Source organism: Borostomias antarcticus, assembly GCF_949987555.1.
Source record: "Borostomias antarcticus genome assembly, chromosome: 22".
NCBI classification, from domain to species: domain Eukaryota; kingdom Metazoa; phylum Chordata; class Actinopteri; order Stomiiformes; family Stomiidae; genus Borostomias; species Borostomias antarcticus.
Genome location: NC_140255.1, coordinates 16145839 through 16217927, shown reverse-complemented (window position 1 = coordinate 16217927; position 72089 = coordinate 16145839). Strand labels below are relative to the sequence as shown.

The following is a 72089-nucleotide window of genomic DNA, read 5'->3' as shown; positions in this document are numbered from 1 at the left end:
CTATTTCTTTATCGTGAACATGAAGGTATAATTGTGATAGAGAAATAGAATGTGAGATCGTATGATCAGGCTGGCAACCCAGGCTTGTGGATACATGCTTTACTGCATTATTTTTCTTTATTTTTTTAAGTGTTTTTTATATAAAAGATGGGAGGCGAAAAGTCAAGAAGGCTTTTATCGTTCACAAACCATCTTCACTTCAGTGAATAACAAAAACGTCTGGATAGATTAGATTAGATTACATTAATAGATAGATTAGATTCATAGATAGATAGATAGATTCAGAAGAATTACAGCAAAGGTTTTGAAACCTTTGCTACTGTATGCATAGTAGCAATACACATAAAAGGAAGAACAAGGACAATATACATCCAAACATACAGCATGAGTACAGTATAGTATAGAATAGAACATTACATACATACACCCGTCTCTATATAAACAGATATGTCTAGGAATACACATATACTGTACAGTATACATACATACCTACAGGCTGTATAGATACACAATATGGACAAAAATATTGGGATACCTACACATTATATTTACAGGAGCTTGTATTACATCCCATTCTAAATTCATAGGCATTAATATGGAGTTGGTCCCCCCTTTGTAGCTATAACAGCTTCCACTCTGGGAAGCTGTTATACTGTAGCTGAGTGGAAGCTGTTATACTTTATCTGCAAAGAGAGGACCAGCTCCATATTAATGTGTTAGGTTTGTTAGTAAGCACAGCAATGGAGGAGGCGGATGAACAGGTTCAACCCGGAGGGGCGGTTTAATAAAACAGAAGAGGGGAGCCACAAAAAGCTTTGCCTCAAAATAATAAGGGATGCAAAATTAGGTACCACAAAAATGCTGCCATTTAATAATGAAGTGGATGTTATTAGCTATAGTTATTATGATGTTATTAGCCTCTCTTACTCTGAAAATGTAATTTAATGTTATTTATTGCTCTATAAATGTTCTTAGCCGGTAGACAAACATACTCCAGGAGCTTGCTCGATCGCCTCGTTGAGAGGGGTCACGGAATAATTTTTACAGCTCACTTATCTGCAGGGCTGTACAGTGCGACATATATGTCGCACGTGCTAGTGGAAAAATGGGCAGTGCTATGACTTATTTTGCATACTAGCACACGTGCTACCGGCTGTTTTGTTGCCATTTGTTTTTCAGTTGTAGTCCTTTTGTCCTTCCCTCACCATAGAATTGCCTGTTCACCAAACACCATTTCCCACAATGCAGTGGGTCCATTTCACAACTTCCGCTTAAGGAACGCTTTAAGTTGAGCAGGTGAGCTAGGCTCAAAGATGAAGCGCTTTTTTCTGCCGCTCGAGAAAGATGGCAAACGAGCTCGCCAGGAAGAAAGGGATGGAAGAGAAGAACCCAGCATCATAACTGTTCCAGCTGAAACAGAAAAAGACGTTACCACTAAAGAGAAAACATACAAGTACAACCCAGAGTGGAAAAAAGACTTCCCTTGGCTAATCTTCGACGAAGCGAAAGGGCTATTGTTTTGTTCGTACTGTAAGGAAACTTCGAAAAAGAGCGACAACAGTCCTTATGTTGTAGGCAATAACATTTTTAAACGAGATAACGTTAGCAAACACAACACTTCTCACCGTCATCTTTTGGCCAGAGATGCATTCAATGCTAAACAAAAACCGAACCGGGCTGGTACTGTCTCTAAACTACTCAATGCTGGGCTCACCAGAGCAGACGAGGCTGCTCTCCGTGAAGTAAAGATGAAGATGAATGTTGCTTATTGCATCGCAAAAGAAGAACTTCCTTTTACAAAGTTTAGGCCTTTAATTTCACTATGCAAAAAGAATGGAGCAGATATCACGCCATCCTATGACAACCATGTTCGTTGTGGAGAGATGGTTCAGACCATAGCAGAACAAATGAAGTCCAACCTGGCTGAGGAAATCAAACAAAACCACTATGTCTCTGTCATGATCGACGGTGACTAGCTTTACTATGTAATGTTATGGCTGTGGGTCGCAACTCCTCACAATCAGACCAACTCCAGATGTTTTTGCAAGTGCCTTTGGTCAGGGACACTGACAGGAATATCCTAACATGCATGTCTTTGGTGTTGGGTGGAAACCGGAGCACCCGGAGGAAACCCACGCAAGCACAGGGAGAACATGCAACTCCACACAGAAAGGACCTGAGACAAGCGGGATTCGAACCCACAACCTTCTCTCAACCTTCACCCACCCTTTGAGGCAACCACAAAGTCACTCACTACCCCAAATATCCTTTGCTAGTGTGTATAAGTGATGAAATGCATTACTTATTGTTTTTAGAGGTGATAACGGACATTTTAAAATTGTGCAAAAAAAATTTGGCCTGTGCTACAAACTTTTGGCCTGTGCTAAAAGATTTTGGCCTGTGCTACAAATTTTTTACCTCTGTAGCACCAGTGCTAGGAGCTAAAAAAGTTAACGTACAGCCCTGCTTATCTGGCCCCCGGGTGATTACTGTTTTTTTGCTTCCCTCTGGAATATGTAGAGAGTGGGTCATATGCCCACCTCCCTTGTTCTCTGTAAAGCGCATTGTGTTGCCTCTGGGTATGAAATGCGCTATACAAATAAAGCTTTGATTGATTGATTGATTGATTGATTGATTGATTGATTGATTGATTGATTGATTGATTGATTGATTGATTGATTGATTGATTGATTGATTGATTGATTGATGTGCTGGCGGGATCTGGAGAGGGCGGGAGGTGGAGCAGGGTGAGGGCTCTGCTGACTGGAGGGGGTCTGGAATGCTGGAGAGACCAGGAGGAGAAGGGAGGGTGAGTGATAATGATCACAGGCGGAAAAGGTAACGAGCAAAAGGGCTGGCGCTGCAACTGTGTAAAGTTAGCAGGCGCGAGAAAAGCACTACAAATTACAAACGGCAAAAATGTAGGCTCGGGATATACTTTACAATACGTGTAGGCTGGTAAGATCTGGCGAGGAATGAAGTGCAGACGAGGTTCTTGTAGGGGTTGCAGGTGATAGCAGGCGAGAATCAGGTGTGGTGATGAGGGATTAGGAACAGGTGAGCAGAGCCGTGCCGCGGACGCGTCACCGCCAGAGGCCGAGGCGTCGCTCCTGCCATTGGGCTTGCGACAACCTGCTGGGAACATCGGATCTCGCATCCAATTCCAGGCAATGTTGTCAATCCAGTTTGTTGTTCAGGTGCACTCCCAGGAACTTGAACCAGAAACCCCGGGATGGTGATGGGGGTTGGAGGCCTCTTTCTCCTTCTGAAGTCCACTCCCATTGCCTTCCTTGGTCTTGCTGACGTTGAGTTGGAGCTGGTTCTCCTCAGACCATTCAACGAATCTCCAGACCCTGTCCCTGTACTCCAACCATAATGAATCCACATCATGCTGACCATCTAGACCTCTAGATTTGAATATGATGCATGTGTTTAGAAAGGCTTACAGGCTGTATGAAAGCTGCCTAGTCCACACACACTGACACACAGTCTCACAGTCTACCAGACTGAGAGGAGGACGAGGCTAATTCCACAAACACATTTACATAAGTTTTAATGTGTTGCTCCTCCAAAACTTTGCTCTCCTTTAATGGCCTCATCGTGAACCTGATGGTGTGATTAGTGCTGCTTCTCCCTGCTCTCCCGTCTCCCACAGATAAACTCACCGAACCCCCCTGCTATAAAAACAGCACGGATATACTGTACTCATTGAACCCCCCTGCTATAAAAAAAACGCAAGTTGTTAAAAGCCTTCTTTAATCAGCACAGTCATTAGAGAAACATGGATACACAGGGACCACAACACAATATCAGACAGAGAGAGGAGGCTGAGAATTTGGATTCACATCATGTAGAGGGAGGCACTCAGGAGGTGCTGTAGCTACTGATGGGCCAGATCTAAACTGTTCCACGAATTGTAGAACGAACCCAGCTTGAGAGGCGGAAACTGAACAGGCTTAAACACAAACACGCACGCACAGACACACACACACACACACACACACACACACTCACAAACGCACACACACCAAACACCTACTCTCTCTCTCTCAAACACACTCACACACACAAACACCTACTCTCTCTCTCTCTCTCTCTCTCTCTCTCTCTCTCCCTTTCTCTCTCTCTCACACACACACACATACACACACACACACACACACACACACTGTTGACGCAGCAGCATCCAAGGGTGTGTATTAAGCACTCGTCTCTGGTTCCCACTCTGCGTGACCCTGTGTTCTGGCCCTGTGAGAGAGGCCAGGAAGCTGAATGCTCTCTCTGGTACAGTGGATGTGCATAAGCGGAGGCAGACCATCTCCAGCTCCTCCACAGACTGGCTGCCACATAATCACTCTGCTCCAGGCTGGCAACTAAAAAACACTTAGAGGCACGTCGCTCTGCATGACGAGACGCTTTTATTAGCTCTGCTCACAAAGCAGAGATGCTCTCAAAAGAAAACAACAGCGTCCAGCCGTGTGATTCAGCACTCAGCCGGGAATGGGAGCGCAGCTCAGCCACTGCATTAATTACACAGATTATCTACAGTCATTAAAAAAACACAGATTATCTATATTATTTAAAAAATAAAAGATTTTCTACAGGCTGTGGGTGAGGCTGGAGGCTGTGGGTGAGGCTGTAATCTGTGGGGCGAGGCTGTAGGCTGGGGGTGAGCCTGTAGGCTGGGGCTGGGGGTGAGGCTGTAGTCTGTGGGGCGAGGCTATAGGCTGGGGGTGAGGGGTGAGGCTGGAGGATGAGGCTGTAGGCTGGGGTGAGGCAGAAGGTCAGCTAATGTTTACCATACACTAGAAGACTTTGAACCAGGCCAGGTCCAGCCTGGCTTATGTGCGTGGCTGGCTTGTTTCTGTTCAGGACTGGCATTGTGGCTGGCAAACTGACATTTTATCTGAACGTAGAGACAAGAAAAAGACTTAAAGGAAAATGCTCGTTTTTGACAACCTGGACCTTATTTACGACATATTATAAGAAGTTTGACTCACCGAGATCACTTTGGTGTAGTTCGGAGGCCTGTAGAAGAAATTTAAAATCCAGCGCGAGCCAGTATATCCATGTAATAACGTCGGACGGGGCAATGGGAATGCAGTTTCTCAAAATCCATTTTCGGCCGCTAAACGGTTGTTTTCATCAATCAGATTGGATGAATGTACAGTTGAGATTCCTCAACGCCAGCCATTGTTGTTTTGGTTTTCAAACACGGGGTCTTTAGCCTCTGTAATATGATCTTTACACGCCTCTCCCCCACTTGCTCCAGCACGCATGCGCACAGGCCAGCGCGCAGACTGGCTATTCTCCCTCACATTCTCTGCGCTACGATCGTTGTTGGTGTCGAGAATATCGTCGTCGTCATTCGACACCAACAACGATCGTAGCGCAGAGAATGTGAGCCGGAGAATAGCCAGTCTGCGCGCTGGCCTGTGCGCATGCGTGCTGGAGCAAGTGGGGGAGAGGCGTGTAAAGATCATATTACAGAGGCTAAAGACCCCGTGTTTGAAAACCAAAACAACAATGGCTGGCGTTGAGGAATCTCAACTGTAGATTCATCCAATCTGATTGATGAAAACAACCGTTTAGCGGCCGAAAATGGATTTTGAGAAACTGCATTCCCGTTGCCCCGTCCGACGTTATTACATGGATATACTGGCTCGCGCTGGATTTTAAATTTCTTCTACAGGCCTCCGAACTACACCAAAGTGATCTCAGTGAGTCAAACTTCTTATAATATGTCGTAAATAAGGTCCAGGTTGTCAAAAACGAGCATTTTCCTTTAAGACAGGAGATGACAGGAGCAAGCTACAACTCGCATGCATTTATTCAGACATTGGAAATTTGTCTGCGACAGTGAAACTGTTGAGAAGTCGTTGGGTGTAAGGCCAGCATGAGGAGATTACTCTCCCGTTTCTCTCTCAACCTGTCAACTCATCTGAGAGGAAAACACAATTATAGAAAGACACGACTGAGAACACCTTTCCATATCCTGTTAACTTCTCTTAAAAAAAAACTAAAAACATCTCTTCTAAATTCTGACTGGCAGGAGACGGAGCAACAGGAACGTGTCCATCTGAGAACAGGAGAGGCGGAAACAAAATTGCACTTAATGATTTAGGTCTTCGACAAAACACTTAAATCTCTAGAGCCAGACAGACAGTGCCAGGCGGACGCTAACCTGAAGAAACCTTTAGAGCGTGAGGTAACTAGTTTTACTGTCAGGGTTCTGTTTACGGTGAATCCACTGGTTTGAATTAGGAACATAGACATTTAACCCTCAGCACAGAAGAAGAACAACAGAGGAAATGGTAAATGGACTGAATTTATAAATCGCTTTTATCCAAAGCGCTTCACAACGGTCTCTCATTCACCCATTCACACATACATTCATACACCAATGGCGGTAGCTGCCATGCAAGGTGATAGCCTGCACATTGGGAGTAATTTGGGGTTCAGTGTCTTGCCCAAGGACACTTCGATATGTGGACATGTGGACATGAGGAGCCGGGATTCGAACCGCCGACCCTACGTTCATTGGCTCTAACTCCTGAGCTACAGCGACAGTGAGGCACCTTGGATTATCTGTCGACCTTCCCAAAGGGAGCAGGGGAGCTCCATAAGTCACGCTGATATCAACGAGGGGAAGGGGCAGACAAGGGGTGCAGAATGCGATGCAGAATCGACTTAACACACACCTCCCCACCTGCCATCTCACAGGTGATTTACCAACCCAGATGACTCACTAACCCAGATTACTTACTAACCCAGATGACTCACTAACCCAGATGACTCACTAACCCAGATGACTCACTAACCCAGATGATTTACTAACCCAGATGATTTACTAACCCAGATGACTCACTAACCCTGATTACTCACTACTCACTAACCCCGATGATTTACTAACCCAGATGACTCACTAAACCAGATGACTTACTAACCCAGATGGCTTACTAACCCGGGTGACTTACTAACCCAGGTGACTTACTAACCTAGATGACTCACTAACCCAGATGACTCACTAACCCAGGTGACTCACTAACCCAGATGACTCACTAACCCGGATGACTTACTAACCCCGATGACTTATTAACCCAGATGACTCACTAACCCAGATGACTTACTAACCCAGATGACTCACTAACCCAGATGACTCAATAACCCAGATGAATGCTGCTCCGGTCACTGCATCGCAGAGAGGGTGGTGGTGATAGCTCTTCTATGTTTCAATAAGAAACTGAAAGTCAAGAACGTAAGTGATAAGGCTCATTTGGTAAGGATTGCTGTCCCATATAATAGTCTCCTGACTAGAGTGGTTACCCAGATAGCAAGCGGATCTGGGCCATATATGGGCCGGAACTAAGCCACAAGGGCCAGATCTGGCCTGTATATGGCCCAGATCCGCTTGCTATCTGGGTAGAATTAACGAATGGTAGTAAAGAAGAACGTCATGCCTAGTAGTATACATCAAGGTCAAAGACCCCCTCCGCACTTCACTCAAAAGGCTTTTGCCTCTTGCCAGGCCGCTATTGTTAATAAGAAATTGTTCTTAACGGCTTGCCAGGTTAAATAAAGACACAGGTGAAAAAAATCATTGTGGCTTTGTACTGTACTGTATACTGGCAAGTTCAGGGCGCTGAGCTGCTAGCGCTCCATAGCGCCTGGTTGCTGGCCCAGAACAGTATCTGGTTCTTCCTGACCACCATTGGGCCAAAACGGCCCCCACAGCCGCGGCCCAGAAGACCACCATCAGCTGTAGTTGTGTCATCAGCCCGCAGTGACACACAAGTCCTCCTACACAGCAGGGCCGACTGGCACCCAGACATCATTATCACAACTATTCTCAGGTCCTGAGCAAACTCTGGCCTCCCAAATGCCATTGTCCAATGGAACCTGCTGATACAATGATCAGCTTCCGCCATGGACAGAGAGAGGAATATGAAAAGAAGGATTGTTTGGTTTAGAGGACGTCTGGGAAAGACCAAGGAATGGGATGAAATACCCTGAGCTCTGTAGGCAGGTTTAGAAAAATCATACTGGCAAGACAGGGGGGGAAATAAGTAATCTACATACAGACACCTATTTCAAATTATACCAGCCAGAAAGAGGGGGGGGGGAGTAATCTACATACAGACAAACCTATTTAAAACCATAGTTGCCAGACGGAAGGGAAATAACTGTCATCTACATACTGACAAATCTATATAAAATCACACCGGCCAGACATAGGGGGAAATAAGTAATCTACATACAGACAAAACTATTTATCGTCTGTGACGGAATATAACCATAGGGTTTGAAAGTTCTGACGATGTCTTGCTCGATGTCTTGACAACTAGTTTTGAGTGTAAACTTACTCGGTAGTGTGAATAGAGACAGTAATTGTTGATTAAAGAATAGATGTTTTCTCCGGGAGACATCAAACATAAAAATGAATGAAAATGCTGTACTGGAGTCCTAATCTTAATTCATTTTGAATGTGTTGCATCTTCCTGTTTGTTTGAGACTATGAATAATACGAGTGGCTGTGTATGAGCTTACCCTGGCACACCATCAAGCCCTGAGAGAGAAGGAGAGAGAAAGATGAGAAAGAGATAGAGGCGGAGAGAGAGAAGGAAGAGAAACAGAGACAGAGAGAGGGGGTGGAGAGAGAGAAAGAAGAGAAACAGAGAGAGAGAGAGACAGAGAGGGGCGTGGAGAGGGAGAAAAAAGAGAAACAGAGAGAGAGAGAAGTAGGAGAGGAGTGTGTGAGGAGAGTGCTTAGTTGTTTTGGGGGTTATGTACTGTAGATGGCTGTACCAATACATTGATGTTGAATGTAAATACTGTACCAATACATTGATGTTGAAATTATGCTACTACAAAAACATTACTATCAATGTTATTAATGTTATCCAAATGGTCTACAGTTTACTCATGGGGTTTAATGTGATTAGGCCTTTTGCTTCCCCTCCTGCCACTTCTCCTCCCTCCCTCTCTTCATCGAGTCAGCCCAAACCAGACGCCACTGCGACACCTGCTGGTCACTCTGGGCGCTGCTCCGTCTGGATCTCAGGACCCGCTGGGCTAAGCTGCTGGGATCACAGCCCTTATCACTGGGCTAAGCTGCTGGGATCACAGCCCTCATCAGCCTCCAGTCCTCCATAATGACACAGCCACATCCATCAAACACACAAAGACTCAGTTTGGCATAAATCTGTCCAGAGGCTCTGATTGGTGCGCCGGCGCTCTCCGTCTCCATTCAAACATACGGGCCGCGTCCTCGTGAGGGAGAATGGATCCGTGTTTGACGGTTAAAGGTGCAAACAGAGTCGTGACACTTGCAAAGGTGGTTCAGCAGGCGCGCGGTGATGTACGGTCATCAGCGTTGGCAGGGGAGGATGTGGATGACCCAGACGGAGACTTTTAAAGTGTCAGTCAGAGACTCAAGTAATGTTGATAACGTGTTATAAATCATCTACAGATCATTTGTGAATCTTTAGTATATTTACAAATAATTTATGAATCATTTACACGTTTATAAATGATCTGTTAATGATTAGTTCATTATGAACAAATGATTCATAAATGCCTTATAACTATCATTATTATAAAGTGTTACCAATGCTTTTTATATATTATAAATTATTATTCTTATATACGAGACTTGGCGCAGGACAAAAATGTCCTTTGTTGAAGAAGTCCCTGTTCATGCACCCGCCAAGCCTAAGGGCATCTAAAAATTAACTTTACCAAAGTGATATTATGCTCAGCCATCTACAGTATCAGGCCATCCTGGAACGCTTTGCCAAATATGACTTACCCTCAGCTACACCCTGCTGGCATTTGGTACTATCTACTAGCCAAAACATCTCTAAACCACTGCCGGCACTCATTTCCTGTTAATACAAATAGCCAAATTAGATTCTGTTCTTTCAAAATGTCTGACCACGTTTCTCTCAGTCATTCAGACATTCAGTGTGGATTGACTTGGGTAAGACTGAGACACTGTATAGACCCAAGTAAGAGGATCCTTCAGTATTGTTGCCCTATAGGCCCTATAGGTATGTAGAGTACTGCTAAGTTGTGTGAGTTCAGAGCTGGACATGGAACTGGGGGACTGGCCTAACCCCATACATCAGCACAGAGCTGCAAAGACCTTCATTTCATTATCATAGCTATATATAGATCCGCACCGTATAGACAATTTTGAAGGCCAGAGAAATGACGGTCCCGAACGACCAGACCAGAGGCACAACCCAACGAACAGGCAGACACAGAGGAAGGGGTAAAGCCGTAGGCACGTTTATTTACAGGAGGGAAATAATAAAATAAGAAGGTCACTGCCACTGACTAAGGAGAAAATAACCTAATGTAGGGGCATGTTTGTGTGTGTAATGTAAATGGGATGTGAAACCAAATGTTGGATGCATGTATGTACAGTAGTGTGAGTGAGAATCCAGTTTTGAGAACATGGTGTGATATCTACCGGGGGAAGACTGGACGTGCTGACCGGAGGAGGGGGGGGGGGGGGGTGCGTCAAGGACGACGCAGAGGGAATCCCGGGAGAGCGAGGCTGTGCGCTGGGTATGTACATCGAGAGCGGAGGCTTCTTGTAGCTGTCGGCGAGGTTGACTGGCGCAGGTGAGGGCTGGCCCAGTGAGGGCTGGCTGTAACATCTGTTTGTGGCATCGTCAGAGATGGGGGATGACAACAAACCCACATCAATCTGCCCCAGAGACCCAAGACCTTGAGGGTGCAGACCTATCGAATATTCAAAGGGTATGGATCTGGAGCTGCGGGAGCAGAGCAGCACAGATCAATACCAGGGTCGACAGTCCTACCAGGCAGCAGGAGAGCAGCACAGATCGATACCAGGATCTGCAGTCCTACCAGGCAGCAGGAGCGGGAGTGGAGGGAGTCCTTCATGTGTCAAAAGGCCAATCATTGATGTATGGGAGTATGTAAGTACGGGAGACAGTGTTTGATTGGTACCAATCAAATGATGAGTGTCTGCAAACAACTGTGTATCTTAGGCGGGCTGCTGGATAAAGAAAAATAAACTGGTTCAGATTATCACTTACGACTGTTTGCAATGGTTTGAGTTTCTGTTCCAGCAACGTTTGGGGGCATCTTAAATACACCGTCTCCAGGGCTAGCCTTGGATATGAGTTGGGGTTTTCTTTGAAGCATGGTGAGGGAGAGGAGTCCTGAATCAGATATCTGTTTGTGATGAATAATGCATGGGGCTGGACCTACAGTATATCACTATGTAACCCTTCCGTTACCTTCACATTCACAAAGTGAAGAACTTCTCTGTCTGACCTTCCTCTCATCTCCCCCAGAGAGCTAACGCTAACAGTTGGACATCACTGGCTTCCTTTAGCAAGGATTTATGTGTGAGTGACAGAACAACGAGGTACAGGTGAGAGTTTCCCTGGAAACAAATGCTGCTTTGCCAAATAATTACAACCAACTTCTTCCGTGCTTTGTGATGAATGGGTGTGGGGTCTTTTCTCTTTGTTTACTGAGGGAAAATTGGAAATCCTAGACTCGTCTACGTTGCCTTGCCGTTCTAAAGAACCTGCTCTCCATCACCATCTACACCTTTCTGTGTAGCCAGGAAGGGAACATGTCTGGGGCTCACAAGGTGAAACAACACCTCAAGGGTTTTAATCTGTGAGCATAATGAAAACCATCCACATAAATGACTGGTGTTAGTGGATCAGGGGGGAGAAAACATCTTAATTACCGGCTTGTCTGGTGCAGCGTGACACTGTGTTGTTATCGGGTTGGACAGACGTTTGATCCACAGCAGAAGCCAGGGAGTGAGAGAAGTCTGTTATTGAATAAATGTCTGTTACTATTACCACTGCCTTCACACCATATGTCAATCACACCAAAGACATCCCTGAACAGCGGCTCGCGCTCACTCTCGCTTTTATAATGCAATGTATCCAGTGACTGACTTTCAAACCATAGAGTGTCTACTGTGAGCAGCATGCCCAATGAGCCCCCATGAGAGGGCCTGTGGTACAAAGTATTGAGTGACTCTTACAGAGACTGAGATCTTCAACAATAGGCCTACTCAACTGCTTCTAGAGAAAGATGAATATGAGAGCTGATCTGATGAGACGTGCTGCGGAGATTAAAATACTCTCCACTCACGAGATGAAGCAACATCAAATCATATCCCTCTCAGCACAGACTAGTGTTTCCCCTACTATTGCATTGGAGGGGCGGCCCGCCCCTCTTGAAAGACCCAAAAAGTCAAAAATAGTGGACATTTAGATCACTAACATTTCTATCATAAGTGAATAGGGTTTGACATAGCGAAAATTAGCATCGCCTCTAGCGGACATTTTCTGGTTGGGAGTGAGAAATGGTGAAAGGAATTTTTTTTTTCTGTTGATGTAGCTAGCCAAGTAATGCAACCAGTTTACTGTTTAAACCACTGTTTACTGATGTTAGTAACTTTGTAGGCTAGCTAGGCTATGTGTTGTGGACTAAATTGTTTGCATTCAAGCCTCAATTACTGTAGTCTCCGATGAGTCTCTGAATTCAATTAGTTCACATCCCATTTAGGCTATGCATTTTCAGCAATTCTTCTGCGATTTCTCTGCTCAGCATTCACACACAATTTCTGCAGGAAAAGTATTTTTTCTAGTAATATGTTTTTGTGTTGTAAATAATTATTGATATTATCGCACAGGCCAGCGCGCAGACTGGCTATTCTCCGGCTCACATTCTCTGCGCTACGATCGTTGTTGGTGCCGAGAATATTGTCGTCGTCATTCGTCAGCAACAATCCGATCGTAGCGAGAACAGAGAATGTGAGCCGGAGAATAGCCAGTCTGCGCGCTGGCCTGTGCGCATGCGTGCTGGAGCAAGTGGGGAAAGGCGTGTAAAGATCATATTACAGAGGCTAAAGACCCCGTATTTGAAAACCACAACAAGGCCTCGCGTTGAGGAATCTCAACTGTCGATTCATCCAATCTGATTGATGAAAACAACCGTTTAGCGGCCGAAAATAGATTTTGAGAAACTGCATTCTCGGTGCCCCGATCACCGTCATTACATGGATATACTGGTTCGCGCTGGATTTTAAATTTCTTCTACAGGCCTCCGAACTACACAAAAGTGATCTCGGTGAGTCAAACTTATTATGTAGTAAATAAGGTCCAGGTTGTCAAAAACGAGCATTGCCCTTTAAGGGGTGTCATGGCATGTCATGATTTTTTTATGAAATGCGTGTCATAACAATCCAATGTCAGGTTCCTCTGCATCTACTTTAAACTAAACTATTCCACAGATTTTTTTAAATTTTGTATGTGTATTTGCGAAGATATTGGTCTTCTTTCCCATGTTTTTTCACTGCACCGGCAGCAATGTTTCCTATCACTGCCTCGGTTCACAAAGCATTGTGTGAGTTTTCATCTACCCCTCAGTTTCAAGTCAGCATCTGAAAACCCTTGGGCCGTGTCCGAATGTCCATACTACATGCTACATACTATATAGTACATACTGCAACTTGCCTACTACATGCTATTTAGTACATACTACTCCACGAAAACATGTTTAGTATGCGAGATAAATGTAGCATGCTACTCGAGTCATCCAGTGAAAGTGACGGGCTCCGGCTCGCATACGGTTCATGTTAAACTTACAATAATATTGAGCTTGCCAGGCATTGGAGTTGGTCATCAAACAGGCTCAATCCTCACCTTTCTGTATAATCCAAACTGTGGAATGGCTGTGATAATAGTCCACAAAATGTTCTTCCTTTGCCTCGTTTAGCACCAGCTGCAACACTCTCCTCCAAATTCATTATCTCCGTTAGCAGGGCTAACGTTGCACTCAGTAGTTTGTGCTCATTATTATTATTGGGGTTGGTGAGAAGCTTGTGCAGTGGATGGGTTCTTTTGGGGGAGTTAGCTGTTGGATTGTTATGCTTATTATGCTAGCCAGCTAGTTCCCAAGCTGCCAATAGTTAGCTCAATTTTGATATAACTACATCTGCTAAAAAAAAACAAATTTCCACCGACAGATTTAGCTACAATGTCCACGAACATTTAAGCTAGGTTGACAAATTACTGTCACCTCAACTTCCACCAATTTTAACAAACCGGAAACTCTACGGTGACGTGCCGTGGCGTTTCACTCAAATCGCCATCTTGTTTCCGGAATAGCATCCTCTTGATGCCTGCTACATTTTTGGGGTAATTTAGGGAATATGTAGTACATACTATATAGTACACCTGCATGTAGCAGGCAAAATATTTATGTAGCATGCTGCATCTGGCGTACTATATAGTATGTACTGCATACATAGTATGGACATTCGGACGCACAGGTTGAAATGAACCAGAAACCTCCTCAAAGTCGTGGAAGTGTCCTGTTTCAACACCGCGCTGCACCCGCACACTCCACCTGAACACTCCACACACGTCCACATGAGCAGGCGGCTGAGCACAGCCCTGCAGACAGGGGCATGACGAAAGGCTGGGCTCTGATGCCCCCCCACCCATACAAATGCTGACAAGAGAGAGTGAATGCACCCATGCAGGCATTAAGTCAGATGGGATTCTGTAACCTTCAAATACAGCTGATTTACTTTGTCCTGCACCATCTCTGTCATTCGCTGTAAGGGTTAGGGTTAGTCTGGTAAGTCTGTTGTAAGTGTAGAATCTCTCAGGACACTTAAATGGATTTTGGTTTTGGTTTTTAAATGTCTTCATCCCCTCACATATGGAGGTTTGTACCTCAGCCCAGCCAAGAGAGCAAGGGGAGTGTCATACTGTCGTCTGCTGACTGTTCTCATTACTGGGCTGTGTGAGACAGGCCTCCCAGCAGAGAGCTACCAATCAGGAGCTCCGTCTCAGGCCTCCCAGCAGAGAGCTACCAATCAGGAGCTGCGTCTCAGGCCTCCCAGCAGAGAGCTACCAATCAGGAGCTCCGTCTCAGGCCTCCCAGCAGAGAGCTACCAATCAGGAGCTCCGTCTCAGGCCTCCCAGCAGAGAGCTACCAATCAGGAGCTCCGTCTCAGGGCTGTTAGCAGCGCTGGCCTCGGTCCTCTCACAGGAGAGGGAAATCTAAATTAAATTCTGGACCTTGAGGGGTTTATTTTGGCCACATGTGACACACAAACACGTGAGTGAGGGTGACACAGCACACACAACACACACATACAAGTTGTCGGTGGTCGCTGGTGGAAACTGCATTTCTCCCATCCAAGCTGTCCTCCTCCAGGGGCAGCCGGGAGCAGTGGGCAACCATCACTCATGGCGCCTGGGCTAATACCATGTGTTCTCTGCACGAGAAATACAATCTATACAATATAAGCTTACACACTGAACTTACACACCAAGTTCACACACTGAACTTACACAATGAACTTACACATTGAATGTACACATCTGGACTAAAGCATCTACATGGTGTTATGTGTCTAATACCATTCTGATATCACAATGCCCTTATAAGTACAGTCTAATCTTTAGAGGTACCGTAATTTAAAAGCATCAGTCTTCAAAGTAAGCTATGGCCTAAAATAGAGAAGGGGTCAATGTACCCTTTTACAAAATACATACATTTGTCTCTGAAATCTATACTGTCGCTACTTAGGCCATAACAACAATGGCCTACCTCCGAGAGCAATTTTTTCTTGTTAAGAATTGTACCCTGAACAGGCCTAGCTGTAGCCATAAGGTATTTTTTGGCTGGGCACACAGGAGTACCTCAGGATAGGAATGCCATGAAAAGCCATTCGGGGAGCCTTTCATGTACCCCTTTGATTAATTCTCCATGAGCATGTGATTCCTCCTGCCTCCTGCCACAGAGCATGGAGTTCACATCAAACCCACTAGCTTCTAATGTTTTAATGAGCTACAAGACAATTATACAACAGGACAGCTATACAACAGTCGGAGTGCCATCAAAGCCCGCAGGATCATCAAAGATCCCCGTCACCCCAATAACAGCCTTTTTCAGCTGCTGCTCTCTTGCAAACTGTAACACAGCCTAAAGGCCTGGATCTGCAGGCTCAGACAGTTTATTCCATCAGGCAGCCGGACTCTTGAACATTGGACATTAATGGCCTGTTTCCTGCTGAACTGTGTAACTCACACAAGAGTAACGAGGAATGATCAGGGAGAGGACTGATCGTTACTCAACTATATTTTGTCCTCCATTGCAATCGGCTTGCTGATGATGACTGGTTGTCATTGTTAGTTTATGAAGTTTAGTGTGTAATTTCAGTGTGTAAGCTCAGTGTGTAAGTTCAGTCCTGCTTGCCCGCCACCCTGAGCCTGGAAGCCAGACTGAAAAAATCCCTTTAGTGATACAGCCTGGACTTCTAGCCTCCCAGAGCGATTTCAGTGGGCGGGAGTACTTGCTTTGACAGAACTCCTTCAGCCAATCAGCTTAACAAAATGTTCGACAAAATCCAGTCAGAAGAACGGCAAAAATTATTTTCCGCCGAGAAACTCTGCTAGTGCATACTGTACTCTGGTTCTTGTTTAATTGTTGAGTCTATTTCTGCATTTATTCTATTAACGTTAACATTACCGCTCGTTGCTTCGGGAGACGCCATAGCCTACTACTTTGCCAGTGGCCTGTATTTCACATCATCAGCTACGGGACCCAATCAGAGGCTGCCTCCCCACTGGGGGGCAGAACTGTAGTCCCTGATTGGCCTGGTTACATTGTAATTTCTGGAAATCAACGTGGTTGGGAAAAGGTCCAGACTATTTTGCCAAAGGGACTTTTTTTTTGCGAGAAAGTTTGGCTTCCGGGCTATATAGTCTGGAGGCATTTAGTCAGAAGAGACTGCATCAGTGCCTCCCCAAGAATGAGAGGTGCTGTCAGCCTCCCTCTGAGGAACCAGAGGCCAGTGTTGGGTGCCATCAGGCTCCCTCTCAGAGGACAGCTGCATTTCCTAGAGGCCACCACATACCTCTCCGTGCCAGCTCCTGTCACTCTGCATAGCGCTCTGATGCCCATCAGCTCTACAGCTAACACTAGAAGCTGTTCAAAGCAAAACCGACCCCAGTCATCATAATGTTTTGCTTCGGATTCACTTGCTACTTTTGAGGTCTGGTTACTTGGCAAACGGCAGGGTTCTGCTTCTTCATTCTAACCTTGTTTGCAGAGTGAAGCCAATAATCTCCCTAAATCACAGCCCTGGCGCTGCCGTAGTAACGGTCATTATGGTGGCCATTGCACCCCGCCTCTCTCTGTCTCGCCCAGTAAAACTTCGAGCAAAATTACTCCATTTCACAGCCAAACAACAATTTCATGGCTGGGCAGTTGCAGAATAATTACACATGGCCCCCAGTAGGGCAATCGATCAGCCCTCTGCACTGCTCTGAGAAACAAGGCCCTGTTCCTGAGAGCTGGCTTCTCACAAAACAAACGAAAGCATTGCCACTGAAAGCTTTTCAAAACTGCTATTGGCCAAAAGACAATGGCAGACGCAAGCACACTTTGCTGATACAGTCTGACATTGTAAACAGGATGTGGCTATTCTCTGCCACCCAACCTCCTTCTCTGGCTAAAGAGGCTAGTCATTAAGCTAGGGCTTGTATTGAAACAATACAAATAATTGCAAGGACCACTGCCAGATGTATATTGAGAGGTAATCAATATCCCAGCAAACACTCATCTTTGAGAGTTGTTTCAAGTATGATGATTCAGATGTGGACCCATCTCCGAGAAGAAGTGAGAACGATAGTCGAGGGTGAAGGAAGTATTGATGAGAGGTGCCACTGAGAGATGACTCACCGTGAGCAGACGACAGGAAGGTCTCTGGATCAGTGAGGCAGGTCTCTTGGGCGGTGAGAGGTCTCTGGGGAGGTGAGGCAGGTCTCTGGACCAGTGAGACAGGTCTCTGGGGAGGTGAGGCAGGTCTCTGGGGAGGTGAGGCAGGTCTCTGGGGAGGTGAGGCAGGTCTCTGGGGAGGTGAGGCAGGTCTCTGGGGTGGTGAGGCAGGTCTCTGGGGTGGTGAGGCGCTTCACGCCCCCATGCTGGGCTGGAGCCCTGTCGATTCCCCTCCAGCGTGGACGGCCAGACAACAGCTGTACACACAGGCAAGCACAGAAAGAAGACAATCAAACTCAAAGAAGGTTGTGCAACAGGCGAGTACTAACAAATATTGGAGCACAGTGGACACATCTTTGTTTGGACCTGAGTACATTAGCATTCACGTCCTGAGAGAGGTTACACAGTATTATATTCCCCTCAGAGTCCATAATAACTTTTAGTCGTGCAATCACTAATGGTAAAATGGTAAATGGACTGCACTTACAGTATATACTATAGCGCTTTCATCCAAAGCGCTTCACAATGGCCTCTCATTCACCCATTCACACACACACACATCCACACACCAATGGCGACACCTGCCATGGAAGGTGCGAGCCTGCTCATTGGGAGCAATTTGGGGTTCAGTGTCTTGCAACCAAGGACGCTTCGACATGTAGACAGGAAGAGCCGGGATTCCAACCGCCAACCTTACAATCATTGAACAACCCGCTCTATCACCTGAGCCACAGCCGCCCCTAAACTAAACATTGTGCTGTAGGAATAAAGTGATAAATGTACAGTAGGTGTAGTCACCCTGACTGGGGATGGCTTGACATACTGTGCTGCATCAATAACTATACATCAAGTCATTCAGCATTATGTGACATTACAGTAAAATGTTTGAGATGGAGAGACAGGTGGGGCTTGAGACTTCTGCAATTTCCGTGTGACAGGTGAGGCTACAGTACATTCTCTATTTGTTTTATTTGTTGTATTTTTTATCTTATCTGTTAGCTCTCTTAGCATATCTTTGTCTGACGGTTCTCTTCGTCTCTCACTAGGATGACCTGAAAAGACTCACGAATGACCAGTGAGAGGAACAGCAGAGCCTGTGAGAAAGTAGTCAGCATTCCACCACTAGGAACTATAGAAACATATTGTCAACATCCCCGACCTCATCCCACACAGCCTTGCTGCCGAAGGTCCCTGCACCAAACTCAACAACCTAGTGAGGTCCTGTCCTCACCAACCAGTGTAGCTGGCTGGCTGCTTAACACCCTCTTCAAGCACTCGCCTTAGAACAAAATGGAATGCCGTGCATGAGGGATGAATGCCACTGGTGCACAATAGGGCTCTTCAGACAAACACTGGCTCACAGTAATCGAGCCATACACACACACACACACACACAATTTGCGGGTGTCGCCTGTGGAAATTGTTCCCTGCATTTATCCCATCCAAGCTATCCTCCTCCAGGGGCAACCAGGAGCAGTGGGCAGCCATGGGCACCAAGTCCAAGTTTTGGTAGAGCATCTGTTCTTCTGCATGTTTTTTGTATTGGGTTCTTACAAACATAGGGAGAACATGCATACTCTGCACAGAAAGGCCTGGAAACCTTCTTGCTAGGTACTAGGTAGTGCACCACTGTGCCACACGTGAGCAGGGTTTTAGGGTTCAGTGTCTTGCTCAAGGATACTTTGGGACAGCTGGGAAAGCTGGGATTGAACCCGGGACCTTGCGATCCCCAGCCAGCCGCTCTACCTCCCGAGCTACGTGCCACCCCAATGCTTTATCAATGCTTTAGAGTTTTAGACTAGGTTGGCACTAGGAGTTTCAGACTAGGTTGGCACCACAGTACCTTAATGAAGTCTTGCTTAAGAGCAAAATAACAATTGGGAGGCGGAGAAACCATGGAGAAGGACTTTCGGTCGGCACCAAGGTGTTTCTGGAAGACCATCCGACACCTCAGGAAGGGAAAGCGGACCATCCAAGCTGTGTACAGCAAGGATGTGACACTGCTGACCTCTACTGAGGAGGTTGTCGAGCATTGGAAGGAGCGCTGTGAGGAACTCCTGAACCCGACTAACCCACCCTCTACGATCAAGGCAGAGCCGGAAGATGATGGGGGGTCATCATCAATTTCCCTGGAGGAGGTCACTGAGATAGTCAAACAACTCCACAGTGGCAAAGCCCCAGGGACTGATGAGATCCATCCAGAAATGCTGAAGGCGCTGGGTGTTGAGGGGCTGTCTTGGTTGACACGCCTCTTTAACATTGCGTGGAAGTCCGAGTCAGTGCCAAAGGAGTGGCAGACTGGGGTGGTGGTCCCAATATTCAAAAAAGGTGACCAGAGGGTGTGTGCCAATTACAGAGGCATCACATTGGAAAAAGGCAGGTACTTTCAAAACTTCTTGGCAGGTGATAGGATGAATCTGTCTATCACTGTCTATCACGCACTAACTTCAACTGCTCCTCGCTGTCGTCACCCCTAAACCCGCCCAGCGTAGCTGTTTTTCTTCATAAAACGCTAATTGGAGAGATCGTTTTCCGATCTGGCACAAACGAATCAGTCGGAGAGTATCCAGATTGATGTGCGAGAGAAACAGAATGTGAGCTTGTGAGATCAGGATGGTCTCATGAGGCTAAGTTAGCTTGGCAAAATCAAGAGCGAATTTTCTCTCCCCCTGGAATTCAAGGTGAGATTCTTATCATCTGTTCTCATTCAGTATTTAAAAAGGCAACAGTGAGCTCACTGTGAGGAAAAAGTTAGAGAACAATAGTTGGATGAGTTACGTCCCCTGCAGACAGATTGACTCAGTCACAGCGGACCTTCTGAGTCAGCCATGTCCATGTGCTTAATATAGTCGCGCGGCAGCGTTGGAGGGTTTGGGGGCGCCGTAGCTCCTGGCGCAGGGGGGATCGAGTTGCTTTGGCCAGGACAAAGCTCTCAGTCCTGAGCAATACTCTCCTATCTACCTGCTGTCAGCATTTGGGCACAAAACATGTTCAGGTATGTAAACCACTGCCAAAGCAGCACCATGACAACGCCTTCAAGGTCTCCCACTCCCAGCAGTCTCCCAGGTGACTACCAGGACATGAGAGTCCCAGCAGTACAGGTGACTAGCAGGAGATGAGACAGTCCCAGAAGACTACTAGAGAGCCCCAGCAGCCAGGCAGTTTTCTGACAGAGGGGCTGAACTGAAAGGCAGAGTGTCAGGCTGTGAAGACGCCTCGTATCATTATTTACAGAATCAAAGGAGGGCATGGGAATGTGTTGAGATGCCTTTGGAGAATACTCACCTCATTAGAGGGATTCAGCATAGTCATCCTCCACACCAGGCTGTTTCCCTGTGCTGTACACGTTGTGAGGAATGTAAGGAACACCTCTGCTGCTTTCACACCATGTTAAATCTTATGATTCCTGTGAGACAGATTGGTGCTACCAAGTATGCAGCTACTGTTTGACAGTGCTACATGCCTTGCCTGTTTGCCTTCCAGATCTGAGGAGATGGCTCTGGTCAGGATGAAGGGGACCAACAAAACAAACAGACAGACAGTAAAACAGACACACAACACACAGACAGTCAAACAGATAGACAGACAGAAAGACAGACAGACAGAAAGTAAAACAGACAACAGACAGACAGACAGTAAAACAGACAGCAAGTAAAACAGTCAGAAAGTCAGGCAGATAGACAGACAGACAACAGAGAGTCAAACAGACAGTCAGTCAGTCAAACAGTCAGTCAGTCAGTCAGTCAAATGGACAGACAGACAGGAAGACAGACAACCAGACAGACATACAGTCAAATAGACAGAAAGCAGCCAGTCAAACAGACAGTCATATAGACTGGCTAACACTGTGTTGGCAGAAGCCCCTACATTACTTCCAGACAGACAGTCAAACAGAGAGACAGTAAAACAGACAGACAGACAGACAGACAGACAGACAGACAGACAGAGTCAAACAAACAGACAGACAGACTGACAGACAGAGTCAGTCAGTCAAACAGACTGTTAAACAGACAGTCAAGCAGACAGACAGATAAACTGAAAGACAGTCAGACAGACTATCCCAGCTGAGCCTTGTATTATTTCCATGACAGTTTACTTGGCTTCGATGACAGTTCATTTCTATGACTGCGCTTCCTGATGAAATAGCATAACGCATGCTCTCAGGGAAATGAATCAAATCATCCCAGAGGAGGACACCTATCCTTTACAGAAAAACATCGCGCATTTTCAGCACTGATAACATTCAGAGAGACACTCACAGCGCTCCAACTGGTGAATACGCTCAGAAAAGGCACACCAGACCCTCTTATACCTGATGGACAGTGTGCTGGACAGTAGGCCTAGCTAACACTCAAACATTAATTCCGAACACTTCCCCCCATTCCACAACCCTACCATTAATTCTAAACACTTCCCTGTTCCAAGACGTAATGATTTGACAGATGCAATGCTGTGGATAAATATAATATTTATTTTTTACCATTATCTATATAGGGAAAAGGCTTTGGAGACCTGGGTCTGTTTTTTAAATGTACGCTGGGAATACATACATGAAATAAATGTAGCAGCAAGAATACACAAGCAAGAAAGTACAACACAAGTATGCAGCACTATGGAAAGTCATATCCTGGTTCTGTACATCCTTCGTACAGTCGTTCAGACACCATCCTCTTAATGTAAAGTTAAAAACAACTATGTTGTTCAGAAAGTAGTTCAGACACCATCCTCTTAATGTAAAGTTAAAAACAACTATGTTGTTCAGAAAGTAGTTCAGACACCATCCTCTTAATGTAATTTAAAAACAACTATGTTGTTCAGAAAGTAGTTCAGACACCACCCTCTTGAAATGCCCCACAGGGGTCATGCAGGGACTCCAGCTTCAGCGTGTCCTGAACACAACTCAAAGCAGATGGTCTCCGCTCCCTCTAGAACAGAGGTTGCAGGTGGGGGGCATCTCTAATGTTAACCAATATTCATTAAACTTTCTTTACCATGGAGAGGCTTTATTTATTCATTCATTTATGTATCCTTTTCTTTGGGGTGGGGCCAAAGCTTTTTTCAGCCTCGTGAGACCACCCGAACCTCGTGAGCTCACATCCTGTTCCTCTGCACCAATCAGCCTGGCACAGGTGCTGATGGGTGTCAATCAGAATTATTAGCAGGGGATTGGATCAAACCAACTACGTTACCCAGCAGAGCTTCTGAATGCAGAGCTTCCTAATGCCGTCGGGTGAAGCACGAAAACATTTTCACCTGGGAAAAGTCTTGAATTCAGTTATTTGCTGTTCTTTCAATAAATGTATGGCCACCTGTATTTCTGATTGAAGTCCTGCTTTGCAGCATCAGCACCAGCCTCAAGGGCGGTGCCATTTTTATGATTTTCATCATCAACTAAACTGGACGCTGATTGGACACACAACACACAAACGGATTGCTTTTGAGTGTTGCCAGACTGATCCATGTAAAGAAACAGAATGTGAGCTCCAGAGATTAGGGTGGTTTTACGAGGCTAAGGTTTTTTAGGCCTTGCCTATGTTTTGAACTAATGGGCAATAATACGCTACTTTTTGGGCCAGCTGTGGCTCAGTGGGAGAGCGGGTCGTCCAATGATCGTACAGTGCAGTTCGAATCCCGCCTCCTCCTGTCCACATGTCGAAGTGTCCTTGGGCAAGACACTGAACCCCAAATTGTTCCAAGTTCTTGCATGGCAGCTGCCGCCATTGGTGTGTAAATGTATGTGTGAATGAGTGAATGAGATGCCATTGTAAAGTGCTTTGGATAAAAGTGCTATATAAGTGCAGTCTATTTACCATTTCAACAATATCCCGCTTCAGCACTAGATTATGCTCTTAGTCACTTGTTTAGAAAGGAGATGCACTTGTCAGTTCTGGCAAGTAGAAGAACACTGACTACATTAAATGCAATTATTGTAAGTCGCTTTGGATAAAAGCGTCTGCTAGATCACAGTCAGTAATCCCCTCAGGATCAATAAAGTATCTATCATTATGAGGAAGTGTGTCTGACCGTTTGAGTGGTACTGTATGTATGTATCATTTCATTTCATTCCCCATCTGGAGCAGTGTCTGTCTGGGCCTGGGCTGAGTTTCCCAGAGGCATCGTAGCGCTACGGTGAACGCCGTAGGTAAACTCTGGGATGCCTCTGGGAAGCGCAGCCCTGATCACTCCCCATGGGGAGATAAGCACTGAAAAACTAACTTGTTTAGGGCTGATCTGCAAAGACGTGGCTGCTGCTGTCCACTCTAGCATATTAAAACAAAGATGCGAGTGAGTGGTAGGAGAGAGAGAGAGAGAGAGAGAGAGAGGGGGGAGGTGGGGGGGGGTCTCTGAGGGGATGTGAGCTCAGAAGATGATTGTCTTTTGCACAGCCCAGGTGACTCTGGGGTGACTAAGAAGTGATTCCCATCCTCATATAAAAACCATGAGAACCATTCACCTTATTTTGCAAGAGCGTAGCCTGACTGTTTGTGTTTCTTCCTCATCAAATGTCTATCAAACCATACCGTAAGACCAAGCAGCAATACCACATCTTGCATCATAGTCAGAGAATAAGAAGTGGACAAAGTACCTCAATGTATGAAGTATCTTCACCTTCTGAACAGGCATTACTTACATGTTTTTGTTGAAACTGTATTACAAGCCTGAACACTGCTAAACTGTATAGCATGACGTTCAAGCCTCTGAACACACTGACTAGACAACTAAAACTAGACAAATCCAGTTCATCCCAGCAATAAAGCACAGTAGCATATAGAACCCACCCCAAAGCTAGACTCATCATCCTTATGGAATAACCAACTCATCCTTATCTCTAGGTTAAAGAAATGCATCCTGTCATTTGTTTATTGACAGTGATCAGTTGACAACAGGTCCCATAATTTCAATGCAGAGCCATCTGGCAAGCGTTGATGCAGAAGATGTAAATCAAGAATAGCGCGATAATTGTCAATTCCACATGAGTGCGTAAATCACCAGCTGGCTATTGTAAAGATAGACGAATCCAAACGCGTGCAAAAAAAGTCTGCTATTCAAATAAAGGCTACGGTACCTTTCTTGACTTTTCTTCAGCTTCCCTGAACGAGGCTGCGAGGCAGTTTGGCTGCAGTCGACTCTAGTGAAATTAGGCTATTCGCTTATTCCAACGCTCTGTCAAAACATATTTCCATCTTTCGTATGCCTTCTGCCATAAGATGACTGGGTTAAAAGTAGCCTAAGCTACTTTGAACCAAATAATGAGAATTCGAATCAAATCCGTGAATGCGTGGTACCACCGCCGGAACTTCACCACCCAAAATGTGATAAGCGCTGCACTCTCTGGATTCTTAGCAGTAATGACATGTGTGCTTCATAGCCTGCTTCATAGCCGCGATGTGGAGCACTAGCACGCCTATGGGAGCGTGTCTATGGTCCCACAGCCCAATGGTAATTCTTATTATTATAAATCAATCAATCAATCAATCAATCAAAGCTTTATTTGTATAGCGCATTATTGTATTATTAGGGGCCAAGCCCTGAAAGGACGAGGACCCTATTGTTATTGGTAGGATTCACTATTATTATTATTCTGACAGCTAACTCTGTGTGTGATTGGTCAAAAGTTTTCAAGTTTGTCACACACCTTGGAAAACTAGGCTCCAAGAAATATTGCATCGATTGGCCATATGGTGGCGCTATAGGAACCATTCTAATTCACAAAGTTTGAATGGGAATATCTCATGCCCTGTATGAATTACAGACTTGAAACTTTGAACAGACATTGTCTCTCCTCATAAGGAACAAATTTGCTTCAAGAACCCATAACTTCCAGTTATATACATTTTCCGCCATTTTTTTGTTTTTTTTAAACGCTTAAAATCGAACCTGTCCTACAAATGTATGAAACACACGCAATCTAGGGACCGATATCTACAGGACTATAAAGGCCGATTTTTGAAAAGTTACAAAAATATGCCTTTATGGGGCAACTCAGTTTGCAGAGTTTGATGCTTGGGCAGGGCTTATTACATAAAGGTGTATAATGTCTCAGTGGATAGACCAAACACCACAAAAAATAGCCCACAGGGAGCAGAGGGAACTAAGAGCGGTGTCAAACAAAAAGAAAACATCCCTACCTAAACCTACCTAGCTTACCTAAGGGAATTAAATTAAATAAAAAGTAAAACACGAAAATGCAAATATCTTTTAATGTGAGCTTTGCTTCGGAAAATTGATTGCGGTAATGTGATATACGTTGGGTGACTAGTTTAAGGAGATCAAATCATATTTACACCAGTATGGTCCTTTAAGTGTAGACACACGAGTGAGTTGCATTGACCTTGAGTGGCGGCCATGTTAAATTGTGTGTATTGACCTTCATAGAACGTGGAATTTAGCATTATAAGCCATGTTATAAGTTTATTTACATATACAACGGCTGATATCAAAGTTTCGGGTATAGCTCGAGATATAGCTTGTCGCCACTAACACACTCAATGGATCCATAGGCTACTGTAGGTGCAGACAAAATCCCTCAAAAACACTATAAACTCTCTTTTTCAAAGACAGGAAACTCACTGAGTGGTCACTGGTGTCCGTTGATGTTCTGGCAAAAAAAAAAAGCCAAAAAGCATGCTTGCCAATTACAATGCCCTTTAATGTCCATTGCATAACATCCATATAATAGCACAATTCTTAAGTCAATTAGTCAATAAGTCAATTATTAAGTAACCAAACAGTCTCTTTATTCTACTTTTGATTAGAAACCATTTTACAACATAGGTACAGAAGTTATAATGTCCAACTCAGCTGCTCTTTCTCATGGCAATCAGTTCTTCGAGCTTTGTGTATTGTGTTGATGATGGCTATGTATTTTGTCAAGAATACAACTCAAAATAACCGATTTGTAATGACATAAATGCATTCAATTTGAATGGATGACTGGCATTCTGGCCTCAAAGTAATATTACAGGAGAACTAGTCCTGGTTATGTGCATAAGCGTCACATGGGTGAAATCTCTGATGCTCCTCACAGAGATTCCTGTGATGTGACTCAGTTCCTCCACAATCTAAAACAAAAAAGTAAATCATTACATAATGCATTATCCCAGTCAAACCGTATTCCAGAATTTGCAATTGTAGATACACTCATCTGTTGAAAAGAGTTCTGTTAAAGACTAGTACCACCACCAATAGGCATTTTCAGCTTGACCCCCTCTGTCATAGTACTGTGAGAGAGCTACGTTTGGATGTCTCATTCACCTGTTCCCACATTGTGACACTGAGGATGTACGTGGCAACAGCAATGACTCCAACACCAAGGAGCATGCAATCTTCAGTTACAGTCACAAACTTCTCTCTGTTCACACACAGGAGGACACAGGTTCAGGTACCATAACTACTAAACATTACCCTGTCCACGGCTCATATGCAAAAGACTTTCTGATGGCCAGTTGGTCATTGTTTTCCTTGCAATGGTGTCATAAAGATTACAAGGTGTGATTTCATTGGTTGTCCTCACAGCAACTGAGTTTGAATTATAACAGTTGATGGTTGGGTATTAAAGGGAATGTAGACCATTCTGTCTCCTCTCTTCTTCCTGTCGTCCTTTTTCTCTTTGTCCATTCTACCCTGAGCTCTCTCTCTCTCTTTGTCCCTTTCTTTCTCTGTCCCTCTCTCTCCTCATACAGTAGGCCTCGACAATGAGCTCTCTCTCTCTCTGTTCGTCTCTCTCTTTCTCTCTGCCCCTCTCTCTCCTCAGGTCTTGGCCATGAGTTATCTCTCTCTCTCTGTCTCTCTCTAATCTCACTTCACAATGGTAGAGTAGGGTAGGATCTAAATCTTCAATTTGTAATGTGCTCCTTGTAATTGATTAAACTCATTTGCAATGTAATGAATAGACATTTGATTTAACATCACATTGGCCATTGTTGCTCTAGTTTAACCCATGATCAACTACTTTTTGCACATTGTTGTAATGATAATCGATAATCAAGATTTTAAAATGTTTTGGTAAGATGAATACTGTCCAGTTTACCCTTCTTTCAAGGCCTAGTTTTGGTTCTGTTACCAATAGGTGTCTTCAATGTCATACGAACCCAATATATATATTTTTTAATCTACACATTCCATGAGCTATATTGAGTACAGAAAAGGAAAGACTACCTCTGTTCATGAGATGGAAACAGGCATTGCGTGGTGGTCATGAGCAAGGAGTCGTAGATAGCAGTCCTCTGTAGGTAGGTGAACTGGAGGACATGACTACACAGATGGTGCAGATGGTCCACGGGGATGAAAGACTCGTTGTGCCCTGTAGATTGTCATTGCCAAACAGGAAGGCATTTATTTTTCAATTATGAGTGTAGAGCATAATCATCCCCTCTCACATCCACTGAGGGCTTTAAAAAATAAAATAAAATAAAAAAATAAGGGGAAAAAAGTATTCAATAAGGCCAACGAGTGCTCAACTTACCAAGCACTTCCAATAGTGTCTCCACATATGTCAGCGGATTGGGAACATTTAGCCTGAAGTCAAGGGCTTTCAAGATCACCAACTCTGTTTCCAAGAGGGTCTGTTTGGAGACGGTGTGACCCATGGAGTGCAGAAACCGTACAGCTGTATTGTTGTTGACAATCTTTAAAAAATAAAAAGGATTTAAATAGCCTTTTTATTTTATTAAATACATGATAAATATTTTTTTTCAGCAGTGGATGATTAAGACCTTAATGGTTGATCGGTGTCTCAAGACTTACACCACTGTGCAAGTAGAGTTTGCTGGCTAGTTGAACACTTGAAAAGACAATGAGAATGAATTTTTCATGCACTTTTTTATAAACAAGATCCTCATATTTCCCATGTTGACCTGCTGCAGCACCTTGAGGTGTGGGTGTTGTGAACAGATCTTCAAGGTACTTTATCATGAACCTGTAGAAGATAGATCAATCATTCACCAGAGACCACACATATAATCTAGTAATAACCAAGTCATACATTTGGGCACTTGCAGGAATCATACCTTTCATGTATCTCAACAGCCTGATATCCAACCAGTGGATCGAGTTTCAACTCATCCGTAATAAGGAACACGCATTCTGAAAGAACACATTAGTCTAGTTAGATCACTTCACAAGGTAGGATGGCCTCCATCATCTCTCTCACGTCTGACGTCACACTGACACTAGCACAAACTGTGCGTCTCATATATATATATTTTTTAATAAAATAGCCTATGTACTAGCAGCTATAACCAGAATCCTTATTTGGGCCTTAATTAGAGGCTTCAAAATCTCTTTATATTTCTTATAGGCCCACAAACAATAACCTAAATTGGACGTTTCAAATTTCGCCTACAAAATCAAACGGCCAGGTGACAGTTGGTCAGCCCTCTCGCTATAACTCACCTATCAGTCTTTTGTCTTTAAATTCTCCACTATATTTTGATATGGAGTTGAGTTTATCCTTATTTCTGTTGTTGAGATGTATGAGAAAGTCAGACAAAAGCTCATAGGAAACTTCGCCGAACTTCAGATTTTTGCGACTTGGAGAAAACTGAAATGTTTTCGCCATGTCAACTAGTATAGATAGCAGTTAACTTAGCTGACTAGCTTGATAGCTGGCTAGCTGCCACCTGCTGTTGTGGTAGTTAATAGTAGGCACCGCTAGGGGGAGCTCTACGTCTATATAAGATAGGTTTGGGCTGAGAATAAAGCAGTTGATTGAATCTTAATAAAGCAGTTGATTTTATTTAATTCTCACAGTATGGGGAGAAGAGAAGAGAATTAATAATGTGTAGAGCACTCATGGCGTTCCGTGTGTCTCACTATCACCTGTCTAAGTGATCTTACACCTGCCAGCCAATGTGGAGAATTGTAAGCAGTGCCCGGTAGGTGGCCCCGAACTATGGCTGTGCCGAAGCCTGAAGCAGGACGGAATGAAATCGAAAACGTTTGGAGGAGGACTTATTATGGTGTTGCACACATGCACGGCTGTTGGCTTAACGTCCTGCACATTTGTAGCAGAGTTCATCATAGAAAGGATAGGCACGGCGCCTCTCATATGGACGACTCAATTTATCCAGATTGTTTATTATACAGTCGCATTGTTTTGTTTGTTTTAAACAACCCGGATCTGTCCTTACATGCTAGATAAATATGGCTGACAAGACACCGAATAAGCAGTCCGAGGCTGCTTTTGCAAAAAGGATAGATCCAACGAGTGAGGAGCTTTCAAGGGAGCAGATACACTTTATCAGACAAGTGGAGCTCGCACAGTGGAAGAAGAAGACGCAGCAACTGAGGGCCCGAAATGTTGCAACGGGACTTGCGATCGGTGCTGTCGTCGCGGGCATTTGTATCCTCGCTTAACACGCTTCACCTTGTGTATGGCACTCGTAGCTACCAGAGTTAATTTATACATTATCTATTGCTTTCAGCTAGTTAGTTAGTTGTTAGCTCATTATGTGTTGACTATATAACGATATCAGATGAGGCTAGTTTTGGCATGGACATTTACGAGAGGTCAACCTTGTGGTTGTCCCAGCAGGTGTATTCCTTAATTACTCTTTACCATTTAGGAATAATTTAGATTTGTATTAGTTTTTATTGTATAATTGTTATTATTTATGTCATTTAGTTAAAAACGAATGAGATAATACTTGCTATTTAGCTATAGGCAATGCACATCCATTCTGTTCCTACTGCCTTGACTTGAGGTCCTACTGTAGATGGTTACACCTTTTATTCAGTGTCCCAGGAGAAGATCATGGACGAGCTGGACGAGGAGGCCAAGGCGAGGAGAGGGCCGACTTCAGGGGCCAACTGAAACTACTGAATGGACTCTGGATCGTACCACCCAGCCCTTCAACTGCACTTAAACCGGAATGGCAATAATGCTGATGTTTCTGGAACTGCATCTTATTCCACAGCTAGCCGCTGTCTCATTTCAGGAGACAGCATTGGACTGTTAAGATGTGGTGGAGAAGGGTTATGTGTGACTGTGTTGCTGACTAAAGTGTCTCTTGTGATTTAACTTGTTTGTCAATTGAATGAATTATCCACTGTTTCAGCAGGCCACACTACATCTCTCTTTACCTTCCACCAAGAACGCACTGGTTCCACTGTGTAGAATAATGATCATGGAAAATCCTTAATCAAAAATCAAACCAACTTTAACATAAAGTCAAACATTCATTCTACCGTGGCCTTGAAATACTTGAAGCATAAATAGAACTGCTCAATTAAAGAAAACGTAAGGATGTCATTATTTATGATGTATCATGTTGTAAAAATGGTAATAAATAAATAAAGAATCTACAATAAATGAATAAATTGAAGGCAATGGAGTCATCTAGAGCAAGTGTAAAACAGTGGATGATGACTGAAGATAAATTATTTTTTTATTATATTTATTGCATGTAAAAATATGATTTGCAAAGAGTAAAACATACAAATAGGACATTGCAAAGAAAAGGCACAGATTCCCCATGGCAGGACAGTAGCTTTGGAAGCAACACAATCATGTACATTCAACATCTTTGATTGCTATCACATTTGTATTTCTTTTTAATATATTATTCATTTGCTGAAATCATGGATGAGTATCATCTATAGAATTATGTGTGCATATATAAAGCAAGTGCTATGGCTTCACAGCTTTCAATTATTCACTACACATCATTCAAAGAAAATAACGTCAGTAAGGCTAATTATATATTTTGCGTGGGAAATTATTTTGTACAAAAGTATAAAGCTTTGATAAGGAGGGGAATACATAATATGAGGCCAAAGCCATTAGACAATTGATTGTTAGAATTTCTCTGCTATGATACAGACCATTGTAATGAGTGCTGCACTTCTATTCCATTGTGAAAAACAGAAAATATATCAATTCTGTAACAGTGTTGTGTAGTAGACCTGACTGAAGTGCAGAAGGTTGCCTGTTGTATGCATACAAGCAATAATTCTTGTTCCATTTGCATAGGAAAACGATTTCATGTTGCCAAAAATAACATTTGATTGTAAACATGTATAAATGTATTATTTAATATATACAAATGTACACTGAGGGTGGAAGCCAGTAGTCTAGACCTATATATGTGTGTACATATCTATATAATAACAAAAAAATATAGGTATGAAATAATTATCATAAATAGTATTTGTGGCTGACTGTGATAATACCTTCATTTAATATGGCATCTACCAACCCAGTAGTTTTGTGCAAGAGGACATTCCTAAAGCTGGGTGTTCATCCTCATTCATGTTGTGTGTAACCTTTCAGTTGTACATTTGACCACATTTAACATCATTTTGATGTCCTCTGAAACAGGATTCTCCAGAGATTGAAAAGGTTGTTCAGGAGGAAGTCGGTTCATGATCACAAGTGCTCCATTATGTCAAATAGATACTAACATTAGAAATCAAAACATATATTAAAGCTGCAATATGTAAGCAGTATTTCAAAAGATTTAAATATGTCTATATTGCTGTGGTAAATTAGGAGGGATACGTGATTGAGCTCTGAAAACCACGTCTTTGTAGACTGCTGTTTGTCTCTGCTACAGCAATTTTGTGTCATGTTGACATCAGAGCATGAAAAAAGCCGTTGCCACGTGGTTTGTTTGTTAATGTCAACTTAAACTGTACCTCTATTTAGCTATAATGTATACAGCTGAAAACACTATCAGAAGAACAATCAAACTTGTGGACTTCCATAGACAACCTCTGGAAGGCAGAGCATATATACAGTCTCACGTGCTGAGACATCAACAGATAGCAGGCAGTCTAATTTTGTGCAAAGAGAGTGTCCAGCAAGAGATCATCAGTGAAGCTGATAGTTGATATTGGCTGTTTCTACCTGTCTGGCTAAGAGGCTGAACCATAGCTGATCACACAAGGTTTATATACAGCCTTGCATAGTAGGTATTTGCACTACATTTAACTGCAAATATCAAGAAGAGCATTGCTTTAACCTTCCTTGTCCACAAGGTTTTGGCCTGGAGGAATTTTGCAGTGACTGATTTTGATGTCCATCCTAGATGGCAGGTTGAAGCCCACGGACCCTGCAGCGACAGGCCCAGAAAAGGAGCTTCCTGGAGTCAGAAACGCTCTTCCTGCTTCAGGGAAGGACAGGCATGATCTCTGCAGTCACATTCCAGATGAGGTAGTCAAGATTTTCGGCACACATGACCGTTGGTTATTACTGTAAGAGACAAAACAAGGAAGTCAAGATGTACAAATGTGATAATGTAATTATGATCATACTGAAGTATACTGATGCGTTAGGGCGTTCTGTGTACACTGTATGTAACATACGTTATTGTACGTTTGCCGGGTAACTCACCATTCTGACGTCGGTGGAAAAGGTCACTGCCTTGCTGGGCTTCTCCTGGGAGCTACTGCTGCTGCCACCCAGGGAGTTCCTCCTTATGATGCCTGCAGCGCAAAACAACACACCCACAGATGACAATGGTAAAGTCATTGTCATCTTTTACACTTGCGCCCTAGGCTCCACCGCGTCTGTCGGCGCAACCGCCAGTGTCCGTCAAAAATCAAGAAATGAACCTCGGTGATTCTCTTAACGTCGGAAGCAGGCGGTGGAGCCGCTGTCATTGATTACAATGAATTAATTTTCTTAAGCGTCTCGATGGTCGATGGTTGACGCTGACGGCTGTGGAGCCAAAGGGGGGTTAGCCGTGAACACTGTGTTATCTCCGTACGCGGAGGTGTTTTTCCTGTACCGTGGAGGGGCAGCACGTCCAGGCGTTGCAGGCTGCTCCTCCGGTGGACGGGGTACCCCCCGGCTTTGGAGAGGCGGTGTCGGCGGCCGGACAGCATGGCGGCCGGGGACACGATGCCCGGGGGCGGGGCTTTGCCCATCCTCTCGTACAGCTCCTCGATCTCATGCTTCTGAGTGGCCTGTAGGGACTGCACCTCCGTCAGGTGTCTGAGCGGATGACAGAGAAACACACCAGGGGGAAGAATGTTTACTGAGCAGAACGTAAACCAAAAACTCAAGGTCTGTTTCAGCTTTGATACAGCATGTGTGCTTTTGGGGAAAATAAAATGGAGGAGGTGACCACTCGCCTCTCCCTCAGATCCTGAAGCTCCTCCCATATCTCCTCGTCCTCGCTCTCCGACTCGTCGCTGCTCACGTAGGCGGAGCTGCGGCTGTAGTTGGTCACCCCCAGGTGGTGCAGGGGGGCGGAGCCATACTGGGGCCCCTCCCACGACTTCCCCTCGCACTCGGCGGCCGTCACAGAGAGGCCGCTGTCCGCCGACGTTCCCGTGATGCTGAAGCTGCAAGCGCGCCCCCGGCTGCCCCTCCTCACTCTGGGCTCCTCTTCCTCCTCCTCTTCCTCTCCCTGCTGCGTCCCAGCCCGGCCCTCCAGGGTGTCCAGGTCCTGCAGGGCCCCGCCGGGGGCCACGGTGAGAGATGTGCCCAGGCTGGCCTCCGACTCCCCCTGCTCCTCTGTGCTGCTCTCTGAAGAGGTGCTGCCAGGGGACTGGGCCCTAGCGGAGGCGCCGCCCGGCGCCGGGATCTCTATGCTGGGCGTCACCTGGAAGCGCCCCACGGTCAGCACAGCAGGCGGGGGCTCTGGCAGGCGGAGGTGTTTAAATTATCAGTATCACCCAATTGCAATCATGTAGAAATAAGTAAGCTTGCAGCTTCTACAGGGTTTAATCAGGTACCGGTAGCCTTCTTCACAGGGTAGTGACATGAAGCTGAATGTCAGGATCTAGCCTACATTCAGTTACAGGGTGATTTATCAGTAGAACAATAGCTGGATGGTTCAGGGTAAATGGACTGCACTTATATAGCACTTTTATCCAAAGCGCTTTACAATTGAAACAAAATGTACAGTATGACCTAAGAATCATAGGGTTCTATCAGGGAAAAATTATATCTCTTGAGATATTGAGCATCAAAGCTTTATGACTATCTGGTTAGTGGTTAGTATGTGTTTTTAAAAATCTAAAAGCGGTATTCTCCGACGCACCTGCCGACATAGTAGGTGTGCAAAAGTTATACACCAACATCCAATTACCAAGTGTATGTCATTAATTCCATTTGGACAAAAAAGTCAAATGTTGCCTCCTTGCATTATGCTAATGAATCGGTTGCTACAGCTACATTAACTGGTTTTGGTGCTGCACCTGGAATTCCAGCAGTTCTGATCACCACCACTAGGTGTCACACTTCACGTGCCTCAAGAGCAGCTGCTCCAGAGCATGGCCACTGGGTCTTGTTGAACAGAGACAGTTTGTTGAGTGTGGGTCTCCAGGGGTGGAAGGAGGAGGAGAGCCCTCTAATTGGTCAGCCCTGGTGGGCAGGGCCCTTACTCATGTCTGACACTCTGCAGTGGAACATTACAGCCAAACCTGTGGTTACGCAACAGCTCCTGATGCATTACTACTAATAGATGATGATAATAAAACCAGTGTTTTGATGATACTGTTATGAAACAGCAAATGTGCTCAAGATAAAACTGGGAGAGCAAATCTAAAGTTAGCTCTGCCCAAGGAGTCATTAGGTCCCATTTAGACTTAATACTACTTACCAAAACTAACTTCCATAAGGCTTCAGAGTGTGTGTGCCAGTGTTAGGGTGTGTTTATGGTGCAAACAAAAATAGTACAGTGAATTTGCTAGCACTCCCTGTCTAGACGTAAATATCTATGGGCCAGTCCACTGCAGCTAAGGAACAGAGCAGAAAGGGAATTAGGAGTCTTACCTGTGCAAATGGAAGGTGGTTTAGTCTTGGGAGAGCAGATTTGCTTAGCTGGCTCCAAATGACTGAACAATGAGAACTATAAAACAACATACATGTTCTCTGTGTCATTTTCACCATGTTTGCACATAAGGCTTGTCAGTTGTTTCATGAACGTATGATATTACTGATCAGATGTAGTATGTTGAAGACTCACTGTGTTCTCTGGGCTGTCTGGAGGGGACAGGCCTGAGGAAGAGCTGGAGCCGTCTGATTGGGCCTGGACAGGATAAGGCGCCGCATAGACCTGCGGAGTGTCCTGTGGTCGGCTGGGCGGACAGAAGGAGCCCGTCGGCCGTGCGGTCGCCTGGTGGTTCCACGGAAGGGTGGAGGTCGTCACGGGGAGAGACATGTTAGGATATGTCCAGCCGGGGGGTCCACTTGGAGGGTAGCCAGACACAGCTCCATCCCTCTGCATGGTGGGTAGACTGTCTGGGCTCTGGTAGACGTTGTGCTGCCCCTGCGTCCCATCCGGGGGGTATGGGACCTCCGCTGGCGCTGTCTGGAAGTGGGGCAGGGAGTAGATGGAGGAGTAACCTGCCTGGGGGGCCATGTGGGGGGGTAGATGGGGGTGGAAACCGGCCATTCCCTGGGAGGCCAGGCTGGTGGCTGGGATGAAGGATTGGGCCATGCTCATCGCCATGGAGATGACGTTGGCCAGGGAGAAGAGGGCCTGGGTGTGTGGGGGCCACATGCCGTGGGGGTGCTGGGCCATGGGGGGGGACAGAGGGCTGCCCACGCCCGGGCTGGTGGTGTCTGCGTAGGGGCTGGAGGAGTCAGGGTAGGGGCTGGAGGAGTCAGAGTAGGGGCTGGGGGAGTCTGCGTAGGGGCCGGGGCCGTCGCCATAGGGGCTGGGGGAGCCCGGCGCCGGGGACGAGGCCAAGGGGAAGTTGGGGTTGCTGGCCACCCGCGTGAGGGGCGGGTGTGTCCCCGACAGCTTGGGGGACCTGGGGCTGACTGGGTAGGGGAACGGGAAGCGTGTGTGGCCCATATAGGAGGGCAGGTGAGGGTAGGGCCGCGGCTGGGGGAGGTGACTCCTCACAGGCTCGGGAGAGTACACCGACGCTAGGTGCTGCTGGTGGGGGTGGGGGTAGGGGTGGTAATGGTGGGGAGACCCTGGAGGAGGAAGAAAATAACTTCAGTGTCTGCAGCTGGTAGCAGCATGTCAGTTGTTCTAACAATTAATTGTTTCAACTTGTGCCACCTGTGCACTGTAAAATAAGATGCACTGTAAAATAAGATGCCCTGTTAACTTAGAAACATACAGTACGTCCATCTGACTTAATTTTTGGTGCTCTCTTGAAATTTACCCATTTTCACTGAGTTTGTTCTACTTTATTTTTCAAACTAGTTTACTGCACTTCTGTCTTCTTCTCACAAAAATAAGTTCCCTTACTGAATTTTCCTCCAAAAGCAAAGTGTCTCCAACTTCGGCATGTGTCCTCATGTAAACTGTTATGTCAGAACACTCTGTACCGTAAAGGAGTGTAAAATGGGCTGGCCTAGAGACGGAGTTATATCACTCTGACTTCAGCTCAGATCCTAGGCTGTCTCCGTACCGTTGCCCACTGCCAAGTGGCGTACGCATGAATGTGCTGTACGAATATTGTTTCCATGGCAATCAGCAAGGTTTCGTGTGACACAAGCACTGTTTATGAGACACCAGGATGATGTCATTACTCAACCGACCAGAGGGTACGCTCTCCTCGGGATTAGACATCAATGGAGCGAGGAAGGTCCTGCTTTGACATTTGAGGAAATCGAAAACATGTGTGTCCATTCACAACTCTTTGCTGTAGTCGTGAAGGCACCACAGTCCTAGACTTCTACCAAGGGCTGTTGATAACTCCTCAGGGAACAGCCGGAGACGCCATACCCCTACCACTGCGTTGATTTGACATTTTACTTCAACAATGGATCTACAGTTATGAACCAAACACGCCTCCCGTCGATGAGGTAAGCCAGCCACTTGCTCTCAATGCAGATGGAAATGTAGGTTTAGCAACATGTTATAAAAGCAGCATGTGGCCGAAGGGTTTGCGAAACCATGTGTGCCGAGTCCAGCAGAGACAACAGAGGATCTTCAGATGGCCAGATCGGCCACCAAGGACTTTGAGAGAAAGGGGGGGGGGGTCTTTATCTGACTTCTGATGTCTTTCCTGCTGGGAAGAGACTTTCTTGAAAGGGGGAATTTGTGAGTGCTGGCAAACAGATGTTGCAGAGCATGGCAGCGCCTTCTGTAGGAAAAGCTTGTGGCTTCACAGTGACAGCATTCACGTCTCCGAGGCAGAACGTACCCTTCAGGTGAGGTAATTACCCAGGAGGCCCTGCAGCGAAGCTGGACACAGACCAGGGCTTTCAGATGCAGGGAGGTGGTCGGCGCCGTTCAAATGCCCTGACAATACTAAGCTCGTGCTATTTTCTGCCTAAAGACTGTAACAGTCTGCTGTGGTGAGCAGTAAACAATGTTACAGTGAGTTCACACAGACCAGAGGGAGGAGAGGGGAGGCTTTTACCTGCGGCGGTGTGGAAAGACTGGGAGCGCAGTAGAGGAGGCCGCACAGGTGAAGTAACGTCTGCACTGAGGAAGTCCTCTGTTGGGCCCCGCGCCGCTGAGCTGGGCCCCGCCATGCTGAAGTCTGTGACGGCACAGACACACAGAAACCAAGTCAAGTCTCAGTCTAGATGGCACAGACACACAGAAACCACATCATGTCTCAGTCTAGACAGCACAGACACACATAAACCACATCATGTCTCAGTCTAGACAGCACAGACACACAGAAACCACATCAAGTCTCAGTCTAGACAGCACAGACACACACACCACATCAAGTCTCAGTCTAGACAGCACAGACACACAGAAACCACATCAAGTCTCAGTCTAGACAGCACAGACACACAGAAACCACATCAAGTCTCAGTCTAGACAGCACAAACACACACACCACATCAAGTCTCAGTCTAGACAGCACAGACACACAGAAACCACATCAAGTCTCAGTCTAGACAGCACAGACACACAGAAACCACATCAAGTCTCAGTCTAGACAGCACAGACACACAGAAACCACATCAAGTCTCAGTCTAGACAGCACAGACATACAGAAACCACATCATGTCTCAGTCTAGACAGCACAGACACACAGAAACCACATCATGTCTCAGTCTAGACAGCACAGACACACAGAAACCACATCATGTCTCAGTCTAGACAGCACAGACACACAGAAACCACATCATGTCTCAGTCTAGACAGCACAGACACACATAAACCACATCAAGTCTCAGTCTAGACAGCACAGACACACACACCACATCAAGTCTGTCTTGGCAGCACAGACGCACAGACATCAAGTCAAATCTCAGTCTACACAGCACAGACACACAGAAACCACGTCAAGTCTCAGTCTAGATGGCACAGACACACACACACACACCAAGTCTCAGTCTAGACATACAAGCATGCACAGAACAACATGCAGAGATGGAACAAACAGAAACAAAAATATGTGCATGTCTGTAGCATTAAACATACCAAAGAACAAAGGCCAATTGCAGCACCAGCAAAGTTCCAGCAACACAATTGCCATGCGGAAGTTGATGTCACATACAGTATAACATAATCTGTGTTCAGTGACCAATCAGTGATCCACTTTTCAAGTATTGCTAAGCGAGCCCTGCACAAGAGCAGTCAGTAGCATATCTGGCACACAAGGTGCGATTTACTTGGACTTTCTTCCACGTCAATTCTCACTTCACTGAGGTCTTTATTACACAAATTACATTTATTTACCTAAAGTGAAAGTTCTTAATTTAGTCCCGACTATACAGTCCCATGTAGTGAAGAGCATAGAGGTGATGTGTTGTGACTGTTTCTTACCAGGCAGAGAGGAGGAGGAATTTGCCCGAGCTAGGCTGTGACTGTGGAGATTAGGCTGTAAGAGAAGACACAATTAGAGTTTGAAAAACCTAGAGCGGTAGGGAGAGGAGGTAGATGTGTAGATAGAGGGCTAGGGAGAGAAGGGGTAGGGAGAGGGTGTTGTTGGTAAGGAGAGGCATGGGTAGGGAGGGGGGGATAGAGGGTAGGGAGATGGGGGTTAGGGGTGAGGAGAGGGTAGTTAGGGAGAGGGGGGTTATTAGAGGTTATGTTAGAGGTAATTACTGGTCTCCCGTCCCACATAAAACAACACATTGTTCTACTCTTCATTATTCATGGCCATTTTAGATCATTTTACTGGAGAGTGTTCCACAGAGTGGGAGGTCCTGGCAGAGCAATCTCTCCCCCATTGGCCATCTTCATCAGTGAACCATCGGTTCACACCAACGGTCTGATGCCTGGACCATCTCTGAACCTAACTGTCTGACCTCTGGACCATCAATGAACCTAACACTCTGACCACTGTACCGTCTCTGAACCTAACACTCTGACCACCGGACCATCTCTGAACCTAACACTCTGACCTCTGGACCATCTCTGAACCTAACAGTATGACCACTGGACTATCTCTGAACCTAACTGGACCATCTATGAACATAACTGGACCATCTCTGAATCCATCTCTGAACCTAACACTAACCTAATCTAACATCCTCTCAGACAGCCTGGCTTGGTGTTGCAATCCTGATCACGTGAGCTCACATTCTGTTTCTCTCCACAGATCAGGCTCAGATCAGGCGTGACCCTGTGGAGAAGCTGCTCACCTGAGAGGCGGACAGTGAGCTGACCCCGTGGAGGGCCGGCCGGGCGGTGCCGTGTCCGCCCACGTGGACCGCAGGCTCCTTCCTCATCAGAGCCTCTGCCCGCTTGATGATGTCACCCATGCGGTGGATGAAGCCTTCCTTCTCTGACGGCAGAATAAACTCACTGTGTACCTGGGAAGACAAACACATGAACTGTAACCTGGGAAAACAAACACACACAAAACACACACATTTACACACATACAGTACACCCTGTAACCTTGATGTTTTTGATATTTTTCTTTGGGTTTGTCCATCCATCATCCATCCATCCATCCATCCATCCATCATCCATCCATCCATGAGCCACGCCACGGGGACCAACCAAGTGCTTCTGTCCGTCTTCATCAGGATCGGACAGCGTTAGCTTCTGACCTTCTGCCTGTTTTTCGTATAGGCTTCTTTTGGGGGGAAACTCTTGCGAACACGGGGAGAACATGCAAACTACTCAGAAAAGCCCAGGTAATGGGCCTACTGTGGTTTTAAGCCTGATACACATCTATTCCACCACCACTGACAAAAGGACTGAGTTTGATAACTTCTTGCTGTGCAACATTCATAGTATGGTAACTGGTAGAGAGGCGTTAGTGCTGTGAGTTCTGGTCGGGGTGTAATAACTGTTCCTGTCAGCGTGTTTTAATTCAGCCCGGTTTCTGCTGCAGCCTAACAACAACCGGCCTTCTTACAAGGCCGGCCGCCTCCAGTGCCAAGACTGGATAAACAAAAGGCCACTGTATGTTTTCAGTTAAACAGCACAGACGTAAACAGCACGCTCTGTGAACAAAACGTGCTACACCAACAGCAGCAACAGCACTCAACACGTCACTCCTGCCTCACGCTGGATCTGTGTATTCCTCTGCCAAAGACGCCGAGTTTGTACAGAAGCTGAAAGGAGGTGCGTGAGTGTAAACTGCTTATCTGCTTCACTGACTTCCCAATAAATGTGTGTTCTGCTGGGTGAGATAGGAGTATCTGGCATGAAGATAAGCTGATTGGCCTCTAGCGTTTCATTTCTGTAAGTCAGTATGTTCTGTGTCAACACTGATCATTCCCGGAGACATGTTTTACAGTGTTTGACTTTGACAATGTCATTCTGACTGAATTAAATAAATAACTAAATTACTGTAAATTAAACTGGATTCCACTCTTCCATGAATGAAAAATCCCCAGAACAGAACCAAGAACCAATATGTGGTACAATACAGGTCAGTGTAACAGGTTAGGTAGAAGTGATCTACCATGACAGCAGCGATGTCCTCTGGGTTGTCTCCATCCAGGTCAAACTTGAAGGTCACCATCTTGTCATTGTGAGTCTGCAGCTGGCACTCCACCACGCGGTCCGCCAGGTCGGACAGCTGCAGGGACAGCATCCATGAAGACAAGACAAAACACCCTGTGTGTGTGTGTGTGTGTGTGTGTGTTTGTGTGTGTTTGTGTGTGTGTGTGTGTGTGTGTGTGTGTGTGTGTGTGTGTGTGTGTGTGTGCATGTGTGTGTGCATGTGTGTGTGTTTGTGCGTGCGTGTGTTACACAAACCTTCTCTAACTCTGCAAATTATATGGGAATGACAATGAGATGTTTAGATAGAAGACTTTATTTATTCATGGAACAACATACTGATATCAGGGCCCTGTACTACGAAGATAGTTCAACAAATCCAGGATAACTTTTCGCTAGCTCGCTTGAGCAAACCAAACAACCACAATCACGGATAAACGGTACTACGACGGTGGCTATCAACTCGCCTACCCAGCTGGTCCAATCTAGCTATGAGCGTGTTCATGGTAAAAGGGGAGGTATTTGCACGAAATGACCAATCACAACCTTAGTATGGGTATTTGGACACGGCCATGCTCCAAGCTCCGTCCACCGCATTTTACACAAGAGGATAAATATTATAGAAATATGAACTATATTATCCAGGCGCAACACAGTCGCTGCTGTCAAAGGCAGGAAGTATAGGAAGTTGATAAAATTATGCCTGTGAATGTGTTTTATCAATATTCTACATCCTATCTCTATACTGTAATTGGGTCATATAATTTTATGTTGTGTAAAGCAATAGTATCCTATGCCTAGGCTATATCTTATTCTTTCAGCTGCAACCCTGTGAGCCTTGCAAGGGACGCTTAAATAAAACAACATGTACAGTAATTCAGTGGCAGAGTACAGGAAAAATACACTGTATGTAATGAATCCTAAATGTAAAGATGTGTTGTACCCCAGTGATGCGCAGTCTCGAACGCGCCCTCTTCCTAAACAGCTTTCCAGACATGCGCCGGGCGGCCGACTTCACGCTCCTCTCTGATAGGCCCTCGTAGCCGTCACTCAAACCAGAGGTCACGTCAGAGGCATAGCTGTGAAGATGGAGGTGTGACAAAACCTGCGTCAGGGGCAGTAAAACTGCTGTAGAATTTGTGTTGTTATACTGTATTAGAGTTAATACATGAACTATGCCATGGTGCTTTCGAGAAGGACATGAAAATCAGCCAAAACAGAGTCCCTCTACATTAAAACATCAGTAGCCAAACTGGCAGAAATGCATATACTGTACTGTACAGTCACAGAAAGGAAACAACATATCCACATGATCTACGGAGGTCAGTATTTATATAAACGAATAGCTGTATGAGTCCCAGAGGCTTAACACGCAGTACATTTAGAAAGAGCTGTGGCTCGAGTTAATTGAGTCTTTGAGACTTTTAGTGCCTCGGTCACTGATTCATTTAACCACCTCACCTTCAGGACCAACAAACATTTACAGGCCATCTACCAGTTAGCAGCTCCCAATGTGCTTCCAAATCCTTCTTTATAATGTGTACTTTTAGGTCACTTTGGGTCAAAATAAAACTAGAGAAAATAGGAATAGGGAAAATAGAAATGAGACTAAAAGCTACAGTTTACATGTCTGTTTGTGTCTGTCTGTCCCAGTATAAGATCTCTAACTACAGGCTCCTCTAAATAGAGTCTGTTGAAGGTGTTTGTTATGAAACGTGAGCTTCTCTCAACAGGAACAGCCCACCCCCACAACGAGGCCACCCTTCCCTGCAGAGAGTACAGCCGTTCCCTCAACACAGCCTCCTGAACATCTGATACTGAAGTAAAACATCAACCTCATAGTCTATTGCGCTACAATACATATCACTGTACGATGTGTTGCATGGCTTTACTTAAGAAAAGTGAGAAAACCCGTTGCCTGAGGAAAATTAAATAAAGGAACTTATTTTTGTGAGAAGAATTTTCGCAGGAACACAGATGACTAAGTTCAGTAAACTAATCTGAAATGTGTTTAAGAACAAAAAGTAGAACAAACTCAGTCAAAATGGGTAGTGTCAACAAAGCACCAAAAATTAACGTATGTTTCTAAGTTAACAAAGCATCATATTTTACAGTGTACACCAAAGAGTCTGGTGTACACCAAAGACTCCCATCACCTATTGTTGCAGCCTCACAAAGATAGCATATGAAAAGTAGATAAATGTGTAGAGAGGAAGAGTTTACAGGCTGAAGAGTTTTACCTGTCCACAGGAGAGTTGAAACCACTCGGAGGTCCAGAATGACTGCCATGTGATGTGCTACTAGACACCGCAATGCTCTGCAAATGAGAGTTAAGACATAGCAACAACAATTTAGCCTTGAGCTTTAAAAATCTCCTATTATGCTCCTTTTCAAAAATATAGATCTCTAGACCTTTTTCAGTTAGCTTTGTATTTGCCACGAACGTTCGCCAACATAAGCGAACGGCCTGAGAAGGTAGTTTGCGGTGAACAAAAATAGAAGCTGGACTGAGGTAAATGTATGATTGAATGAATGAATGAATTGAGCACTGGAGGCCTTTTTACTTCTAATTGACGCTAAATTAGGTAGTACAAACGGGACTACATCTAAAATATGTCATCCAGAAAATCATTGTTGATCAATCACAGCCAAAGGGCTCTCCATTCAAATTTAACCGTTCAAAGAAAACATGTTTGCCAGGAACATTCGCCTCTGTTCGCTGAATCTGAACGCATCCCAGGAAAATCTGAACAGCTTGTTCGATTACGTTTTCAGAATTTGTCTGCCAAGAAAAAAAAGACTGGGTTGTCTTATTTCAAAATTTGTGTGTTAGTAGGCCCATCAGAAACCCAAATGTACTGTATGTGCACAAGCACTGAAAACGTTTTTCACTGCCCCTTTAATGGCCGTTAGTCACGCCATGTCACACTGACATTTCAACAGCCAACTCATTAACCGGTTATCGTGTTCGGCCGAGCCACTCACCGAGGGGAAGCGGAGCGCTGGTATGGGGAGGCTGTGGGCGGGGGGCAGGTGGGCGTGCAGGGTGTCGGTGGGGGTCAGAGGGACCTCAGGGCTGACCGCCTCCAGAGGATCTTGCAGCCCAGAGGAGCTGAGATACCCGTCCGTCTCACAGTCAGCTGTGGCAACAAAGGACAAAAAGAGCTGTTAACATGTGACCGGCCACAGCCTGACTGACATACACAAACACAAACACACACACACACACACACATACTGACCTGAGGATGGCTCAGTGGATCAACAACGGGGTGACAACACAATTACAAATAAAAGTGAGAAAATCAGCTTCATGCATTTAGATAAGAATCATTGGAATTATTGCTGGTTGGTTAACACACACACACACACACACACACACACACAGAGACAGACACACACACACACACACACACATACATACATACATACATACATACATACATACATACATACATACATACATACATACATACATACATACATACATACATACATACACTGATGAGACAGTCAGGAACTGAATAATTAAATTATCCTAAGTCTCACATTTCACAGTTGGCCTCCTCACATTTTCCAAACAGAGCTATTCATTCCTCAATAGTATTCTTCATGAAACCAACAATATTTTATATTTACTGTAGTAAACTGTACATTGTGAGTTCTCCAGATAGCTGGACCTGTTTGACCTGGCCATGTGACATAATGAGTGTCAGTGAGTTACTGTAGTGGGCTCACAGTTAGCAAAGGAGCAGCTGGTGTGTCAGTGAGTTACGGTAGAGAGTTATGGTAGTGAGTTACTGTAGTAAGTTACTGTAGAGAGCAATGGTAGTGAGTTACTGTAGTGAGTTATGGTAGTGAGCTACTGTAGTGAGTTACGGTAGTGAGTTACTGTAGTGAGTTACTGTAGTGAGTTACTGTAGTGAGCAATGGTAGTGAGTTACTGTAGTGAGTTACTGTAGTGAGTTATGGTAGTGAGTTACTGTAGTGAGTTACGGTAGTGAGTTGCAGTAGTGAGTTACGGTAGTGAGTTATGGTAGGAAGTTACTGTAGTGAGCTACTTTTGTGAGTTACAGTAGTGGGTTATGGTAGTGAGTTACCGTAGTGAGCTACTATAGTGAGTTACTCAAGCGAGTTGCTGTAGTGAGTTAATTATGGTAGTGAGTTACTGTAGTGAGTTAAGGTAGTGAGTTACTGTACAGTACTGTAGTGAGTTGAGGTAGTGAGTTACTAGTGAGTTCCTGTCATGAGTTACTGTAGTGAGTTCCTGTTGTGAGTTACTGTGGTGAGTTACTGTCATGGGCTCACAGTTAGCGGAGGAGCAGCTGTTGTGTCTGATGTGGAAGTGTTGATGCTGGTCGGCCTCCGGTTCCTCCGGCTCTGCGGGGAAGCTGGCGTTGATGCCTGAGTCTACAGAGCTGTTGATGAGGGACGGGGCTGGGCTGACGGGGCTCTCTGCTGCCGCCGCATTGACCTTAGGGGAGGGTGGCGGTTCGACGGCCTCCTCCTCCGCGGCCTCCTCCTCCTCCTGCTTCCTCTTCTTCTTCTGCTCCTCCGCCTGGCGCCGCCGCTTCTCCCTCTGCCGCTTGATGGCCGTCACCCGGTCCCGGATGGCCTTGGCCACCAGCTTGAAATCCACCTCGCACACGAAGCCCAGCACCACCTGGGTACGGGTACAGTCACACCGTCAGAGTACAACAATGGGATAAATGGTGATGGACGAGTGACTGATGACTGATGGACGAGTCTGGGTTTGGCGAATGCCCCGGAGAACGTTACCTGCCTGACTGCATTGTGCCAATTGTAAAGTTTGGTTTGGCCTTGGCCCCTTAGTTCCAGTGAAGGGAAATGTTAATGCTTCAGCTAACCAAGACATTTTGGACAATTCTATGCTTCCAACTTTGTGGGAACAGTTTGGAGAAGGCCCTTTTCTGTTCCAGCTTGACTGTGCCCCAGTGCACAAAGCAAAGTCCCATAAAGGCATGGTTGGGTGCGGTTGGTGTGGAAGAAGCTCTGACCTCAACTCCATCAAACACCTTTGGGATCAACTAGAAGGGAGATTGTCTTCCCAGAAGAGTAGAAGCTGTTATAGCTGCAAAGGGGGGACCAACTCTATATTAATGCCTATGAATTTAGAATGGGATGTCATAAAAACTCCTGTAGGTGTAATGTGTAGGTGTCCCAAAACGTTTGTCCATATACAGTAGTGTACCGCTATGCTGCACTTATAGGACTTACATAAGATCACAATCAAGATCACAGTCATGTTACTTTCTGTATTTACTTTGTGGATAATCGACATGTACTGACTGACTGCTGAGCCTGGGGATGGAGGAAGTCTGACCAGCTAGGACATGGTGTTCCATTCTGAGGGAGGACAAGGTGAGGACGTAGGCCCGGTCGCCCCGCTCTAATCCCCCTCTCAACACCCTGGCAGGTTACTGGAGATAACCCAGACAAGACGTCCCGATAGCGACGCTGTCAATTTTCTGGCGATGAAAACGCAGGAGGGACAGGTAGAGGAGCTGCGGTGCGGCGGTCTCATTAAAAGTCACCTCTGCCAAAGCGGGCTGGAGGTCACAGGGAGCTGTTATGTAACGCTGGCCGAGAGCCGTCGCGTTATTAAAGTGCGAGACCTCCACTTCCTCCTCCTGAGCCACGGTCTCACGTTTCTAACCGCTGATAATTAAATGTCGCTCACCGCCTCCAAGCTGCTCCGCCATCGTGTACTGTATGTGGCGAAGCGGCGTCGGCGGTTCTACTACAGTACTTGACCATGCGGTATGTTCTTTAAAAGTGCCTGCACACTGCCCCAACCAACACCAACGTTGGATCAATGTACCATACTGCTTGGTGACTGTTGACGTCGGTTGGATGGATTTTGCAGCTGAATTTTAAACTTCCAACATTCTAACAACAACTGCCGACTTTAGAATGTTGGGTGTTGGGAGTTGATTGGCGTTGGGCGGGGCCGTGTGCAGACACCTTAATCTGTAGGAGTATGAGTATGCTTGTCTTGACTCGTTACCATAAGATCTGTAGCAGATACACAACAATGAGAAGAGGCCTTTTTAACCTCCTCCATGGTCAAGCCTGTGTCTATAAACCTACCATCTCCTGGGCCACCTCCTCGGGGACGTCCTTGTAGAGCTCAAACAGGAACTCGATGGCGTTGTTGTCCTTGTACTTCCCGTGGAGCTTCTTGGTGTCATCCATGCGCAGCCACAGCTTCAGGCCCGACTTCACCGTGTCGTCCTCCTCTGCCAGCTCCACGTGCACGCCGTTGTTCTCCTGGAAGAAGGTGTGCTCCAGCAGGTCCTGGATGGTGTACCTGGACAGAGAGGAGCTGGGTACTTATGTTTGTGTGCTTGGTAAAAAGGTTTGAGCTTTCAGGCTGTGGGCACTGTCAGATGTGTTGCATGACTTAAAAAAAGTGAGGAAATCCATTGCCTTGGGAAAATTACGTAAAGGAACTTAACAAAGATGACTAAGTCCAGTAAACTAATTTGAAATGTGTTTAAGAACAAAAAGTAGAAGAAACTAAGTCAAAATGTGTACTGTCAACAGAGCACCAAACATTAACATTACATTTTAATGAAAATGTGATTATATCTCTGCGGGCCAGTACCTTTCATCTTTATCCATCCGAATGCATCCTTCTATGATCTCTTTGAGCTCAGGAACTTTGACTTTGAAGAAGCTGTCTGGTTTCATCCCCTGTAACCCAAAAAAAACAAATCGATTTTAGCTGCTTTTATTGGAGCAGTTATCTATAACTGAGTCATTAACCCAAACTATTAGGACTGTCTTATCTGCACTGCTTGTTCATCAACACGTCAGAAGATCAAACTACAGGGCGGCAGTCTCTCAAAGGACATCTCATAGACACCTGGGAGTGTGTAGTGTGTCAACTATGGTCAACTCTGACACACTCCTCACAGATATGTTTCTACTGAAACCAGCAGCCCTGTTCAGCAGCTGTGTGTGTGTGTGTGTGTGTGTGTGTGTGTGTGTGTGTGTGTGTGTGTGTGTGTGTGTGTGTGTGTGTGTGTGTGCGTGTGTGCGTGTGTATGTGTGCGTGTATGTGTGTGAGGGAAGGTGCCTCTCTGGCCACCAGCCTGCATGATCCTGGCCTCTGCCTTCATATAAACACAGGGGGGGACAGTGAGGGGGCAGGACACACGGAACGGAAAAAAACAGAGACACTCTCCTCTTCTCTCCTCACTCTCTCTCGTCCTCTTTTCCCTATAGAGTGTTTGTTATCGTTGGTAAATAGAAAAATGAAATGCACATTTAAAAGAGGTGAGTGTTACAGTGAGCTGTGCTGGACTATTTAACTGATCTCACATAAAGCTCCTTCATCTGTCAGAACACTCAGTTCAGAGCTCCCTACTAAGAGTTCCACTTCAAAGAGCCATAATCTACGTCATCTGGCCCGAAATAAGCAGCACGCCGTGTTCTGTACATGTACTGTACACCACTACTGTACACCACTAGCACTGACACCAAAATGTCGGAATGGAAAGAGCTAGGACACTGTTTTGCTTCTTTTTTTTTTAAATGGTTGATATTTCATCTTGGTAGGTACAGTAGGTTAAGCCAAGGGATAGAGCTGAGATGCTGGATGGAAGCAGCGATTCTATCTGAGGCTGTGATTCTTCTGATTTCACCCCTGGTGACAGGATAATGAACCGTTCCCTGGAGTAATAATACCAAGTGAGTGGGATCACTGTGTAGGTGTGTCAACTGTGCATAAACACCACTGTTTTACCTTCAGAACAAACACTGCATCGTGAAACTTCAAGACATTTGAGAATCTTTGTTTTGAATGTAAAGGTCAAAGGTTAACCCTTTTCTCAACGTCACAAACAAGAGTAATTACAGTGTTGGTTTGGTTATCCCCTGAACGACAGAGTAATTACAGTGTTGGTTATCACCTGAATGACAGAGTAATTACAGTGTTGGTTATCACCTGAATGACAGAGTACAGTAATTACAGTGTTGGTTATCACCTGAACGACAGAGTGGCCTGTAAGCAGCAAGGAGATGTACTGCTGTTTACCTGCACTGTCGTCATGTCTAGGTTTAAATCTCTAGTTGTGAATATAATAGCTGATTATGTTGGAGACACCTAAAGACTGTGATTGCAAGACCAAGTTAAGGCCCCCAGAAAGTCCTAACTACTACACTCCTCTAGCTGTTAATGGAACGGTCCTAACACATTATGTAAAAGCAACCAGCAGTGTTTTTTTGGGTTGTGATACGTCACTTTATAAACACATAATTCTACCATCGCCTGCCCATGCAGAGCCAGCATGCTCTCCTCTACAGTCCATATAAAGAGAACACAGCTCTCAATGTGGCACCGCCCGTCTCTCCCTGGGGTCTCTCCCTGGGATTGACTGGGCTGCTTTATGGAGTAATAATCTGTGTGGACCCTGGGCTGGGCCTGCCGTGACAGCCGCGGTGGATTTCTTTTGATAAGGCGTTTCGGCGAAATGAATCAACTTCAGCAATCAAGTGAATGTAAATGTACTCTTGGCTTCAAACCAGCCGACAGAGATGTGTATCGGAGCTGGAAGTCAAGATGTCTTTTATACCTGAGTACACTGTGTCTGTTTACAAAATACATAAACTGGTATTAAGGTTAATAGTAAACAGAAATTAGTTCAAAATAAGAGTGAATTAGAGGTAAATTTAGAAGGACGTTTACAAAATGTCCGTATAAGCAGGTCCTCTCTCCAGCCTGAGCCCTGTTAAAGAGCCCCATGGCTGGAACATGGAGATCTTCCAACAGACCTCCAGCTTACAGACAGGATATTTGAAGGGGCAGACGGAGCTACAGTAGCAATCAGTTGATAGTAGGTCATGATAGCAGACCTCTGTAGGAGAGGTAAGGTTATACAGAAAGGTAATGAAGATGGAAATTGTAATTAACAAAATGGAGCTGTAATTTCACTTGGGGGGCCCAATCTCCTCGTCAAGGTCTAGCTTTCAGACATCCTGGACACTCAAGCCATCCAGATGTCCCTTTGTTCTCCTATATTATGTAAGAGGTGGAGGAAGGCAGACATATGTGGACCATTACATTAAACCTTACAGGCTCCCCCCAGAACTTACGCTGGTGACTTTGCGGTAGATCTGGGCTGCATTCTGGCACTCAGAATACGGGTACTCGGAGGTGGCCATCTCCAGGATGCACATTCCGAAGGCGTAGACGTCGACGGCCTCGTCATACTTCTCCTCGTACATCTCCGGGGCCATGAACTCAGGCGTCCCTGTCACACAGACGGAGGAAGGGACAAGTAAAGATCAAGCACAAAGGAGACAGCTAAGCAGCATCGGCTGCTGCACTGGCGAACCACACACTCACCAAGGGCATGGCCAACCCTAGTGTATTATATTATAGTTATATAATATAATATTGATATATTATAGAAGAGAGCACAAACACGCATACACTTCAACAGCATGTATACTTATATATTTAAAAAGTAAACTATTAGCTCCAAAGAGGTAATGACACAGGAAGGAGTCGGCCTACTGTTACGTTGACATCTAATGTCTCAAATTAACTGATTAACTACATTGTAATAACTTGCATTATACAATACTGTGGGACTGAGGTTTTTACTTTTTTTGAGGTTTTAAATAAGCTGTAACTTTAATAGATAAGGGTAGCCCGACATCTGGCCAATGGCACAGTAATGTAGACAAAAGGTTAAAATAAACTAAATCAAATCAAACTACAGGGCGGCAGTCTCTCAAAGGACATCTCATAGACACCTGGGAGTGTGTAGTGTGTCAACTATGGTCAACTCTGACACACTCCTCACACTCCTCAGGTTTCTACTGAAACCAGCATCCCTGTTCAGCAGATGTGTGTGTGTGTGTGTGTGTGTGTGTGTGTGTGTGTGTGTGTGTGTGTGTGTGTGTGTGTGTGTGTGTGTGTGTGTGTGTGTGTGTGTGTGTGTGTGTGTGTGTGCGTGCGTGCATGTGTGAGGGAAGGCGAGGGAAGGTGCCTCTCTGGGCACCAGCCTGCATGATCCTAATATGTCAGTTTTTTGCACAATATGTAACAATACTTCCCCAGTACCGACAGACCGGACAAAATCTACATCAGTAAATCCAGATGACACCAGATGGTACAACCTGTACCAACATCACACTCACCAGATGGTACAACCCGTATTAACATCACACTCACCAGACAGTGCAACCCGTATCAACATCACACTCACCAGATGGTACAACCCGTATTAACATCACACTCACCAGACGGGTACAACCTGTACCAACATCACACTCACCAGATGGTACAACCCGTATTAACATCACAATCACCAGACGGGTACAACCTGTACCAACATCACACTCACCAGATGGTACAACCCGTATTAACATCACAATCACCAGATGGTACAACCCGTATTAACATCACACTCACCAGATGGGTGCAACCCGTATTAACATCACACTCACCAGATGGTACAACCCGTATTAACATCACAATCACCAGATGGTACAACCCGTATTAACATCACACTCACCAGACAGTGCAACCCGTATCAACATCACACTCACCAGATGGTACAACCCGGATTAACATCACACTCACCAGATGAGTGCAACCCGTACCAACATCACACTTACCGATGACACTTTTAGCGAAGGAGGCACTTTTGAGTGTGGCCAGGCCCAGATCTCCGATCTTGACAGAGCCGGTTGGGCCGGTGATGAAGATGTTGTCACACTTCAGGTCCCTGTGGATGATGGGAGGGGTGCGCGTGTGCAGGAAGTGGAGGCCTTTGAGGATCTGCTGGCTCCAACGCTGCAGCAGCTTCAGCTTCATCTCCTTGAACCTCTTCAGGTACCTGCAGCAGACGAGAGACAGGTCAGAACCAACGTGGAAAACAAATACAAACGAGAAACCATGAAGGCCCAGTTCCCTCTACCGTGATGGAGGACAGGGGGTGTGGAGAGAGTCAGAAGGAGGGGGAGTTTGGAGGACAGGTAGTGCTCACGTTTTCAGGGTGCCTGAGGTCATGAGTTCGGTGACCAGCAGGATGCACTTGTGTCCCTTCACGCAGGACTTCCAGGAGTCGTAGAAGCGGACGATGTTGGGGTGCTGCAGACCCTTCAGCATCTCCACCTCCTCACTGAAGCGCTGGCGCTCCACCTTGGTCAGCTTGCGGGTCTTTAAAGTACGGGATACAGAACACACGGCCTTTCAGAAAACAACCAGCAGTATGACTATGAACACATTATACAAGCAAGGATAATGTATTTATACAGTATCACTGGTATGTATGCCAAAGGGGATAACATATTCTCCATTTTGTTTTGGTTTCACATAGCTTCTTTGACTAACGAGAGAGCTGTGGAAAACCACTGCCCATGTGATCCAAGATCCATTATAGTGTTACATAATCATATTTTTCCAGAGTGGTGCTGTGACGTTACACTTTTTTTTCGTTCTTTTTTTTTAAAGGAGGTTTCCTGAAAACTGTGAAAGTGAACTAAACACAGGAGATCACGCTGGTTGAACAGAGAGCCGTTTCTGTGCGCCGCCTGCCTGGCGTGAATGGCCTGATTCTCAGCCGGCGGAGAAAGGTGTGTGGCGGGACGGAAAACTCCTTCGAGAACCTCCCAATCATGAATCCTGCACTGAGGCCCTTCCTGAGGCTCTGGACATGTTGATGTTTACAAGTGACTGACCTGGGGGTGAGAGGGGGCGGGGGCTGGCTCATGTTACCAGCCAGATCACATCAACACAGGACCCGGACTGTCTGTGGACTTGTGCTGTCTCGGTCATGCAAGTGGGGTGGCCCTAAAAGCCTGTCAATCACTAATTCACTAAAACGCCAGTTCAGTTACAGGATCGATTCATGACGCCCTGTTTCCTAGAAAACATACAGAGGGGACTTTTAACCAACCAGGTCGCACATACAGTACGTATGTGAAGAATACGTGAGCACACAGTGACCAGTAAAAGTATTGTGACCAGTGTGATGAGACTAGGATACACCTTGTTCCTCATTACTGAGGAAACTTGGGAGAACAAATAATGCTCCCACTGTTGGTGTTGGTGGAGTTGGTGCTACCTCTGCCTCTGTTTTCAGAGAGACCTTCACTTGAGCGTCTCAGGGTGGAACATCACATGGCACCGAATGTGTACTTGAGATTTATGTTAGGAATGTACTCATATACTGAAGGAACGTTGTCTCACAGCCAGGAGAAAAACTAAACACTATCCACGGGATATACAGTATGTTATGAAGGGATATACAGTATGTTATGAAGGGATAGACAGTATGTTATGAAGGAATATACAGTATGTTATACAGGGATATACATTATGTTACATAAGCAGTGTTGACGGTCAGAGCTGGTATGACAAACTCCTTGTCAGCGGTGCTATTATGAGAAACTGAGAGACAGACAAGGGTGTCAGACGACATGTGCACCTACATAGCTGTGTGGCTCTGATGGGTGTGTGAAGGAAGACCATACTGTACATGTATGTAGCACTGTTCTCATGTAACTTACAGACAAAAAAAGGCTGTACCAATATGGTTGTAATATTCAAGCTGTGCTGTACGGGTGTAGTGCATGTAAATGGTACCGTAAATTGAGTGTACTCACATAGCGAGAGACAAGTTACAGAACTACAACTGTTAGTGGAGTACACTTATATAGCCCTTTTATCCAAAGAGCTTTACAAAGGCCTCTCTCATTCACACACATACATTCACACACCAATGGTGGCCAGCTGCCATGCAAGGCAAGGCGCTAACCTGCTCATTGGGAGCAATTTGGGGGTTCGGTGTCTTGCCCAAGGACACTTCGACACACTGCCGGAATGAGCTGGAATCGAACCGGGAACCTTTCAATTCCCAGATCGGCTACTCTGCCTCTTGAGCTGCATCCGCCCCATGGAGGACTGGATAGGCTGAGAGAAAGTAAGGACAGAGCAAGAAGTACAGAACATATACAGCTTAATGCTGTGTTTACACTGGGCGCTAATTTTTCCTGCGGCGCGGCGAGTTTACATAGAAAGTTAAAACAATTTGCACGAACTGGGCGGCGGGCGGCACGAATCAGGCGAACTCAGCAGTTCAGCGGCCAGGATTCGCCGCGCGGCGACATTCGCAAAAGTTCATTTTTTTAACTGTCTGCAGCGGATTCGCGCAGCAACCCAATGATCCCGCGGCGAGATTGGGGCGAACTGGGCGGCGCAAATTTTCTCGCCGCGCCCGATGTGAACACAGCATAACTGTGTCTATGTCACTAACATAGTGCTGCATAAAGGGTTAAAATATGGAAGTAAGTTAGTATCTCCTTTATCTCCTTTACAGGTCTTTAACCGACTACTGAGAGAATGTATGTGCGAGGCGTAGCTGGAGAGAGGGGTCTCGGAGGTCTGTTGATAAGAGAGGGGGGCTGGGAGGGGCTGAGAGGGTAGGTGTTCATCTGGCCCAGTGAGCACAATCTGGAGGTCAAAGCAGAACAGAATACTGTTTTCCCTCAGCTCACATGCCTCGGATTCCTGGACACAGTTCAAGATGAGAGCCGACGCACGGGCCCTCCGGGACCACTAACATACAGGACATGTACAGAGTGAGTAAACACACACATAGTGTACACACACACACAGACACACACACACACATAGTGTACACGCACACACACACACACACACACACACACACACCACGCGCACACACACACACACCACACACACACGCGCACACACACACACACACACACAAAACACACACACACAATAAGCTACAGCATTCAGTCTCTCAGAGGTACAGTAGGAAAAAAGCTGGCAGTTTGTCCTTTCCAGGGAAACCCTGATTTTGTCTCTCAACGTAGCAGGGGAAGATTAGCCATTAATATAATAAGTAATCACAAATACAACCACCGTCTCAGGATACTAGCACTCTGACCTAGCTTGTGTTAGGATAGGTAATGCCTGGCACCAACCAAAACATTCTTGAACACAGAGAACACAGATCCAGATAGTTTTTCCCTGGATAGTTTGTGTGAGAACTGCATGTGTCTGCCTGGCTCTCCTGAATGAATTGTTTCACAACAGTAAATTAACTATCTGAGCCATTATTCACACTAATATTTCTCTCTCTCTCTCTATCTTCTTGTTTCTTTGCCTTTCACACATTCATACTTTCTAAATGCTGAGAACTCATTCACTAAGACACGCAGCTACTCTATCTCTCACACCCAGCTCTGGGTCCATCCTTTATTCTGGCGCAAAATATATATTGACCTAACGGAAACAAGACAAGTTTTGCAAATATTTGGTCTTCCAAAATAGTCTGTAGCTAGTCCCAAGCTAGTCCCTTACAAACAAAATCGTATTTACAAAGACAGTCATCAGGCATGGATAGATGCAAGGTGTGAGATGGCCTGACCCTGGTTATCTCTGACCACCCTGAGAGGGCCTGACCCAGGTTTATCTCTGGGCATTCCGCCTTCCATTCTCCGAGAGTGGAGGAAGATGATTCACTGTTTGGTAACCAAGAGACAGCAGCATGTTTTCATTACATACTGTAGTGTATTCATGTGTGACCCTGGAATGCTTCCGCACTCAAACCATGCATGACTATCTGCTATACTGACTTGTTTTCTGGAAGTGTCAGAAAACAGTGGAGATAACATGATACTGAACATAAGAGGAAGAGGGAACAGAACAAACCCTTTGTCCCCCAAGGGAGCCCAGATAGTGGAACAGAGATGGATCACAAGATGCCAAGAACAACACAGCCTGCAGGTTCCTCTCTAAAACACTACTGTGCAATCATGTTACAGAGGGATGGACAACAGAGGGGTGGAAAGACGGTGAGTTATGGTAGCTAATTTAGTCTAAATAACTGTCACACTGCTATATTTCCGACACAATGTTACAGGGTGAGTTTTGTCTCCAGTTATGCTGCACTTCCCTCAGCTGGGCTGCAGTAAGACATGAGCCAATGTACTGTAGTGGAAGGTGTTCAATTCGCTCCTCAGTAAAAATACCGCTCACCTGCACCATTGAATCGGTAGCTGTTCGGTGGCATAGCGGGCTAAAGCTGTGTTTATGACCGGTGGTCACGTTGAGGTGGTCAACCCAGTGAAGGTTGAAGAAGCCATACTGAATAGCGATAGAGGTGCACAAATTAATTATTTTCTCATTCTTGAATCCTGTATGTGCCACTCACCCCGTTTACCCCTTGCATTAAAATGTGTTTTTGGTGATCAAATTGCAATCTGATCGTGCTACAGTAAACCACATGAAAGTACAGGTGTAAATGCGCCCAAAACGTTTTGAGGACGGATTGCGATCTGATAGGCCAAACCACCTCCGGTGGTCAGGGACGCATTTCGACCACATTTAATAAAATTGTAAATGTAAATGCGTTTTTAATCCACATATCAACAACGTGGGCGGAAATACGTAGCCGTTGGCACTCGCCGGTTTCAGACCAGCAAGGAGCAGGCTTCCATGGCAGCTAGCAACAAAGCATTAAAATGGATCCTGGTCAAGGTTGGAGTCCAGACGAGACAAAGTGTCTACTCTCAATTTGTTCGGACGAAAATATTCAAGGACAAACAGGATGTGACGTTCAATTGTTAGCTGGAAAGAGTCGATCGGATCTCAAACGGATTGGGTTGAAGATACTCGAAACGCATATTAATGCCAGGTGTAAATGTAATCAGGCTAAATCATTATCTAGATGCAATCTCGAATAGGGATGCACCGATTGCAAAATTCTGGGCCGATGCCGATGTTTAAAATAACAATCCGGCCAATGGCCGATGGCGATGGCCGATGTTTATTTTATTTAATTTTGATTCGCCCTTTTGTGCCAGGGAAACAAAGAAATGATGCCTGCCTTTCAAATGGCCAGTTAGATTTGATGTGTTAAAATCCTTGGCTGTAGTACCTCCTCTTGAAATGTCACTTGAACAAGTTTTACAAGTTGCATAGCGCATATCTTTGTCTGAGATGGTGAAATATTCCCACACGGCCAACATTTTTATTTCACTTTAATTTGAAAGCAAACTACACGTGCGTTTGCGGCGTTAGGTCACGGATCTTCTCCGAATCTGCAGCTGGGTAGGTTACGTTTTGCAACTAAAACAAGACGTAATTGTTGCGACATAACATCGGCCACTACCATCGGTGAATGTCATTTTATTTGCCGATGGGCCGATGGCAGTCAACAAGGCCAACATCGGCCGATGCCGATGTCTGGCCGATGCATCGGTGCATCTCTAATCTCGATATGAGACGCATTTTAATGCAAGGTGTAAACGGGGTCACTGATTAGAACATTTAAACTTAATAAGCAAGTAATGGAGGTGTTCTGTGCCCAGCGTAGTTGTCTCTGTATTATCTACAGTATATTAAATCTGCAGGGTTGGTGAAGTGTCAGAATATTTCCTCACTGAATACTAATGTTGTTTTTGGTGATGAAATTGCATGTCAAGTTGTCCTGTAAAACTCAACATGAGTTACCATCACGTATCACAACATATTTGGTAAGGAAATACTATGATACTTATTCACTTCACCAACCCTCCAGATTTAACCTGGTTCATTTGCTAATATATCATATGAAGAAAAAGTGAAAATCTTAGGCTACATGTTTTTAAAGAGCCAAAGAAACACTAAGGGCTCTTAAACAGGCTCTCCTGGCCAGGTGCACCCAGCAGGCAGAGGCAGCCTCCAGAACAGCTGAGAGAGATCTCTCTCAAATACATTCTGTCCTGTGTGTATTACACGCTAGTTTAGTACCAAAGTACTAAAAGACATTTAGGATGGAGCGACATACCTCAGAGTCTCAGAAATGTCTTAACAGGTTTCAATAAAGCAACGAAGTCAGGCCACCGAGTTGCAGTTCTATGAACAATGCTTGGGATGTCTGCCTAGTAATGCTTTTATGGCCATGACATTTCCAAAGAGCAATTACATACAATACTGCCAAAGAAATCAATAGCATACTTTATGAACACACAAATGTCTCCCTGAACATCAATGTAATAAGACTCAGTCAGTCTGTAATTAAGTAAGTAAGTAAGTAAAGTAAGTAAAACTTTATTTATATAGCGCCTTTCACAGCACAAATGCACAAAGCGCTTCACAATACAAATAACACATAACTCTGAAAAGGAAAAAAAAAAAAAGAAGAGCAACATACAAAATACAATACAAATACGGGACACTTCAGCCAGGGGAGGAGTTGGGGGAGGGATTACAACACAGGCAGCCATCCTCGACAAGCAGCCATACACGCAGGCGCGGTAATTAAGTAGTACATCCAACTCCATTCCTGGAAATCCTCAGACGTTCCTTCTTCTAGGTCACTACTTGTCTCTCTCCACTCAAATATTAAATTGAATCCCTGCGCTCTGCATACTACATACCTGTAATAGAGTCTGGCCCACTTCACCGCCCAAGCTGGTGTTCTGAGGGAGTATCGACGGTTCAAAATTGAAAGATTGACAGGTCTTAGCAGCAAATGAGAGTCGCTAGCCCAGGTTAGACGGGCAGGGAATATCTATGGGTGGGAACACCTGATCGCAAAAGTCGTTACTGATTGGTGTTGCAGGGATTCCTGCGAAACCAATGAATTGCCAGGATTTGAGCACCAGATTTTTGCATTCAGTGTCCCAGACCCATAGAGAGATATTCAGCATGCAGTAACGTAGTTAGCATAGCTTACGTTGTGTATCAGCGAAAGAACTCTCATGGGTCTGACGTTGAGACTAGGTCACTACTGCTCAGGCCAACTGGCTGTCTAAGACACAAGGTCACTACAGATTGTACTCAGTTTGTGGTTTGTGGTCAAACTAGGGCAACTAAAGCTTTAAAAGGGTGAAGGTCAGTAGCCCATAGTACATGATACCATGGTACCATGGTACCTCTTCCAGTAAGGGTAATGTTACAGAGAACAACACCATGCAGGGCCGGATATAGTCCACTACAGCCTGATGTATTCTGGGGGTCACAGGTGAATCTGCGCCGCTCGTCAGTATAACTTCCACCCTCACTTGCCCAGGTTGCGTTCGATCTCGGGCCCTGTGACTTACGAACACACATAAACACTTATCATAAACATTGCTTTAGCCAGCTATGCCACTGAAAAGCTAGTGACCCCAATGGCGCAGGTTTTTTTCAATTTTATTTTTTAATGTGGAGGGAGTTTCACCTGTGCTCTTGCCACAGGAAGATATCATGAATTATTTATATACAGCAACACTGGATACTGGAGACTGGACTCCTGAATGACCCGCACAAACATGAATCTCACCCACAGAGATTGAAGATAAATCTTAACTGAGAATCAACATTAACATACAGTTGGGAGGGTTTTCTACTGATAAACTACTGCAGACAGAGAAAACATATTTGAATGTTTACTATGTGGCACTGCAAAGTACTGCACCCAAACAGGAAATTACTATATTACTACCATACCTGTATATCCATTTACGTCAATGAGAAACCAATCACAATTGTTCCATGTGCCGGCAGGCCGACACGGCAGTCATACAACCTAGCCAACCGAGCAGACCTGAGAACACATTCTTCTCCCCGCCTAACAGGTCTGTACCCCCAATTTGAGGCCTGAGGGCGGGGATCCCTACTGTAGGAACTAAACATCACCAGAAGGGGAATACATAGTCTAAGTGTGGATGCAACTCTATCCAAAATAATAAAATACAAATACACAAAATAAATAAATACAAATGTAGTAAAGAATCAATGATACACAACACTACCAAATAATTAAATACAATTATTATATAAGATTACATTATTTTATTTTTTTTACTTTTCCCCCCCAAATGTAATCAACCCGCCATCAACAAATACCAGACCGCACCCAATGACTGTGGGCTGTCCGAACGCTATTCAAATGCTTAGGCTGGAAAACGTGATATGAGTCTGTGATAAAACGTCCCACAAATCACTGATACTCTGATAGTTCCTGCAATGGGAGTGACTAATGTGATGTGACTGTGCCAATGAATTAGAACAACAGCTCAATTATTCCCACTGGCAGATGGACAGACTTCAGGACTCATCCCTACTCTGGTGTTGTTTCCACTAGGGCTCCTCAAAATTCCCGAATAAGACCTTTTTAAAATCCCGGGATTATGAAGCCCCCTCCCGGGAATTCCCAGGATTCCCATAGAAACCGGAAGTGCACACTATCTATCTAATAAGGGAATGGGGGTTAGAAATGTATGAACAACTATGCAAGTTCTGTTTGAATGACTCAAATATACCCGTATTAGAGGGATAAACGTCAGCTGCTCCCTGCAGCTTCGATAAACCCATTTACGCACTTCAAAACACTTTCATATCGCATATCATTCCATTTTCAGTATTAATGCGCCTCCCATTTGATCCAATGCATTGTAGGCCTATCATTGGGTGCGTTAAGTAGCTGAGCGATCAGTGATCAGAATTCACTTAACGGGTTGCTCAGTTACGCTCAGACTGATCTGCTCAGAGCACAAGTGAGCAGTTTTGAACTATGATCTGTTTGAGCCAAACACCACGTCATAATCATCATCACCTGAGCAAAAAAAAACAAGGGGCGTGTTTTGGCTTGGGAATCGTTGGGCCGCTGCTCGCACATCACACATGATTGACAACAGGTGAAAAGTTCTCGTCTCCTAGCAACTCAGCGCTCGTTAGAGTAGACCTTAAGTGGTTTTAAAAACCGCTCAGCGCTCAAAGTGAGCATTCGCTGCTACTTAACATTACTTACATTGTGTTTTTTCAAAACAACTGAACATTCCATCCAAAGCATCTGTTGCTTGGCAACCCTTTTGTTAGGGGAACTATTTTGCTCTGTGGAATTAGGGAATGATGCTTCGTTTTGAATAAATGTAAATATTTTACATTGCTGTGTGTTCATTTTACACTAATAGCTGTAGTAACCGCTGTATAAAAGCAATAAACCACTCGAGGCCGTGTGTCACTTCGCTTCGCGTCGTGCCTAACAACGCCCACTAGCTGTTATAAAATCATTATAACACACAGCCTCTCATGTTTTATTGCTTAATTCTACAACGGAGAGTTTGGATACTTGATTCTGATTGGCTAGCAGCCGTTGTAAAATTAAGCAGTGGGTTACACAGGATTTTACCACAGCTACGGGGGTTAGGGCATCGGGCCTAACAACGCGATAGCAGAGGGCCTAACCCCTGTAGCTGTGGTAAAATCCTGTGTAACCCTCTGCCTCGAGTGGTCAATTGCTTTTCTACAACGGTTACTACATATCCAGTATATATTCACAAAAAAACGCTAACAGCCGTTGAAAAATACTCTGTAACCCACGACTGCAACCACATAACATACTCATCTCAATCTAATGCCAACTGTAACATGCCAACTTCTTTAACCAAAGTATGGCTATTATATCAAACTAATAACTAATTAATTAATTAATTAATTAATAGTTTGATATAATAAAATATAAAATATAATTGTTAGTGAATAGAGCGGGAGGAGCATGGTCTTGGAGAAATACTGATTGCTTGATATTTATTTCTTCCATTGGGTATTATAATCAGCCAACAGCTATTGGTTAAACTCACTCCTCAGTATGAATGCCGCCCGCCCACACTGTCGAATCACTATCCCTATCAAGCCGGCCCCCTGCGCTTTCCCGTGAGAGAGAGAGTCCATGTGACCGCTACTGATAAACCAGGCCCAGGCCCAGCTGTAGTGTGATAGACATCGTTGGCAGCAGAAACACTGACACCCCAACTTTTCTGAGGTAGGCAGGCCTGTCTGGGAATAAGATAAGCATGCAAAATAGGAGGCTGGTGCCCAAGAAGATGGCCTTTTATAAACTGAGCTACTAGTGGTTCCAGACCTGGCCACCCACTCTCGTTCCCCTAGACTCATAATTTCATAACTATGCTCTGAGTATATGCAGAGGATAACTCATATGAGTCAAACTCAAATGTTTTACATATGTTTGTAAATGTCAAAATGTCTACGCTATGATCGGCTTGTTGGTGCCTGGAATATTGTGTGCAATATGGCTGAATATTTATCCGATTTTGAGGATATAGAAGATGACTTAGAATATGATGGAAGCCGATCGTAGCGTAGAGAATGTGAGCCACGAGTGTAGCCTACAGACGGAGAATAGCCAGTCTGCTCTGCACATGCGTGCTGGAGCAAGTGGGGAAGCTTTATTTCATTTCTAAAGACATTTCTAAAGATCATATTACAGAGGCATGTGAAAACCAAAACAAGCCCTCGCTCTATGAAAGCACAACTAGCGATTCATAAAAATAGATTGATGAAAACAACCGTTTCGCGGCAGAAAATACATTTTTTAGAAGCTGCATTCTCGGTGCCCCGTCCGCCGCCATTACATGGATATACTGGCTCGCGCTGGATTTAAGGTTTATTCTACAGGCCTCCGAATTACACCAAAGTTATCTCGGTGAGTCAAATGTCTTATAATATGCCATAAATAAGGTCCAGGTTGTCGAAAAAGAGCCTTCTCCTTTAAGCCTGACCAAGCCGCCTTGTATGGCCTAGCCCGGCCTGCAGAAAAATTGCAGCTAGCTCAATACTGGAACGATCAGTGAAATTATGGTCTGTTTCAGGTTCATGGTAGACAGACCACAAATAAGGTTAAATGTCCAAAATAACACACTACCCCCTTTAACCTCAACATAATCAAAGAGCAGATGCCGACTGATTCTTAATCAAATTTATTTTCAATAAATGTACAGCAGGAGAACATCATGTCACCACCATGAATGTAGAACGGAGGTGTAGAAGAGGTTTTGGGTGGATTGGTTGTATTTGGTGGTCTATTCTTGAATAACAACAGGTCTTAAACACGGCTGTGCAACCAATGTTCTTTTACTGTTTCCCTGAAAAGGATGTGCATGTGAATGAGTCAGTTCTGTTGAAAAGGATGTGCATGTGAATGAGTCAGTTCTGTTGAAAAGGATGTGCATGTGAATGAGTCAGTTCTGTTGAAAAGGATGTGCATGTGAATGAGTCAGTTCTGTTGAAAAGGATGTACATGCAGGTCTGTTCTATTTCAAGATGTTCCTGAGACACAAAGACTACAGTAAACCAAAGAGTGACACTATGTGGAGTTTCTACGTAAAACCTGTCATTATTAAGGTACCAAAATTGTAATGTAGTAAATTATGCTACAAGCTTTGTTACAAAACAATGTGATGACTTTGCATGATCTGCCTACAGTCTTTCTGTCAATTCAGCATATGGGATAACGATTTTCTGTGGCAGTGAAAGGGGACCATACCAAGAGTTCTACGTTTTTAAAGGACTAGACATTTCCTTAAATGCCCTATTCACAATGGCATAATCGGTTTACACCTGGGCAGAGGTAACAAGGTGACAACCCTCTTAACCCTAACTCTAACCCACAGGTAGTTACAGTAGGTGACAGCCCCCTTGGCGGACCCCTCCCCTGCCATTTCCTGTGCATTTTCAAACACAGAAGTACAAACTGTTGTTTGTCTGTAGACCAGTAGAATTATTTTAGTTCAAACTCTTCAAATAACCTTGAGGATTACATTTTCTGATTTTCATTCATGCTCTAGTTTAAACAGGCCATAACCTGAAGGGACTTGAGATAAGCACTATACAACATTACATTACATTACAAGAATCTCACCACCAGCTGCCATTTGAATCCCCCTCACGTTCCGGGCACCAGATTTGAACAGCCTCCACACAGCAGCTCAAGCACCATAATGCATAGTTAATTGGGCTTAAGGCTTCACTATCTGATCTTCTAATAACTGCTCTCTAATAACAGTAATATCTTCTAATAACTGCTCTCTGTGACACACTGCAAGCCTTGTTATATTTCCCTCTCTGTCACTTGATGTAAAGCTCTCACAAAAGATAGTTCATGAACTATGAGATACAGCCTGATCCTGCTTTACGTGAGTTTGAGGTCAGTATCCACATCAACAATGACCACCTTTAAGCTCATTACGGGTGATTAGGAGACTAAATCTCATGTTTAGAGAAGCAAACCAAATCACAGCGGAAATTCACCAGGGCACAGCCAAACTGGCTTTTCTAAGAAACTAAGAGATGGAGCCAGTAGGTAAAAAAAAAAAAAAGGGTATTATTACCCTCAGCCAAACGTTGGTTTGTGATGTAATGTCACCGAATATCAACACATGCGTGTGACAGACGTAATGGGAACATCAAATCCAGTGTTTATACCGCCCCTCTCCAAGACATCTGTTGTGTAAATTGACAGGTGGGGCCTAGAGGCTATGGCATTGTGTAGCATCGGCTGCTGGAGTCTGAAGGCAGATCTGCTGTCTCTCTGCTCCTGCACACACTGAACCTTCTGTGGGGTTGAGGGAGTTCCCACGTTAAAGACGTACAGACGCTGCTCACCTCTGCGAGGGATCAAATAGCACCTGGACGACACAACACATATTTCTATGCACCAGAACAAATAAACCATTGTTATGTTTTTATAGACTGTATTATAAACCACGCATGGGAGCAGGTATGGAGTGATGCAGCTCATCCTACAGTGGGACAAGAGGGGCAGAACCTTTCCTAGAACTCTCCCCTCAGGCATTGGCCCCTACCTTATTTATTCTTTGAATGCATTTCAACCTGTGTAAAGCATTTTGTGAGTCCTCTCTGTGAGAAGTGCTATACAAATAAAATGTACATACTTACTTACCTTCTAGCATATGGGTCAAAGATGTGACGCTTGCTTTTTTTGTGTCCCTTTGGTTAAGTTTACATTTTTTTGTTAAAAATTGAAAATAAACTTAAAGATTACTTGCATACATTATTTCTGACAACCGGCCCTAAAAAGTTGTGGTTTTAATTCATTTCGAGACAATTATTGAGTAAAAATGGCAAAAATATCTAAGTGGTGTAACCATAAAAACTGAGTACAGAAAAATTCTAATTACTCAAAAGAGCTGAAAGTCAAAAAAAAAGCCATATAAACTAGTTTGGCATAATCTTACATATAACTATTTTAAAGTTAATAAAATAAGTGGGACTATATTGTTCTGGATATTATAAAGAATCCGGGGAATCATGTCAGTCAGGTCAATTTACATAAGTGTCTAGATGGTGTAACCACCATATAAGAAGTTGTTTTTTTTGTTTTTTACAAGAAGACACTTTTACCGGGAAATGTATCACAGAGAAGGACCCCTTTCTGCTCTTCATGGTTGCATGTCAAGGTTAGTAGAAATATTAGAAATATTGAGATAATTTGACATTTTAGGGTATGGTCAGGTATGATTAGGTTTACATGTCAAATAGTGTAACCAGTGAAAAACATTGATTATTGATCTTTATTATAAAAACAAGTATTTACTTTAAAAAGTATGTTTGAAAGTAGCTAGGTCAATTAGCTAGCTTTCATGGGTGTCCATGTAAATGCCTGACAAATTAGATTTTTTACGTAAATGTTAAATGGTGTAACCAGTTACACCATTTGACTCAAATATGATTCCTATTATAAGTCTTTCTGTTTGATGCTATTTTAGGCAAGGACCAATATTTTATGATGCAGCACAAGGACAACTAGCCATCTTAAGAAGGAATGTTTAGTTTATTAGTCAGTTTTATTTATTTTCCAAGTATTCTTTCGAGAAAATGGAAATTGTAATTTACATCATAGCCTACATGTTATTTGGCCAGACATTCTGTGTTGTGTTGAGACTCAGAGATGGCCTGCCTAATAAGTCAGATACTTGTCTGCCATTTCATCATTAATACAATATAATAATTGTGATAAATGTGGATGGTTACACCGATTGACACTGGGTTGTGTCAAATGGTGTAACCAGTGTTTGTTCATGAAAATATGAAATTATAGAGGAATATTAAATATATTCATTTTCCTATCTAAACATTATATTGTACTGTAGTGTAACAACATGTTTTTAGCCATTTTGACATACATTTCCATAGATTATAACAAAAACCAAGGTGTTTTCAGCATACCATATGACCCGCTCGATGTTGCAAAACTGGTGAAATATTACAATTTGAGATCACCCTGATAAAATCTATTCTTAGGTAACATGTTGCAATTGATTATTATTATGAGTACACCTACATACACTCTAGGTTGATAAAATATTGAATATTTACCACTTTTCTCTGGTTACACCACTTGACATTTTCAGGTGCATTTGGTCTTACTTTTTGAAAAAAAAGGTGCAAATGTAATTTCAAATGACATAAAACCAACATAAATACAAAATCCACATATTAACACACCTGATGCATGCTTTTAAAACAGTATTTCCCCCAATTTTATTTGTATCATCTTTCCCACCCTTATTTGTCACTGACCCATATACTGTAGCAGACAGTGCAGCAACAGTTTAGAAAGGACTTATCTTCTGTAAATCAAGATTGAAGATGCAAGATTTCTTTATTTGTCACAGGTTAATGTACTGTGTACAGTCACAGTGAAATGTTGCTGCTGACTCCAAAGTAATGCTAAGCACTCTGTGTACTTGTGCTGTGAAGGGCACTATAGAAATAAAGCTTTACTTACTTACTTAATGCTCAATACAGATAAAACTCCAATGCACAATTTACTAATAACAAATTTACAAATTACGCAATAAGTGTCATTTCTATACAGTATAAAGATACAGGTAAGGTAGGATAGGTACTTCTCTGGATGGATTATGTACATGCTATATATGGATATGAATAAATAAATAAATAAATATATAAATAAATAACCCGGGGGGGTATTGAAATTTAATTTGCAAATGGTTCCTCTGGGTATAGGTTAGTCATTCAGTCCATTCATCCTTCACTCAGCTATATGTATGAATTTAAAGGAGGGGTTCGGAATTTAGCATTATAAGCAATTTTAAAAGGTTATTTACGATCATATACAACGGCCGATATCATAGTTTCGTCAAACAGTGCACTCTCAAGATATAGCCCGTCGCCGCTAACACACCATCCATAGGTGCATAGACAGAATCTCTCAAAAACACCATAAACTCTTGTTTTCAAAGACAGGAAACTCAGGAGTGGTCACTATTGGTGGGAGCGGTTAACCGGATTGGAGAGCCTTCAAATGCCTTACCGGTTACTAAAAATCACTAACCTGTATTTGTTTTTTTCGTTTTTTTCAAATTTAAATCATGTATAATAAAAAATTATTTAAAAAAAACGCTAACCAGCCTCTATAATTATTAAATTTAATTAATCTGTCGAGTCCGTTTCTATGGACGTAATGCAAGTGACGATGTGATCACGTTCAGCCGTTCTTCTTCGTTCGTTATAATAATGCTGTTTTATTCCGTCTTGTCTTTTGTTTCATAGGAAGGCTCACTAGGGATTAGGGACGAGTGAAGAAGTCTACAGCTTCATCTTACACTAAACCCAATATATTTATCTGATCCTGATTCCTGACAAATGTTTATTGTTTTGTCATATCGAGAGTAGTTCGTTGTTGGTTTTGACAGAGCTCTTATGCGTAAGGATAGGCCAGACGGGATCAAGTGCAGATTGTTTGACTGAGTTGGCCTATAGGCCTATAGTGTTTTATTTTAGAGATTGAATCAGACTTGTGTCCGTGATTTTTTCGAGCCAACAACTTCTGATATATGGGCGATAATTTTCTGAATGCACAATGCAGGCTCCGTGTCGACGTGTTCGTTTTTGTATCTGTAGCCTACAGCTTTGGTGCTACAGCAGCACTTGTTTATTAAAGCGTGTTTCTCTCTTCATTGTGGGGTTTTTGTCACATTATTATCATTGATAGTAGGAATTTCTATAAGTGCACCTCTCATGCTTTTTGCAAAGTTGCTGTTGATGTTCTGGCAAAAAGTCGCCACAAAGTATGCTTCCGATCAGGTTTTATTGATCATATTATATTCATTGATTTGTATTGACGACAAAGCCAGAGATGTTTAGATTCATCCATTTGTCAGCAAACACCAAAGTCCAAGCGGAAGTTTACAAACGTATACTGCAAGTGCAAATAGCTCTACGCTAAATGATAAATAAAACTCGATCGGAAACATACTTTTTTGCCATTTTTTTGTCAGAACATCAACACACGACACCAGAGACCACTCGGTGAGTTTCCTGTCTTGAAAAACAAGAGTTTATGGTGTTTTTGAGGGATTTTGTCTATGCACCTGTGGATCTATTGAGAATGTTAGCGGTGACGGGCTATATCTCGAGAGTGCACCGTTTGACAAAATGTTGATATCGGCCATTGTATATGACCGTAAATAACCTTTTAACATAGCTTATAATGCTAAATTCCAAACCTATCCTTTAAGCAAGAGCTGGCAACCGTGACAGTAAACTAACAGCCATGTCTGCAAGTCATCAACACAGGCTCTTAGAGTATAGGGGGATTGAGCGCAAAGTGAATCCACTTGACTCCCAGTCTTAATCCTACTGTTTACAGTGTTAGCATGGTTCCTATGGCACATGAGCTGAAATCCCATGGTGGTTACTAGTATGTGACCCTCACACTGTTAGTTTAACAACAGAAGGAGTGTGGAGGCTTAAAGATTAAAGACCACAAGGACCCTCTCTTTACATATGATTGTTACAGTAGGCTACATAACATCACAGCAACAGTGAAGCAAACACGAAAGCAGAATTCACACTTTAGTCTGAGGGATGACAGGTGTCACTGGCTGTTAAGGAAAACTGAGATTATAGGGGATAACGGCAGAAAGACCGGTTCAGTTGGAGTCGACCACTGACAAGATGACCTACTGTAGTACACCCAAGTCCTAACACAACCCACTTCAAGGTCAGAGAGAATATGGGATTACCAACTTCCCAGAATCCTCTTCAAGAAATGTATCTCTAGTTGCCTCAATTATTATTATACAGTAGGCTACCTCATACCTCACACCCACCACCCTCCTCACCAGAATTCACCATAAAAATGTCTTCCTGAGGGGCATGCCCCCAGGCCCCCTGGTGGAGGCAGTCCCCAGAAGCCCCTCATAGCCTATGGCCATCCCTGGTCTCATCAAATGTAGGATTATGTAAGGTGAAATTGTTTCAATGTAGGAAGTGTAGCCCTATACGGGCTATGGGTGGAAGGTTTAGTTATATAAGGGAGGTTCTGCGCTCACCTGTAGCTCGCACCAGGCCACCTCTACCGTGGTCTCTGTGTCCAGCCCTTTATAGACAGTCTTGAACGACCCTCTCCCGATCTCAATGTTGAATTTAAGATATCTTCCATCAGGTGAGGTCGCCACAGCTTTCATCTCAATGTCCTCCTTCTCCTCTTGTTCCCATCTGCTAATGCGCGACGACACCTTCTGCTGCTTAGTTTGAACCAGTTCGTTTTCAGAATCTGAGCTGGCATCCTGTGTGTTGGACCGCGGGACCGAGCCCCAGGTGTCGGCCGGACAGACGGGCTCTGATTCTGGGGTACCGGGGGGGATGTCGGCGCTCTCGCCCTGGCTGGAGACGGGAGACGGAGGAGTGTAGGTTTTCTCCTCTTCAGCTCTGGACTCAGATAATGTCGAAAGGTTCTCCTCCGTAGAAGTAAAGGTTCTCATTGCGCCGCCGTAAAGCTGTGTGTCAATGTCCATGTTAATTTTATGAAGCCCATAGGAGTTTCTCCTTGCACCCACGGTGTGAGTCCGTAACATCGATGGGACACGACCGGTCAGGCAGTCATCGTTCATATCTATCGCAAGACTTGGGAATCCGCGTCCAGCTATTTCAACCTCTGCGTGTGACATGATAGGCTACAGCCTCGTTTCAATTAGCCTAGTCTATTACTGGGGTTGAGAAATAATTAAATTGAAGCACTTTCAGCACCTCTACTTCCACTATACCAAAACTATGACTTGCTGTTCTGTTTTCAACAGGTGCAAACACTAGATGCACGTCATTATTGAGTCAGACTTCACGGGAATTAAAGTCAGGTGATGCTTAACAAGGTGTTCAAATTCCAAATAAAAACACACTACCTCTTAACTAGTGCATCCTCGCAGTGCGTCGTCCTCTTGTGTTCTGCGTGGAAATCGCCCGGGTAGCATTCAGATGAGCTGCCTACAAGGGTTAACTCCGCCCAATGGGGAGCAAGCCTACTGCAACTGACTGTAGGAGTGGACCGACCGACTGTGTAAATCATTACACTGTCAACTAGAAGTGGGATGTCATGTCCATTATGTCTTTTTTAACTTTTTTTCCGCCTGTGCTGTGTGACAACCAAATTTCCCCACCCGGGGATCAATAAAGGCTATCGTATCGTCTGGTGCTTAGAGAGCACACCTCTGCCCCTGAATGCACTTCGTGGCTCTGTGCACGCCAAAATTGAACGGGTTCTAAATTGGCCAGTGCTACACCCCTCCACAGCAGAGGTGGCTCGTCCATTGAGGCAGGGGAGGACAGTCCTCCTCAGTTTTTGGAGAGAAGAGAGGGGTTAAAATATAAATATCTGAATTTATTTATTCATAATTAATATTATCTCAGTTTTGTTCATAAAGCAGGTTTTCCCTATCGATAAAAAACCATTATTGAAATTCTAAAGCTCCAACAGTGACATCTATAACATGCAGCTGGAGGACCCATAGATATCTATGGAAGGGAGGCTAGCCTCCCTTAGGGCGGGTTCTTTTCTATTAAAGAAAAATTATCGCAAGGGAGGCTCATAGGGGAGAGCCGGGTCAAAAGTCGCACGGGACGAAAGTCGCGTTAATATTTTCTCAAGAATGACAGGACCTGCAATCACGTGGTTATACATGCCTGCACATATTACCCTGTAGAGCTCCGTTCAAATTGTGGGCGCGATCGCAGCATATTTGACAGAGATATCGATGGAAACCACTTTTGCCCCATATAAGTAAAATAATGGTCTCATAAGCATTTTTCGATTGTAAAATTGTGTTCACTTGTTTTAGTTTGCAAACATATGCAATTTTCTTAGCATATCTACTAGCTACATGATAGCATAGCTTTCAAGTTTCGTGCGAGCAAGTCGTGCCTGCAAGCCAGGGAGAAATGACAGGAGACCGCACTGCTGTATAGCTTAAGAGGTAGAGCGGGTCGTCCAATGATCGTAGGGTCGGCAGGTCAAATCCCGGCTCCTCCTGTCCACATGTCGAAGTGTCCTTGGGCAAGACACTGAATCCCAAATTGCTCCCAATGAGCAGGCTAGCACCTTGAATAGCAGCTGCCGCCATTGGTGTGTGTATGTGTGTGTGAATGGTTGAATGAGAAGCCTTCATTGTAAAGCGCTTTGGAGAAAAGCGCTATATATGTGCAGTCCAGTCCATTTACAGCAGAGGGCCTCTAGAGGGCGCCCCACCACCACTGGCTGGCACGGGACACATCATCAAGGCTGGTCTTGAAGCACCTTCCCTGTGAATTATCAGCTAACACTCCCATAGCTGCTGCATCAGCCCTTCACATAGACTTCCTGTGAAAACTATCAGCTCAATGTGTATAGCCTTCCTGCCAACAGTA

General features: G+C 44.6%; 3 protein-coding genes across 3 annotated transcripts; 1 reads left to right on the top strand and 2 right to left on the bottom strand.

Annotated features, from left to right (window-relative positions):
- Positions 1–17795: 17795 nt before the first annotated feature.
- On the bottom strand, positions 17796–29362 carry cntd1 (cyclin N-terminal domain containing 1; the record flags this gene model as incomplete). Its single annotated transcript, XM_084456134.1, has 8 exons — positions 17796–18059; positions 26766–26864; positions 27058–27154; positions 27961–28105; positions 28268–28430; positions 28549–28720; positions 28812–28887; positions 29197–29362. 8 exons carry the CDS (start codon positions 29360–29362, stop codon positions 17796–17798), a joined length of 1182 nt encoding a protein of 393 aa, XP_084312260.1.
- Positions 29363–29946: 584 nt separating this feature from the next.
- Positions 29947–31098, top strand: coa3a (cytochrome C oxidase assembly factor 3a; the record flags this gene model as incomplete). The annotated part of the gene is made up of 2 exons (XM_084456446.1): positions 29947–30145; positions 30519–31098. 2 exons carry the CDS (start codon positions 29947–29949, stop codon positions 30614–30616), a joined length of 297 nt encoding a protein of 98 aa, XP_084312572.1. The 3' UTR covers positions 30617–31098.
- A 1793-nt stretch (positions 31099–32891) lies between these two features.
- Positions 32892–70360, bottom strand: wnk4a (WNK lysine deficient protein kinase 4a; the record flags this gene model as incomplete). The annotated part of the gene is made up of 19 exons (XM_084456133.1): positions 32892–32906; positions 33137–33228; positions 33534–33739; positions 33880–34388; positions 35721–36679; positions 38080–38202; positions 39447–39501; positions 40268–40438; positions 41545–41661; positions 42526–42661; positions 43823–43899; positions 44568–44722; positions 45890–46244; positions 47693–47912; positions 48210–48298; positions 50702–50859; positions 52235–52455; positions 52606–52778; positions 69743–70360. 19 exons carry the CDS (start codon positions 70358–70360, stop codon positions 32892–32894), a joined length of 4449 nt encoding a protein of 1482 aa, XP_084312259.1.
- Positions 70361–72089: the final 1729 nt, after the last annotated feature.